Source organism: Lissotriton vulgaris, chromosome 5 (assembly GCF_964263255.1).
Source record: "Lissotriton vulgaris chromosome 5, aLisVul1.2, whole genome shotgun sequence".
Taxonomy (NCBI): Eukaryota; Metazoa; Chordata; class Amphibia; order Caudata; family Salamandridae; genus Lissotriton; species Lissotriton vulgaris.
In genome coordinates, this window is record NC_141693.1 from 1,757,293,764 (window position 1) to 1,757,365,852 (window position 72,089).

The 72,089-nt window shown below is 47.0% G+C and overlaps 1 protein-coding gene across 4 annotated transcripts; it reads right to left on the bottom strand.

Annotated features, from left to right (window-relative positions):
- Positions 1–26,983: 26,983 nt before the first annotated feature.
- Positions 26,984–57,475, bottom strand: LOC147717107 (uncharacterized). Of its 4 annotated transcripts, none has more exons than XM_086924015.1 (4): positions 57,393–57,463; positions 56,315–56,376; positions 53,217–53,335; positions 26,984–28,608 (listed from the first exon to the last, which is right to left on the bottom strand). In XM_086924015.1, exons 3-4 carry the CDS (start codon positions 53,315–53,317, stop codon positions 27,960–27,962), a joined length of 750 nt encoding a protein of 249 aa, XP_086780141.1. In that variant the 5' UTR covers positions 53,318–53,335; positions 56,315–56,376; positions 57,393–57,463; the 3' UTR covers positions 26,984–27,959. The 4 variants fall into 4 exon arrangements, with proteins under 4 accessions (XP_086780141.1, XP_086780142.1, XP_086780143.1 ...); XM_086924016.1 differs by having other exon boundaries at positions 53,217–53,332; positions 57,393–57,462; XM_086924017.1 differs by lacking the exon at positions 56,315–56,376 and having other exon boundaries at positions 57,393–57,475.
- Between the last annotated feature and the right edge of the window lie 14,614 nt (positions 57,476–72,089).

Consider the following 72,089-nt stretch of genomic DNA (forward strand, 5'->3'; position numbering starts at 1 on the left):
CTATTTGAGTGATTTTTTGTGCTAACCAGAAAGGAATTTGTTCCCGTTTTATGGGTGTTTTACCAAGACATGACTGTATGTTCTGTGGTGTAATTTTATTTTATTAGTGTTCTCCTGATGAGGGGTCAGCTGTGGTACATTAACAGCTGGTTGGACTGTTGCAGTCCGCATTACATATTGGACTAATTGCCTATGTATTTTAATTAATGTTTTTAGCTGTACTAACAGCTCTTCTCTAGACATTTTTGCAATGTCCGGATGTGGTGTGTAGCTGGCTAGAACCGGCCACGTTGCTCCTGGTCTACCTAGTGGACCGAGCCTGGTAATATGATCATTATGTTTTAGGGCGCCATTAAACCAGAGCAGGTGCTCTTGGAATTTTAGTGGGATTTCAGTCTCCTCGAAAGGAGCGTACTCTTCCGGTGGTTTCTCTATTTTGTAATAGTGAAACTCTTTTGTTTTAGCGTTTGCCGCTGGAAAGTTTATCCATGAATAGAATACCTCTGTCTGCCGATATTCGTGTGCCTCTATCACGAAGACGACTGTACCACCTTGTGGTGTCAGTCCGTTTTCTATAAGTTTTAAAGTTATAGATTTTCTTAAATGTGCCGGGATGATTATCGCACCCAGTTCAGTAGTCCCGTCGGGACCCTGCTGAGTCGCATCTGCTGCGGCCCCAGTGGTTCCGTTTTCTCCTGGCATTGTATAAATGCAAGATTTGCAGAGCAGGTCTCCAAGGAGACAAAGATTAGGTGCACAATATTTTGGAACACTGTATCCTTCAACGTTGAATAAACCAGAGCTTTACATAGGAATCTCTTCCTACTGAGTTCAGGCGGATTTTAACCTTTCACCCACTCCAGACGTCTATTGGAGTATTTACGGGAGAAAGGGGTCTGTGTGAAAAATGCACGACTGAGTTACTCTAACGTCTTGCGTTAGTTTATCGCCTTACCAAACGTTGGGCGCCATGTAGTGTAGTTCCTATTTTCCCAATAGGCCCTGCGCATTGGAATAACATAAACAGTAGTATCGACGTAGAAGTGCGGATCTTCCAGGCCTCCACTGACTATGCTAAACTTAATTGGGTTTGATACCAACTAGCTCAGAGGTCACTGGAAACTTTCTTCTCTGAATAGGAAGTGATCAGCTTCCCTGGTACAGACAAGAAGGGATTCAGTTTTCCAACAACCGTGCAACATGACAACTTTGCTCCTCAGATAAGAGTCAATCTCTAGGGTCGTGTGAAACAATAGACAGTTATTTTACTCAGTCAGTGGTTGTGCAGTTTACTTTCACAATATGTAGAGAATAGAGAGACGGGCGTTTTCAATAAAAGGTAACATTTATTGAACAGTCTTTCTTCTCGTACAAGAGAAATGAATTGCCACAATTGCAAGACTTGTTATTATAAAAAGTACGTACAGTAAGATGAGTATTGCGAAATAATACTGTAAAAGCATTGATATGGTTTCTTAGCCATACAATGGTTTAAAATGAATAAAACATATATACATTCATATATACATTCGGCTAAAATAATCAACTGGTGCTTCTAACTACGCCTACCCCAGTGCACCTGACCTAAGCCTAATACTTGGGAGGGGAGTAAGTAAGTAGCTTTAAGTTAAGTTGGTTTTGCCAAGGTTTGCTTCAAGAATTCTCTCTAAGGGTTTAGTCAACACCATACCTCTGGAATAGAATGATGGAGGTCTGGTATCTCCTTCAGGGGGTCGATATCCCAGTCACCCGCAAGGGTAGACTAGAAACGCCGGAGCTGGATTTCTCTGCAGGAGAAAAGACAGCGTCTCTCTCAGCGCGTCGAGGAGGAGGAGGGGCAGCGTCCGCGGGCAGCTTGCATCTGCTGGGCTCTTGCAGGGGACGGCTGTTCAGCTCCTAGGTTCACCACACCATCGTTCGCTAGTTAGCAGCGATAGCAGTAGCGATAGCAGCTCTGGTATCATCAGCATAACAGCAACTTCAGCAGCAGCGAGACAGCTTTTGCTTAAGGCAACGTTGGTAATATTTATACCTGAAAGGTGCCTTGTTTGACGTAAGTTTTTGGACATAAGACGTCAATAAAGATGTCACTAGGAAGTGATCGTCTATCAGTGCTCATTAGAGTTCTATTACTAATCAAAACATAGCAAGCGGGGATTTCCAGTTTGCTGAGTTTTTATCTTGTTGAAGAACTCGGAGTGTTAATCTAGGAATCTTAGATAGTAACTTCTGCTATGTCATTGCACTAATTGGTTGCAAAGGAAGTGGCAGAGAAAGCGATTCTGAAATGTGGCTCTGTTCGTGTGAGGCCAGAGACGAGTTTCTGAATATTGCACTTGAACGGTTATGCCAATATAGGGAATAAATGGATTTATAGCCGAATAGGGGCATAAGGTCACAGTATCGATCAGGGTCCTAGATTAGAACGCTACAGGTCGAGCTGTGGGGTCATGGACAGCGGAGTGAAAACAGGCACCTTGATTAGGCACATAGTCACATCATGGCAACAGGACCCCCCCCACCCCACAACATAAACATGCATCCTGCAAATAACACACTAGACACCAGTGTTAGATTGGGAAAACATTTCTGCAGGTTTATTACATACAACGGTATGTAATCATAGTGGGTTATCTTACGGGGCGATCCAAGGGCAGGCCGCATTCACGCCACCTGCCCGCCTGCTGAGCCAGGCAGCACCGTGGCGAACCACCTATGTGCTGCCCCTTATGGTAATGATTATACTCATGCCCCTTGCGGGGCGTAGCTAGGCAAACCCCCGGTTGCACAGGCCCACAACCGCCCCAAGGACTACTGGGGCGCCGACACGGATTCCCGGAACCTCCCCTGAGACCCCAGGTCTTAGGCTCTGGCACCCCTATGTGCCTGCTGAGGTACAGTGCTGCACCTCTCTGCTTCCGGGTCGCCCTATAACTCCACCACAGCCCGGCCGGCGGCCACCGTCGCCGCCCGGGCCCCCCACTACTTAGCTTCCTTCCTACCTGCAACCTCTTAGCTGGAGTGCTACCTGCCGGTCCAGGAGAAAAGGACCATCCCTACCGGTGAGAGGTGGACCCCGCCATCTCGTGGTAGCCCTAGATCTGTTCCTGAATCAACTCATGCCTGCGAGTCCCGGAGCCCTCCGCTCGGTGAACTTGTGAAAGGCACTGTCGTCTCGTCACCAAGACCACTCTGCTGCTTCAAATGATTAATCACACTGCCACCCTGCGTAGCACGATCTCCGGCCATCCTACCCTACATTGAAACAGAGCCCCTTACTTGCGCCCCAATTGCTGTACAACAGACAACGTTCCATACTGCACAAGGGCTGCAACAAATGCCTAGACACAACACTTGTGTAAAAGGAAAATCATTTCACTTTTGTCGCAGGGCATGCCTGCCTCGCATCCGGACTCCCACTGCTTACTGATAGAACAGACCAAATATTGCCCAGTACCAGCAAATTGCCCGGTACATCTGACGTTTAAAGTGAAACATACAAAATTGTACAGTGGTGACCTGCAAAGTTCAGATGCGCCAGAAGACATGAATGTGCAACTCCCTGTGGTATAGCCTGCGTGCCCCCCGAAGGTACCGACCTGACACCAGTGGAGGACCTGGGGGTCCCAGACCCTGCACACTGCCCCCAGCATGCTTACCTGTTGGTAGTAGGTAGACCACCAAAAGTAGGGTGGTTCTCCAGCACGGTTCATGCATCAGAGACATAGAACATCCATTAGAAGCCCTGCTCCCTTCCGTAATTAAAATGGATACTCTGCCGTGAGACAGGGCCAACAATGCCCCCCTGCTACGGAGGCCAAGCTTGCTAGTCGTTACGAGAACTAGTTTGTCTCAACACATTCTAATAGGAGATGGGTGTGGCACGTACTGCGTACCTCCAGCACCAATGTCGAAGAGTAGCGTCGTGAAACTAAGACAATGCTTCACAGCTAAGTCTGATGACGACCAAAGCACTTAGGAGTGTGTAATTAGAGTCACTTCTAACTCTTCCCATTCTACTTCTTCTTATAGGCACCTCCTCCTCCCGGGCCTTAAAACTGACCTCGACATTCGTCTCCTTCACGGACACCTCCCCATATCATACAAGCCCTCTTAACTTATAGAAGACCTAATGTGTAAAATTCAATTCTCCTTTACTATGAAAGTGTGCTCCCCGTGAGTACTAGTGGCAGAGAGTCTGCCCTGTCTGAAGTATACTCGTACTACCTGTGGTAGGAACTCTCTTGTAACATGCACACATCACTTATCTCTATGCACACCGATGCTTCCTTATAAACTGTGTATGGTTCCGGTACCTGCCAAGCGCCACCTTTCGCACACGTAACGTGGGTTCCTGTGTATTGAGTGTGCTCTTTTTATAGTGATGAGCACAATGGACTTCTCGTGTACACCTGGGAGGAGACTGCGTGGAGTACTAGGGGGTAGACACCGAGTCCGGGCACACAGATGGGAGTGCGTAACTCACCGGGTATAGGCATGGGTACCGCACCCGCTGGCATGGCTGACGGCAAACACCGGACTGCAGGGACTGCCGTCCAACCCTGTCCAGGGCTGCTGCCGACCCCCGAAGGTGTTAAAGATCCGGGTACCCCGCATGCATGCTGGTAGGCCAGGCAACTAACTCACAAGTCCCCCCCTTGCACCTCCCACAAGGATATTACAGGACCAGGCTGCTACTCTAGTATGCTCGAGGGCAAGGATGCCTCACACTCTGGTACTAATATGAGGCCGCCCGAGTCTGCATGTTTGGCCCCCAGACTGCCGCTACATACGGACAACACACCCAAATATTGCCCAGTAAAGCAACAAAAGCCCCGACTCATACAAGGTTCCAAAGAGCAAACATCTGATATAGTACAGGAGCTACCTGCTAAGCTCCGAAGCCCCAGATGACTACTACTGTAATACTTCCAAGGGATGTAACCTGATTACCCTACAACATGGCAGAATGACACCTGAGGGGGACCCGAGGGAGACCCAGCCCCTAGCAAACTGCCCACAATGAGCTAACCCTTATACCGGATGGTAGATCCGTTGGCCCCCCCCAAGGGTAGTGCAGCTCTCCAACTTTGTTCCTGTATAGGAGAGAAAACATCCATTAGAAGCCCTGCCCCCCCCCCCCACACATACTAATCTGTATCACAGCAAAGAGAAGGGGGCGAAGATGCCCCCACGCTACCCAGGCCAAGCCTGATTGTCAGTTACCAGTACTAGTATGTCCACCATGCCCTCCTGAAGGGAGATGAGTGGGCAAATGCTTGCGTGCCTCCAACGCCTGATGCATAAGTAAAGTTAAGGCGAGGACCTTCAAAGTGACCTAAAAAGATCTCCCCCTAAGGAGACACTTCCAATGGTACTACATGCCCTCTCCCATATCTGATGGCAGACATTACAATCTGGAAAATTCTACCTGCCTAGAGAGTGGAAGTGTCTCCCAGTGAGTTCTTGTTGCAAGGGAGTCTGTCAACTTGCAGAAATCATCTTCTACCAGTGTTAAGAACTCCTAGTAACATGAACTTACTACTATTCTCTTGTAACCGGTATGTGCTAACTATGCAAAGATAGGTTACCTGTAAAGCACCAGTGACACAAATGCCTGCGTAACCATTCGTTCCTGTGTAGGCCTGTCTACCAGCAGGGAGGGTTGGGACCACCAAGCGGCCCCCGAACCCCTCTGAGAAGTGGCCCGCCTACTGGCCAACAACACATAAAAAGCCCTCACTGGAGGTGAACGCCCGACGGCAGGCGCAGGTATTAATTGGCAGAGCAAATACAAACAATACAACGTATGACGTGTATTTCTTGGGAGTGCCAGCCCAGCTCTGTTTAGAACAGACCCATATATTTCGCCAAACGTAAAACGTGACTGAAATTAACACCTCTAGGCACACAGAATACACACTGTTGTCGCCTACATGAATTCTGTTCTGACAGTCGCAGCACCTTCTAGTTTGAGATAATGTTAGATAATGTCTAATAGTAACGCTCCAGATGGCCCTTCGAATGCGCACAAGCAGTAGTCCGAACACATACATGTACACGGTGCGCACATCGCTACGCGCCTCACCTGGCCCGAGCAGTCATTCACAAGTCTGCTGTGCACATCACAATGTCTGTTCCATGCAAATCCTCTGCATTGGCCACTCATATATATGCCCTCAGACCACGCATGCAGGGTTTGGTGAATCGCACATCGCCTACAAACATGCACTCAGTCACATGTAACCTCGGTCACGCAATGGACGGCTTGTCCTATTAACGTCCCTTAATGATGGGCACTCAGTCCCCTATGCAGATATCCACATCATCCAATGTTTGCACGCTGCTGACCTGAGGTGCTGCACATTTCCTGTACACCAGTCATCAGTTGCGTGTACATAATGCCACACCATGCAGTCAGCATTTGCTTGGCTGGTGTATCACACATGTCCCAGCAACGGGTGACCGGACACCTGTACCTACTGATCACCTCATGCGTTGTTGGCTTACTGATTGTCTGGAATAATACAAATCTCTTACTCATGGGCACTCAGATACACGTACACATCAGCCACATCATCCCGTTCCCGCTTGCTGCTTGCCTGATGTATCACACCTCATGCACAGGGGCACCCGGTCACATGTACACATTAGCGACATCATGCAGTGAACACTAGCTGATGGCCTGGTGTACCGAACCACAATCCACAATGGCAGAACATAGCTGTGTGAATTGAAACGCTTCCGCTCACTTCCTGTTCCTAAGCAACTGTAGTTGATTCTAACTAATATCCAAATATGTAGTCCAGAGTCAATGCAAAGCGACTGAAACTCTGTAATGCGCTCTGACACCTATGGGCAAAGTTCGCGCTAAATAACAGCACATTAAATAAACGTAGCTACAGCTCCTGCCCAGCAGCATGAGGGAAGCATTAAAAGTGATTTGTATTACTTAACAATTGGTTCTTCCATGCAGCGCTCCGACCCTAGGGTAATGTTCGCGCCAGAGCTTGGTACTCTTGTGTAACCTGCACACGCCACTCTTCTCTTGTAACACAGCTTTGCAATCAGTTCACATGTAATTTCTCCTTCCGAGTCAATACTGTTCCTATTGCAGCGCTCTGACGCCTTCAGGTAAGACAGTGCCGTGAGAAACTCAAACCTAAAATATATGGAAAGCGGCTGAACGGAGCTAGTAATGCCTACCGGAGGCAACACAAAGAGATACAAATGTCTGTACTTCCCGCCGTGGAAGTACCAAGCCGTAACGAATTCGCGATGAGCCAGATCGAAAACCCATGCAGCACAAATGGCCACCTTGCTCAGGGAGACCCTTCCTCCGCATCCACCCCCCGCTAGGCCACACTGCCCGGGCCGCCCAACGGCCCACGACACAGTGTACGGGCAGAAGGCGCACCGACGGGAAGCGCCTGGGACATCCGAGCTGCGCAGCATGGCTCCAGGAGACACCAACGCAGGCGAGATGCCACTCCCTCCGCACCACCTCCCCACCAACACGCCGCCAAACCAGTCCCAGCATGGGAGGTGCCAGGCACACGCAGCCTGCCACGGGACCTGGCCGAGAGGGGGGGAGGGAGGGAGAGTCTGCCCCGACCCGACGGAGCAGGCTGACCCTAGAACGGGTGGAGGGGGGCGGCGGGGGCACACAGGAAAAGGGACCCCTGCAACTGCCAGGTACGAGCGCCCCACAGACTTACTAAATAATGCGATGGCGTAGCTCTGCTTCTCGGCCTCTAAATGCCATAACCGCTGCCTCGAACACAGCCCGGGTCTAGGGTGGGCATTCTATAAACTCGGGCGACAACAAAATCTCTCTATGTCCCGGACCTTGCATAAACCGGTCCGCTTAACTAACGGGGTTAAACTCCGCTCATACTTTAAACCAGACATGACTGCTAGCTCCAATGTGAACTCAGGACGAGGCCCAACCACCACCAAAGCTCCTTCCCACGACGAATCAACAGGTAGCTAGGCAGAAACATTGAATGCTTTCTCCTCTGGAACAAACGGATACAAAAGGAATCATGCCAACCATGAAAACACAATTCCCCACTTCTGAAGGCACGACAATACTTATAGTGGTAGCATGGCACACCCATCAATGCCGCTGCATGGCGCATGCAGACCGACAGCACTATAGGACCTCGCAATACAACCCTGCAGAACCAAAAGGAGTAGCAAATACCGTACTGCTCAAGAGCGCTTCCAAGCTATACGGGGGGTCACACAGCCTATCCCATACTACACTATCGTGGAGAAAGCTGAAGACTCTAGCGCCTGCCGTGTCTCAACCGGAGAATAAACACTCCGCGGCGCCTCTAACCGGCCCCAACGCTGGCACAGGCACAGCCCCGGCCGGATGCAGGAGCAAGAAAGAATCGTGGAACCCCACAAGGAATCCCTTACGTAAATGTACAGAGGGTCTGGGGCATCCCTAACTGAGACCCGCGGGTGGGGAGAATGCGCCCGTATACTACTCAGGCTCCGTGGGCGGGACACAACGCGTCCCCACCTGCGGTCGACTTCTTACCCTCCCAGGGACGAACGGGTCCGTAGCAACAGTCAGCCCGTCGCAAGTCAATCTCACATTAATCATTTAGGCCGAGAGACGTGTGCGCTGCAGGCAGGCCCAATTCACTGGGCCCGCCAGGCACAGCAGACGCGCTGCCAACATGGTACCGCGCTGCAGCATGTACCCCCCTAAAAGTTCTGCCACAAGACACCGGAAGCACGTCACTCGCCTACCAAAATTCGGGCTCGCGTGGCATCCAGGGACACAGCCCAACGTGCTAATCCTCCACCTATGAGCACAAGGAGAGCCACGAGGGTGACAATGCCCGACACTTTGCTGACCAACCCTAAGGCAAATTCCATAACACCAAGGGATGCATATGTCCGCAATAATTTTTGGCGACAATACCTTGATTGAACCCCACTGCCGAAGGACAGAACAGCAGTCTATCAAAGCAGACCCGGGAACGATCCCTCCCCGAGCCATCTCACAAGTCGAAGCAAGTCCCAACCCTCGACGGTTTCACATGAGTGCCCACCCAACTCAAATCCATGTGGGCCACACAAGGGGCCCCCCATGCCCCGCACACAATCATGCCTAGCATCGGAGCACCCTCGAAGGGATGAGCAACAAGCTGCATAGCCCTCTCCAAGCCTCCCGGTGGGACCCGAACCAGCGCAAGAGGGGCTTGGGGGGGGCAGCCGACCCCTGGGAGTCCCCCCCACGGGCTGTTTGGGAGGAGTGGGTGGGTCCATTTAGAGCAGCCTGGCGATTTGGGCTGTTTTTGGGCTATTTTTGGTTGGCCTTGGAGCCCAACCTATAAGTGGGTTGGGCTCCTCCTCCCGGCCACCATTTTAGGCTTAGGTGACCTGGTGACCGGGAGGTATTTTCAGATAGCTTTTGTCAGGCAGTTTTTGTATTCCTTTTCGTGGTAGCATTCATTGTGGTTTGTTAGCGATTCGATATGGCCGAAGAAGATTATCGCGTTTTGGAAGCGATACGTCTTCTTAGTGAAGCGGGCCGATTGGATTTAGTCATAGGGGAGCGGGAGCAGGTCGGGCTTTCGCGTCCCCAACGTATGGCGTCGGCAGGAGTGTCGGCTGTTGTGGCGGCGTGTGTCTCCCCGAAGCGCCGTCGACAGGAGGCGGTAAGTGAGCGGGCCGCTCTCGAACTAGGAGAGCGGCCCCGGGTGTGAAGGCACAGCGGGGGAGTGGTTCGGGGCTCTCTGAGCCTGTTTGTACTCGGGCATTTGCTGCGGGTGGGCCGGCGGGTGTGGGGGAGATGCAGGCTGCGCCGGTTGAAGTACCGGTTGCAGCTTTACATGAGAGAGCCGCTTCGGCTCCATTACAACGAGGTCGTCGTGCCTCCAAGCAGCGTGGGGGAAAGCGGCGCTCAGCCTCGGCCTCCGTTGTGACGGTTAGTGACGTCACTGGCGGGGGAGGGGCGGAGGCCGTGTTGGAGCGTGAGGCATTGGTTTTCATGCCGGTGCAAGGCGGGCATGTTGAGCCTGGGCCTGAAGTGTTGGTTTCTCTTCAGGGCAATAATACACAGGCTGTTTTTCAAGGGCCTAGGGATGTAGGGGGAGAGTTGTTCTTTACTCCTTCTCGCTCCAATAGAGTTTCTTTTTCAGCATGTCAGGAGGATGCTTTTCAGGCCGGGGGGTTGTGGAAACTGGTTCAGCTGTGGTTCCTTTTAGCCCATTATTGTTTTCTCCTCCGGTATCTGTTAGGGGTGAGGTTGTTTCTGTGTGCAGTGGTTCTGTGGGGGAGGGTGAGTGGGCACAGATGGGGGGTCATGAGGGGTCTTCCATTTTACATTCAGGTCTAGGGGATGAGGCTTTGGATTTTTCTCAGGTTCCTTCTTTTTCTGTGGCAGTGGACAAGGGAGTGGAGGGGTCTTCTCCTCTGGTTGGGCATTTGAGTGGGTCTCACTCGGGGGTTAGGGTTCGGTCTTGGGGGGGTCTGGATATTTTTCCCTCTTGGGCGGAAGGGCTGAGTGACGCCAAAAAGTTTCAAAAAGGTGAGGGTCATGGGGATAAGGTTTCAATGTCTGGTGCGGTGAATTTTCCAGGTTTACAGGTTGGTGGGCGTAATAGGGTGTCAGGTGCTTTGGAAGTGGTGCATCAGGAGGGCGTGGGTCAGGGTTCTCAGGTACAGGGTCCAGCGTCTGCGATTGTTCAGGCAATTTTGGACTGGAGTAGTGATGAGGAGGTGTGTGGGCCTTCCCCCCCTCCCCCTCAGTTGAGTACCGTTTTTAAGGGGAAGGATCCTGTTTGTTCGGTTGATTTTCAGGAAGGTGTTCAGAGTGTTGGTAGGGCAACAGTAGAAGGGTTTTCAGGTTCTGGTTATGTATGTAGTAAGGGACCCGGCACATCAGTCCGGCCTTTTTCTTTTCAGGATAAGGAGCGGTCTGGAGCAGCGGACTTGGTAGGGCGGAATGCAGCCCATTTGCGCCAAGGTGAAGGGAGGGTGGAGCCTTGCGCGGCACGTCCCGTACCATCAAGGGATCCCATCGTGGCCAGCAAAAGCAGGTTCAGCGCGACCTCGGTGGCCCCAACGAGGGAACTCAACACAGTCAGTGTAAGTAGGTCAAGCGCGACCTCGCTGGCCCCATCGAGGGATTACAGCGCAGTTCTCAAGAGCAGGTCAGGCGCGACTTCTCTTGTTCCGCAGGCTCTTCAATTTCACCAAGTGGTTTTGCCAGTGGAGAAAGGTTTTGTGAGTGGTAAAAGTGGAGGTGTGTACCGGCGAGTTCAGTCGGCTTCCCCGCCACGCTCACAGTTAAGGGTTGGTAAGGCCCGTGATCGTTCGCATACCTTTGAAAAGGTCCAAAAGGATGTGCTGGTGCCTGCCCCTCCCCAGTTAAATGAGTCGTTAATTCTTGACTATGATGAGGATAGCCCAGAGGAGGGTGAAGTGCCTGACATGGTGTCTGGGGGCGGGCATTTTCATGTCTCTCATAGTTCTTTACAGGCACCGGTGGTGCACACTCGAGCGGCGTTGTCAAGACCACGAGAGCTCGGCCCCTCAGTGAGGGCTCCTCAGCGGGCAGATGACGTTTCACATGTGGCATGGAGAGCGGAGCCAAGTCAGCCTCCCTTGTTGCGTCCAGGTGAGAATGTTGATCCTCGGGCGAAGCCTAAAATGGTATCTGTTGGGATTGGGGAGGATTTAGTATCTGGGGGGACTGAGGGTAAGTTATACAAGGGTCGCTATGTGAAGGACCAGAGTGTAGGTACTAATGAGGATGATAAAGTTGTAGGTGCCAAGGTAGATAGTGGGACTTCTACCGTTGGGGTAGAAACGGCGAAGGATGCTTTACATAGTAAAGAGCTAAAAATTAAAAAGTTGCCCTATATGGGCATCACTAAGCCTTTGGGGGCTCATTTAATGTTGAGCACTAAGGAGCGGATATGTTGAGCTTTTAAAGTTATTACATAGGGAGGTCCGTGCTAAAGAAGGTTCCAAAGAAGAGGAATACGAACTAGCCAAGCGCCCCAGGGTCCCATTGACCATTGAAAATTGGACAGCAGCCTTTTTGATTTATGCCAGCGTTTATTGTGAGAAGTTCCCTGAGCGCTGCGTCTCATTGTTTAAGTACATGGATGTGATTAGAAAAGCGCAAATCACAAGGAATGACTTTGCATGGGCGCAATATGATGAAGAGTTTAGGGCGCGCATGGCTTGGGACCCTGAGGCAAAATGGGGGGAATTGGACACGGACCTAAGGCAACACACTATGGGTGCTTCAGCTAGTGGTAAAACAATCTTTACAGCTAGTGGTTTACCTTTAGTTTATCGCCCCTTTCAGGCGCGACCCACCCGGGGAGGAGTGGGGGCCATTCCATCAGCGCAGTCTTGTTTCGGGACCTGCTGGGATTTCAATAAAGGGGCATGCAATAGAGAGTTTTGTAAGTTCCGACATGAATGTGGGAAGAAAAATCACCCTTTGGCAAGATGCTGGGGGCCTAAGCCTACAGGTGGGCAACAGTGGTCACAGCAGGGTTCGGGACCTCACACCACACCACAGCCACCTCACGCTTCCAGGGGAGGGAAATCTTCGACAGGGGTTGGGCCCAAGGGCTCATACACCGGTTAATGTACTTCAATTGGCTGACGCTTTGCATGGTTATGGGTCTGCTGAGTTCCGAGAGTTTTTGTTGTCAGGTTTTCCAGAAGGTTTTCATCTAGGTTATGAAGGGCCTCGTTTGCGGCGTTGGGCTAAGAATCTCAAATCGGCAGGTGAGCATAAGGCTGTGGTCCAGGAGAAATTAAATAAAGAGGTGTGTGAGGGCAGAATGGCAGGTCCTTTTGATGATTGGCCTTTGGAGAATTTAATAATTTCACCCATTGGTGTGGTCCCCAAAAAAGAACCAGGGCAGTTCAGGCTCATACAACATCTGTCATGGCCAGAGGGTTTGGTCGGTAAATGATTTTATTGACGATGAAGCTGCTTCTGTTTCCTATTCCTCTGTTGATGTGGCCATGTCATTGGTAGTGGCAGCGGGCCCTTCTGCTTTAATGGCAAAATGCGATATCAAATCTGTATTTAGACTGCTTCCAGTCCATCCTGAAGATTGGAATCTTCTGGGCATCCATTTCCTTGGGAGGTGGTACGTGGACAAAGCATTGCCAATGGGCTGCTCCATGTCGTGTGCATTGTTTGAAACCTTCGGTACGTTTTTACAATGGTTTTTCAAACAAAAATCTGGACATACTTTGGTCACACACTATTTGGATGATTTCTTTTTTGTGGGTGCTGCACATTCTTCAGACTGCCAGAATGCTCTGGTTACGTTTCAAAAACTTATAGATCAGTTGGGTGTGCCATTGGCTCCTGAGAAGACCATGGGTCCTTGCGCGACCATGTCTTTTTTGGGAATAGAAATTGACTCACAGTCCATGCAGGCTCGTTTACCACTTAAAATGAAAATGTTAGAATTAGTGGAAATGATGTTACCTAAAGAAAAAGTCATGGTGCGGGAGGTTCAAGTTTTGCTGGGTCACCTTAATTTTGCATGTAGGGCGGTCAGGGCGGGCAGAACCTTCTGTAGACGATTGGGCAGGGCTCTGTCTGGTCATTACTTGCCACATCACCGGGTTCGATTGTCAGCGGAAGTCAAGGAGGATTTGCGTATGTGGGTCACCTTTTTGCATTCCTTCAATGGTGTTCCTTTATGCAGAGAGGTTGATTGGATGTGGGATGTTCAGATTTTTTCTGATGCGGCTGGCAGCGATGGTTTTGGTTTGTACTGGCAAGGAAAGTGGTGTGCGCAACAGTGGCCTGAGAGTTGGAAGAATGGAGGCAGGAGAATTGCCTTTTTGGAATTGTTTCCAGTTGTTGTGGCAGTTACTTTGTGGGGCCAGGATTTGGCTCACAAGAAGGTTCTTTTCAGGATTGATAATCTGGCTGTGGTGCAGGTAATCAATAGACAATCTGCTAGGGACGTGCAAGTCCTGAAATTGCTCAGGGTCTTTGTGTTGGGTTGCCTCAAGTTTGACATTTGCTTTAGGGCCCTGCACATTCCTGGCGTGGACAATGACATTGCGGATGCTTTATCTCGTTCACAGTGGGAGAGATTCCGTGGGCTAGCTTTGGAGGCAGACGAGACGCCGACTCCCATGCCAGAGCACCTGTGGACGGTAGGCAACACAGGGTCTTTCAGCTGGTGGTAGGTTCATGGGCTCCTTCTACTAGAACAGCTTATGAGTTAGCATGGAAAGAGTTTTTGTCTTCTGGAGCTAGTAAGAGAGAAATGCATTGGCAGAGGTCAGAGGATGTGGTTCAGTTTATTTTGTGTTTAATGGATATCTAGGGTTACTATTGCTGGGAAGTTAGCGGGCGTTTCATTTATGGGTAAGTTGTTCTGGGGTTACTCGCCGCCTGCTGGGGAGTTGGGTAGGAGAATGTTGGAAGGGTGGGCTCGGGAGCGGGGAGGTGTTCAGGCGGTGAGGTCTCCTTTGTCGTGGCAAAAGTTGGCAAGTATTGTGGCAGTTTTGCCGATGGTTTGCAAGGATAGGTCTGAAGCTTGTCTTTTTGCCACTTTGATGGTTTGGATGTTTTTTGGAGCTTTTAGGGTGTCAGAGTTGTTGGGCAACAAGTTTTCAAAAGGTGTTTTGTGGGGGGATGTTCATTTGTCAGTCAGAGGAGTACATATTTGGCTTTCTCATTCAAAGACAGATCAGAAGCGCAAAGGTATTTGGTTGGAAGCTGTTTCCCCCCTGGAGACTTGCCCTTTGAGTTGGGCGCGACTCTGGTGGGAGTTTTCGGGTGGGGTTTTGGAACATAATGTTTTTCGACACCTGGATGGTTCTGTGGTTACTAATTATCAATTGCGCATGGTGTTGCGGAAAGCGCTGCGTCAGCTTGGCCTTGATGAGTCACTATATGGCACGCATTCTTTTAGAATAGGAGCTGCAACAGAGGTTTTTAATAGGGGTTGGTCGAGGGAGGACATTACGCGTCTGGGGAGCTGGACTTCAAATTGCTTTCAGCGCTATGTCAGAAGGGAGGTTGGGGAAGCGCCTGTGTCTTCTTCTGTTTTGCCTATCTGATACTTCTTTTTCTTTCAGGTTCTGTGGCTGGTCCTCGTTCTGAATTCTTGACTATTTGGATTGTGGGGCACTCCTTCATTAAAAGAGCTCAACTTCAAGCTCGTTTGAGTTATTTTGGCGCAATGCTTGGTTTCAATGAACGTTTATTCAATGTTGTTTGGAAGGGTAGGGGGGGTATGTTATGGAAGGATCTAATTTCGGCTCTTGATTCTTGGTTAGTAGGGGGGGTTTGTCCAGATGTTCTAGTTATACATCTTGGGGAGAATGATTTGTGTGGGGTAAAAGGTGTTGTGCTTCTTAGAGCCATGAAGAAAGATCTTTCTCTGTTGCATCAGCAATGGGCTGGGTGTCACGTCCTTTGGACAGAACTGATTCCTAGGAGGCTTTGGAGGAATGCGGTTAAACCTAAGGCTATTGACAAGTCTCGCAGGAAGATTAATCTTGAGGTCTCTAGGTTCTGTAGAGATTTGGGTTTTGGTCGTGTTGTTCATAGTGATATCCGTTATGATGCTGTGGAATTTTTTAAGAGTGATGGGGTCCATCTTGTCACGAATGGGGATGGATTTATATCTTTTGGAGCTGCGGGAGGTGCTGTCACGCTGTTTGAAAGTTCAAAGTTTTATAGGTTAGTGTTTTTTTCTATTTTTTAGCCTTGGTTTCTGCTTTGACTGCAACCCCCCCCCCACTCCCCATTTTCTTTTTGGGGGGCAGAAAGATGGGGTCCTGTGTTCCTTCCCCCACTGCTTTCTGGGTGGCGGATTATTTTGGTTTGCCATTTTTTGGCATGATGGGAGTTGATAGTTTTGAATTGGGATTTTGTTGGTAGAAGTTGTGCAGGTTGAATTCTGGTTTGGAGGCATAGGCTGGGGGATCTGGACTGGCTTGGGCTGTAATTGGGGTTTTTGAAATATGGTTTTGGGGCCTGTTTAAGTTATAATGTTTTAATGGGGCTGTTGTATGGTTTTAATATGTGATGGGGTATGTACGGGTGGGGGCGGGTTTGATGAGGGGTGAGGGGCGGGGGCGGGTGTTTTGGAGGTTGAAAAACAATACAAACTTTTGGTAAAGGTTTAGATTGTTAGGCATTGGCCGAGGTTATCGTTGTGTAAATGTGCACCTGTTTCAATAAAGCGGCCTTTTTCACACTCTATCTGGTCTCTTGGTCGGCTCCCCCTCCCCCACCCCTCCCTCCTAAACGCTAACCACACGCGGGCCCATACACGCGGCCTGCAAGCCCCCGACGATACCAAGGCCCATCCACCCCGACTCACCGCCTGGAAAGCAAGCTCAGCAAACCGCCGCCCAACAGGGAACAAAGATGGGTCTCAACGGAGTGTCCCCCGCGAGGCAGCGGCCTGAGGGCACACGGACATCCCGGGCCCAACCCCTGCCCAGCACGACCAGTGCAACCAGACTCCACCCGGAGCCACCGCCGGAGGAGGAGAGAGACCCATGGCTGCAGTGCCCAGACACCCACTCACCGGACCAACCCGACGCCAGACCAGGAACGACGCGTCACAGGGACAAGCCAATGGCATCAGGGCAGCGAAGGACAACAAAAATGTGTGTCCCCGCTGGCGAGGTCACCACGACGCGTCCGGTGCGGCATGAAAAATGGCGATGGGGACTTAAGTACCCCTTGCCTTGCCTGCCACACCGGACGTGACCACATGCTCCTCCTACGCTCCCTTCAGGACTCCTCCTGCCCCGGGGAGGAGAGGGTGCTAGAAGGGGGCGGGGGAAGCCCATTGTGACTAGGAGGCCGCCCTCCTAATGGCCACTGCGTGGCCTCGGGCAGCCGCAAATCCAGAGACAGACAGAGAGGCACGGCTGCTCTATTTTGCCTGTTCAGAGAGCCACACTGAACGAAGTGGCTGCAGGCTCTCTTCAAGTTTGACGAGAGAGTTTGAAGGCAGGAGCTGTAAATTAGAAATGTTCTGTATTGTTTTATTCAATATACATGTGTCTGGGGATGCGTGTTATTTATTTTCCTGTGAGCTGTTAAACTGAGCTGTTGGCTCACAGAGCCCATTCCTGTCATGTGTCACATGAGTGAAAACAAGCGCCTAGATTAGGCAGAAGTCCGAAGACAGTGGCAGAGGCTCGGCTGATGCAACCTCTCTATCTTGCGGTTTATTGAAGAGAGCCACACCTGACAACTGGCTGCGGTTGGAACCGGCAGACCACGTCACGCAAGAGTCAAGCAGGAGAAGGTGGCGGAGCACAGCAAAGCAACTTCCTGGCAGCAGATGAAACAAGACCGAGCAAAACAAGCATTTGTGAGAAAAGACTTCAACAAGCCAAATCCCCTTTAAAAGAAAGCCCAAAACAAAAAAAAATAGCCTACCAAATAGACGCCCAACTGACGGTGGACATGAAAATTGCAAAAAAGGCTAATAAAATACATTCTACAGAGTGGGAGGCACGACGAGGGAGGCAGCACTAATAGAACTGTGGCATTAAGAGGAGGTGAGAGGGAGGAATGCTATATTTACATGTAAACAGTTATGCCTCTGAAGCTGAACACAGTCAAACAGTAACAGACCAGGAAACTAAGAAAATAAATAGCCCTCCAAAGAAAACAAAAAGAGCCATGGCTGAATGAGACAGTACTTAGTCCATGCTGCATGAGAGGAACAGAAGGGAAAAAGAAGCGACAAAGAGGCAGGGCTGACCACTAGCAAGCAAGAATTGTTAAAGGACCCTGAAACAAACAAACCAAAAGCAGGGTGATGGCTTTAAGTCCACAGGAGAAAATACAAGAGGTCTTGAAGGCTCGACCTAAAAATAGAGTGAGTTCTGTGTCGGGGAAAAAGAAGCAAAACCAGGTGTCAAGGAATGTTAGAAGATCGCGCCCCTCCATGCCCTTCGGGACGCCAACAATTCACATGTTACTTCTTTGAGAGCGTCCTTTGGCGTCTTCCGCTCAATCTCCTAGGAACTTCACCTGGGCCTCTAGGTCTGACAACGATCAGTGCACTTTGGTCATCTGGGGTTGGAGCATTGCCATCCCTTTCTCGCCCTCCACCACACATTCACATAGCATCCTTTGATCGTCTCGGAGGAATCCTAATTCTGTCATCAATATTCTCATCGTTGACTCCATGGACCTTGTTGAGTTTGTCATCTGTTGGCGACGGGTTGGTCTGTTTGACGTCTGGGTTGGGAGATTCTGGTTTGGTGATCTGTCGCTCTGGTGGCTGAGATGGAGGAGGGGTGGTGGTGTGGCCTTCTGTTAACCAATTGTTCACACCAGAATGGGAGGAGCCATCACCGGAGGGTGAGGAGTGGACCAACTAGGTGACGCCTAGACCTTGACGAATGTGTGACAATAGGACAAAGTCCCTCTCTCACCCCGAGTTAAGAGTGAAAAATATGAAACTCAGGAATTTCCTCAAGTGTTACGACAACTGGCAAGTATAGTAACTTAAAACCTCCACACACTAAATATTTTGGGAGGCGGGTGAAGGCATCTATATCCTGAGGAAGGCCATTGAACGCTAGTGAGCACACAGATTTGGCTGAAACATGACGATGAAAGCAGAGAAGGTGACAGGCATTTAACTTCCCTAAATACAACCCTAAGATTTTTTAATCCTGTCAGAAAGGGCTCAGGATTAAAATTGTGAGGGTACCATCCTAGAGTTTTAACCTACTATTTTTTCTGCAAAGTGGACCCAAAAAATGGTCTGCATCAGGGTGTGTCAGCAGCCCTATGATGAAGCAGTGAATATATGACGTTACAATGTAAACAATTGCAAAGCATGCTTTTACAACGTGGTTTTTACATCACAACTACCTTTACATTACATGATTTTACAACACATGCCATTACAACGCATTTTTTAAATCTACCATTACAACGCATTTCATTACAATTCATAATACTTTAAGGGGCACAGTCGGGTAAGTGTTGGATAGTGTAGGGGTAAAAATTGCTATTCCAACTCCAGTGGGTGCAACAGTAGGGTAAATGTTGGATAGTTTAGGGGTAAAAATTACTACTCCCACTCCAGTGAGTGCAACAGTAGGGAAAGTGTTGGATAGTGTAGGGGTAAAAATTACTATTCCTATCCACCCCACAACCCATACCACCCTAAAACTAAAAAATCTCCATTACTTACCTTATAAATTATAATGTGTTGTAATGGCATGCATTGTAATGGTATGCATTGTAGTGACATACATTGTAATGGCATGCATTGTAATGGCATGCGATTTAAAGGCAGTTGCGTTGTAAAAGCTGCATTGTAAAAGCAGTGCGATGTAACGACTGCGTTGTAATGGATGTTTCCCGAATCATGTCTCTATCTAGTGGGTGAGGGCAGTAATAAATACCCTTAGGGCATTCCCAGTCTGTGACTTCTACGGAAGCAATACAAGTGGTACAAATCACATACTCTCTTTGAGAGTATAAGGGAGAGGAGTGCAGACAGGGTGTTCTTGCCAGCCAAGAGCAAAGGCAGGGGACATAGAGGATAAACCGAAGTTCCAGGGCAATGGGCTCTTTGGGCACTAGGCTAGGCAGAGCCTGTGCTCCTAGGAGGGAATAAGGGATCACAATCTGGGAGGTGTGCTAATTTGGGTGGTGTGGTCAATCAGCGGGGGCCTGGGTTGACTCATGTGACAGCATCAGTGGATGGGACTGGTGATGCTTCGTCTCACAGTGTGGTGGGAGGCAGAGGTCGGGGATCCTGCCAGGGAGTGCCTAGGGAATGGGTAGAGATCTACCTTTACCCCGCTTTGACAGGGGGCCCTCACCTGGGTTGACTGCTGCTGTACTAAGAAATTCCAGAAAAAGGTGGAGAAGAGCCTTGGCAGGAAGCAAATAAGGGGGATGTTCTTTTTTTGCTTCTGCCCGCTGGTTGCTGGACGAAGTCGTGACATGTCACTTGCGCCTATGCCATCTGGAGTAGCTGAGTGGTGTGTGAGGGATGGTGGTTCGGTGCTGCAGTCCAGGGATTGGCAACATTGTAGGCAAAGGGGTCTACCAGGATGCCAGGTGGAGTGAAGGGGCTGTCAGGCTCAGATCCGTAGTGCCAGTGATGTAGGCCAGGGATCAGCTCCTTGAAACCTTGGAGTTGTAGAGCGCTCAGGTGGTTGATGCCCTCGAAGTTTTGAGAGTCCATTTGGAGGGGGAGGAGGAGGGGAATGATCACTGCAGCATCTTACCCTCTGTGAGTTACCAGCTGCATAGAATTGTTACCCAGTAGATTACCCCCTTGTTGGAGAGATGGGCCCCCCACCAGTCCTGCGAGGTTGGATGGAGAGGTTGTGGCAGAGTCCAGCAGGCCATAGCAAGGTGCCCTTGGTAAGGGGCGCAGTGCTCCCAGACGTATTTGTTATAGGAATTACAAAAGCCAGAGTCCAGTCTGTTTGCAGTGGAGGAGGAGAGGGCAGCAATGTCAAATTTGCAGTGCCAGAAGACGTGCGGCGTGGTGCAAAAGGTATACCCTATATGGCCTCTCTCCCTGGATTGGCATTGAGATGAGGGTTAGCTGGCCCTTTGGAGGGCCTCAAAAGTCAACATAACAGAGTGTGAGTACTTTCAAAGCCACAGACAGGTCACAAGTCTTGTAGAGTGGGAGGTGACTGCAGAGTTCAGGTAAGGGGGGAGAGACGACAGAACCTGTTATAGTGGCAGCTGGGTCCAATGTGAGGTCAATACTGAGGATGGCACCGGTTTCACCACACTACTACGGCCATGGAGTTCAAGGGTTCAGTGGAGGAATGGGGCCCCCCTGGTCAGGTCACCCAGAAAATCCAGCTTAAAACAGGCTGTAGTGACGGTATGCACGCCCTCCCCACGGGCCCAAGGTGTGCTGGCCAGGCATCGGCTACCAAGTTCTGGAGCCCCAACCCCTAGGGGTAGTGCAGGCTGTCACCAGTATCGGAGAGGTTGCAGCCTTCAGCTTGAGAGATAATAGCTTCAGATAGGGTGCGCCTTAAACATCATCAGGACCATGGGAACCCTGTGCCACGTGCTGATCGATCCAGTGTCAATCTCGCGCAGGGTCGGCCACCGTCTTCCGTGGCCGTCCAGCTAGCAGGTTTCTGACTCCTCCAATTAGGGTCCCCTGGCCAAGGTAGATGGGTCTGCTGGTGCGTTAGCTTGGCAGCTTTGGTGGTCAGTCATCTCTGAGGCAGTGTGCCGGGGCTAGTATGGCTGTAGCAGGCTACATCGCACAGCTTGAGGTGTTGGTGCCGGTGATCACTGTCCGAGCGGGTCCCGATCGGCTTCCTCACAGTGGTGCAAGGGTTTCGAGCCACAAGCTGGTGTAATTTGGTGGGCACTGGAGTAAGATTAAGCAGCATCAGGGTGGCTCAGATAATGGAGCTCTAGGCGAAAGCGTCTGCCATGATGGCCCAGTAAAGAGGACTTATCATTACCATTCCAAAGATATGAAACATGAAATAGCTACTCCTCTCTAATCAAGAATTACAGTTATTTATGGAAGTCTAAGGGGTTTGATAAGTGGGACCTTATAGGGATCACGCACATAGAAGGCGTATGGGGGGAAGGGAACAATACACACACCAATTGAACGACTGTGAGTACTTCTGTTGCCTCCAGGTCCGACATGCGCTGCTCAGTGCTCACATACATTCCCAGGGGCACGACTCTCCGGGACGCTTCTCCCCTTGAAGACAGAGTGTTGGATGGGCAACTTCCCGAGAAAACCATCTCTCTGATATATAAGAAACTCATGAGTAACATAGAGGATCCGTTAGTTATTATAAGACGACACTGGAATGAGGATGGTTTGGAGTTAGATGATGAGGACTGGCAGGAGGCGGTTTCTTCCCCATGGGTGGTGGCAATCCAGATGAGGCTGAGACTGGTGCAACTTAAGATACTACACAGGTCATATGTCACAGGCCCAGTCTGGTCCGTATGGGTTGCTAGGAGAGCGGAGAGTGCAAGAGGGGATGTGGGGAACTGGGGACGTTCATCCATATACTGTGGCACTGCCATGGTGTACAAGCGTATTGGGGAGAGTTTCACCGCACGCTGCGGGCGGTCCTGGGGCTAGAATTACAGACAGAGACCCACATATGTATCCTGAATGTTTGGGAACCCACAGACCTCAATACATACAAAATGCAATGGGCAACGTTGGCATTCATGATAGTGAAGCGTAATATCGCCCAACTGTGGAGAGCCAGCCAGCCTCCCCGGATTGAGAAATGGATGGAGGATTTAGACTGGTGTATGTTTAGGGAGCGGTCAGTCTATTCTGCCAGGGGATGCCCAGGGAAGTGGGGTATGGCCTGGGAGGCCTGGAATCACTACTGGGGCAATATTCGTGCCCCACCGGCCTGTCAGGAAGAAGCGGAAGCTTGATCCACCAACTGCTATAATTGTGTAATATTTTGAATGAATGGAATGCCATTGAGAAACATGGAAGATTTATGAGTATGTCACCTGAGGTGTTTTTTGACGATTTTCTTGTTTAATAAAAAGAAATTTAAAAAAAAAGAATTACAGGTATTTTAAGGAATTCCCAATGCTAGACTACGAGAGGAGTCAGCCTCACAGCAGTGAAAAACGTATTTGATTGTTTGTCACTACCAGGACACGTAAATCATACAAGTACATGTCCTAACTTTTACTTACATAGCACCATGTTCTCTGGGTTACCAAGGGTCTTCCTTAGGGGGGACATATGTAATAAAAGGACATTTTAAGGCTTGGCACGCAGTTGTAAATGGCAAGTCAATGGGACAGTATACTGCACACATTGGCCCTGCAGTGGCAGGCTTGAGGTATGCTTAGTTGGGTGGCACAAGCAGTGCTGCAGGCTCACTAGAAGCATTTAATTTACAGGCCCTAGGCATATGTAGAGCACTTTGTTAAGGGCTTATAAGTAAATTTAATATGCCAATTGTGTATGAGCCAAAGTTACCAAGCAGTCACTACCAAATATGACGTTATCACACATTAATTTACCACACACTTCGTTACAGCGACTTACTTTAGGAGGCGCTGGACTATGTGGAATTTGGAATAGTATAAATCACGAGTCCAACAACACGCCCCCTACAGCATGTCCTTGTAATGACCTGTGTGGTAAAGTAATAAACTGTAATGTTGCATTTGGGGTAGTGACTGAGTTGTAAAGGCTGGTCGTTGTTGTTGCGGGGTAAAGGATGTTTCCCATTTTCAAACAGTACAGCTTTGCAAAAGTGAGGGAGTGCGCTAAGTGAGCTCATCTCCCTCTGGTAAAATTTGGGGTAATGGGGTTTTCTCCTCCCAAGAATATATTTCAAAGTACGGAATACTAACTAATTTACAGCCTGCTTCATATCAGTAAGAAATCCCTGGGTTGCACAGCCAGTTCTGTCAATGAACTCATAAAATACTGCAGTACTTCAATGTCTGTTACAGTACTCAGAAGGATTATTTATCTAGAGTAGCAAATCATAGTGATACCTATCCAAATATTGGACACCACTCCTTCACTGTTGCCTTCAATATTGCGGAATAGTTTGCTGTGGAGTAGCATAGTTTGGAATGGGATTGATTGGAGTGGCGTAGAGTGTAGAGGCATGCAGTGGAGTCCCATACTGTGGAGTGGCATACAGTGGAGGTGGGTAGAGTGTAGTGGCATTGAGTCGAATAGTGTAGAGTTGAATGTCGTAGAGTGTAATTGCTTACAGTGTCATAGTGTATAGTGGAGTGGTGTAGAGTGGAGTGGAGTTCAAGGGCTTGGCCTAGAGTGTAGTGGCGTAGATTAGAATAGCGTACAGTGGGATTTTGTGGGGTATAGTGGTATACAATAGAATATTGTACAATGGAGTGGTGAAAAGTGGGGTGGCATGGAATGGAGTGAGGTAGGGTGGTATGCACGGTAGTGGCGTACACCGAAGTAACATAGATTGGATTAGCGAAGCGTGAAGTGGTCTACAGTGGAGTGGGACACAGTGGAGTACCATACAGTGGAGTGGCATACAGTGGAGGTCGGTCGAATAGGGTGACATTGAGTTGAATAGCGTAGAGTTGAGTGTCGTAGAGTGTAGTTGCTTACAGTGTCATAGTGTATAGTGGAGTGGAGTAGAGTGGAGTGGAGTACAATGGAGTGGCCTAGAGTGTATTGGCCTAGAGTGGAATAGTGTACAGTGGGATTTTGTATAGTATACTGGTATACAGTAGAATATTGTACAGTGGAGTGGTGAAAAGTGGGGTGGCATAGAATGAGGTAGGGTGGAATAGCATATAGTTGAGTATTATAGATAGTATTTGCATAGAGTGAGGCGGTGTACAGTGGAGTGAAATACATTATAGTGGCATACAAAAGAGTGTTGTAGAGTGGAATGGCGTAGATTGGCACACAGTGAGGTGAATAGTGTGGAGTACTGTACAGTGGCGAGATGGAGCTGTGCAGAGTGAAATAGCATAGAGTGGAGGAACGTACATTATAGTAGCTTACAGTGGAGTGGCATACAGTGGAATAGTGTAGAGTGTAGTGGCATAAAGAGGAGTGTCATAGAGTGCAGTGGCATAGAGTGGAGTAGCGTACAGTCGAGTGATATTACATTGAGTTTAATGGAGTGGTATTAAGTGTAATAGAATAGAGTGGCGTTGAGAGGAAAGTCGTACAGTGGAATAGTGTAAAGCCTAGTAGTGTAGATTGTAGTGACATGGAATGGAGTGGCCTAAATTGGAATGGCATGAATGAATGAACGAAAAACATTTCTAAACCGCATGGCTACCCAGTCGCATCCCAGCGCTGATATAGGCCGCTTCGAGTTCGAGAGAAGTTAAGGAAATAAAAGGTCTTTAGAAGTTTACGAAAAGTCAGGTAGTTCGTTTCAAGGCGAATCCAAAGGGTTAAACGGTTCACGCAGCTTTGCGGCGTTTGCTTCATGCTTTCCTTATTTTAGGGATTGCTGCCAACTGCATAGAGTGGAGTGGTGTACAGTGTAATAGTGTACAATGGATTGTCGTTGAATGTAGTGGTGTATAGTAGAGTGGCTTACAGTTGAGTGGCACAGAGTGAAGTGGCATGAAGTATAATAGTGCAGATTGCAGTGTCATAGAGTGGAGGGGTGTAGAGAGAAGTGGGGCGGAGGGAAGTGGCATACCGAGGAATAGTGTACAGTGGCATAGCATAGGGTATAATAACTTTGGGAGTACTGGCGTAATGTGTTCAGACGTAGAGTATAGTGGCATATAGTGGAGTACTGTAGAGTAGAGTGGCATTGAGTGAAGTGTTGCACAGTGGAATAACGGAGAGAGAAGTAGCATAAAGTGTAGTGATAATGAACAGAATGACTTAGAGCAGAGTGACATGGAATGAATGGTGTACAGATTAGAGAGTACTGTAAATTGTCATAGAGTGGTGTGACGTATAGTGGAGTGGCATCCAGTGGAGCAGCATAGAGTGTAGTAGTGTAAGCTGGATTAGATTGCGGTGCAATGGAGTGGCATAAAATAAAACAGCATAGATTGAAAAGCGACTAGTGGCAGTAACTTTATGCTCATAAATTCTGTTGTAGGATGCTCTAACCGCTCATTTGAGGAGTGGAGACCTGTAAGTCGACACCTAGTTGTAAATCTGCAATTGAAAATGGTGACTAGCAAAAAAGGGATAGTTAAATCTTGGTGCAAGAGTTAATATACACAAGTATATTAACCTCTGTAAATCAGGCAAAATTATTTACTTCTGCTTGTAATTTTACATCTGATTTGCTTTTTCTTTCCATCAGGTGTTCCATGCTGTTGCATGTTTTCCCCAATTATATATGGTTTACATCAATTACAGTTTCAAAATCCCTATTGTCATTCCATCATGTCCTATTAATTGTTTGGTTTTGAAGATGGCTTCTGCTAATTTGTCTGTAATGGTCTTTGATCAACTAAATGCTATAATTGGTGAATTGCCTATTTGTCTACCAATGTTCATGCAACTCTTGACGGCACCCCATGTTTTTGCATTACTATTTTTATTCGAGCGATTTCTTTGGAATATGGTATAATTATTCAGATATTTTGCTCGTCTTCTATTTTGATTTTTTTTCTGTCACTAGACGTTCCTCTCTATTTGTGCATTTTGCCTTTTTCAAGCCCCTGCTAATCTTTAAAAAATAACTTTTTCTTCTTCAAATTATGCCAGAGCTTCGTTGCTGTCTTTCTTAAATTCCTGTTGATCTGAGCAACTCTATATTGTTGGTAGGAATTCTCAATGAGTGATGATCCATTTTTGATTCTGTTGATGGAAGCTTTCTTTATGTAATATGCTATTTCTGGCAGTTGAACTTTTAAGTAGTGTCGCTTGTATCTGGTTGTCTATGATGTATATTTTTCTATCTAGGTAAGTCACCCTTGATTCTTTTGTTCTGCAAATGAATCTTAAATTAATCAATTGCCATTCAATCTAATAAACAGCTATTAAATTCATTCACTGGTCAGTCCTAGATTATGAGTAAATCATCTTAGAAAAAACAGTTACAGGATGTTTTTCTCTTTTTCATACTTGTTGGTTTCTCCCCAGGCTACTGCATTCTCTCACCAACCCATTGTTACATTCTCATACACTGGAGAGAAGACATTTCCCATTGATGTTCCCCTCTTCTGTTCCTCTATTGTCAGAGAATTGGTCCATTAATTAGAATAATGTTGCTTTGTAAACACATTTCCATATTTTCTTACACCATTTTGATATGTTCCCAATATTGTATTTTTATTAGTTGTAGGAAATATTGCATGCTCTAGTGTTTGTTCCTAACTATATATTTATACAAGACTGTATCCTTTGGGACTAATTTGTAGGAGGTATTCCGTTGTACGTTTGCTGTGTCCCTTTTGCTGGAGCTTAGATCCTATACCATTATTTGTGCATACCTTTACAGAAGTCAACATTCAATAAAATAGAATAGAGACTATGAAAACATGGCAAGAGAAATGGCTTTTATTTGATATAGTGGAAGAAAACAAAGCTTTGCAAGAGCTAAAAAAGATATAGTTTCGAGTAATTCAATCTAGGTAATAGGGTGGTTATATGCACACACACATATATATATATATATATATCACCATGTATAAGGCATTATTGATCAGCAGTGATGAATCTATTCATATTCAATCATCATTTGTTCATTTCATGAAAACTAGGACAAAACATTTCCAATCCTGGATTTTGCATTTAATAATCATTGATTTCGATTGTGCTAGTCCTATTGGTTTTAATGAACATAACCAAACCTACAATTCCTACTATTACTTGAGAACTTAAAAGAACAGGACTGGGAAGAAGTTGTCTGGGTCACCTGGAATCATCTATTAATGCCTATGAATATTATATATTTAAAATCTTAAGTTTTGTATTGACCGGCAAAGCAAGCACAGGCCTGATTATAAGCTAAAGGGGTAGATTTACAACTTCTGGCGCAACTCTGCAAATCAGCAGGGATGCGCCAGAACAGATGCGTCACACAATATCCCCATTGCGCCACCACAGATGTGTCGCATTTACAATGCAGTGCACCATGGAGGGGCAGATGCGTGACGCATCTTGTGGCGTAAGGGTTGCACATTGCTGGAGTTGCGTCGCAAGTGCGAGGCAACTCCTGCAATGCACAGGGGCCGCCCGTACTCAATGTGGTGCGCCACTCCTTACGCCTGCTTCAAGCAGGCATAAGGATTTAATGCAGCAGAATCTTAAAACTGACTCAGTGAAATGAGTCACGTTGTAAATAAGTCACAACGTGGCGCATGGTTTACGCCGCCACTGCGTCACTAAAGTGACGCAACGGCTATAAAAGTGATGCAAGGGGCCTGTAAATCTGCCCCATAGAATTTACCCATATCTGATGACCATATCCCCTTTTATTTGAGAAGTGGCTTGCATTAGGTCACTACTTTTTCCTTGTCACCCAGTTAGAGGCCAACTTTGCCATTGCAGACAGAATGCGTTGTTCTCTTCACAGACCCTACACTCGTTATTGTCACACCGATAAATCGAGTAGAAATTGCTCTTGGACAGCGCCTCAAAACCATCGTTTGTCGTTTTCTTGAACTGTTCATAATCAGCGGCAGTGCGTAGGACTTTCGTGGGCAAGTATTGTAGAGAATAAACAAAATACATATGGATGTTATTGTTACTTTTCCAAGTGCTGAAGGGGGCAGCAGTCAGTGGGGGAACAATATTATCATCTGTTGTGCTGAAACAATACCTACTGCAAGGCGTGTTTGTAGTGTAGAAAATAACACAACCACCAGCTTGGAGGGTATTTCTGACCGTCTGTAGGTCTGCAAATATTTGAGCTGCGGGTGGTACATTTCGTTCATAGGAAAACAATATGTTGGTTTCAGAACAGCAATTCTGTTTGCCTTTACTTGGCATTTTCTTAGGCTGAGTGGCTATATAATTGCGGTTTTCTTCTGGTTTTAGATTCTTCAATGAAGGGATAAAGTCTTTGATCCCATTAGTGCACTGTGCATTGTTGAGAACCATGAGGAAGGCAAACTGTTTGAGCGCTTTATCTGTAGAGGATGGTGCGCCAGCAGCATTATGAAACCTGAAGACACAGAAAAACACTATCATTAGCTTCAAAATATATAAATATATCTAAGTACTAAGGTCATGTGCTCTTAGACCCAACTTTATACAGCATTTTCTAAGTCACAAATACTCTGCTTCCTAGTTTGTAAACACAAACATGCTTTTCCTAATTTAACAATCCCAGTTCAGGAGTCAGTAAACATTTACGGACTTCTACAATGGGACTGCTACCCTATATTAATTCATGTTGTCGGTCTCCCTTCTAAATACCAAACGGATACGTGATATATCAAAGTTGTGTCACCACAGTCAGCCCACAAACCATTTAAAACTCCCTGATTCTCGAGTTTGTATGGTAACCTATTCGCAAAATGGAAGGGATCGCTTTGGAACCTTTCCCCTTCCCCATTGTGAAAGTAAAAAATGATGATGAAGTTTTGGATATTGGTTAATTTGTAAAGGAATAACTCTAGTAAGTCTTTAAAATATTTCAAATTGAAATATTATTAAATATGTCAACTGATGGCAATAACTGATACAAATGTGGATGATGGGTACTATACTTTACAATGTGGCACTATAAGTGTTTTAATAATGAAGACAATTAAACATTATACTTCTCACAATGTCACTCAACTTCAGGGATCATTATTTTCCAAAGACTTTGGGGTGATATTGCAGTGTTCGTGATGAGTTAGCAGTGCTAATTGTCAATGCATGAGGTGAAGTATTGACATTGTAATGAGCTATATATGCCTACTTCTTATGATAATTAATGATTCTTCAGAATAAATCAGAATACTGTGAACTTCTCAAATGAATATTTCCTGAATAACTTTTCCAAATTACATTATTTTGTATCTCCAGATCTTTTTTTGGGTACATTATGGCAATATCAGACATTAGCAGGAGACATGGGGAGGTGTGTTTGTTAGGTTAGGGGAGAGTGAGGAAATATGATATTGTGGGATGTAGCGTACGGTAATGTGTGCAGGAGTAGTAGATGTGCGTGTGAAAGAGCTTACAGGAGTAGTGACGGCTGAGAAAGGTTCGCATTAGTCATTGCCTATAATTGGGAATGGTGGGTATGTGTGTGCAGTCTACACACCATGTGCTAATTTACCCATGGGAAGATAGGAATGGGTTTGGGTAAATGCCAGCATTTGTAAAGCGCACAGCCACCTGCGGAGAGGTGTCCCGGCGGCCGGCTGGAAGATTAAGCAAGCTATTGCCCAGAGTCACATGGTGCTGGGCTAACCTGCTGCCAGTGATCGAACCATGAACCCTGCGGTCCGGAGTCAGGCACCCTGGCCGCTCCGCCACACCTCTTCTACACTGGGTGTTGCTTACAGAGCCAAAGAGGTTGTCCACAGAAATTCCCCCTTAAAGAGTGAACTCCGTGTTTGGGCCAGAGGCCAGCTGATACGCAAACCAACTCCTCCCTGAATCAGGCCCCTTGAGTAGACTCTGGATCCGACTTGAAAAAGCAGCCCAGAAGTAAGCTTTAAAGTCTGGGATTTTAAATCCACCTTGTTCGTATGTTAACTTAATATACCGAAGAGCTCTCCTTGCTCTCCAATAACCCCATATGAAACTGCCTACAGCACTCTCTAGCGCTTAAAGAAAGACAGGGGAACCCTCAGTAGAATAGTGCGAAACAGGTACAGGTACTTCGGAAGGATGTTAATTTTTACTGCATTACACCTCCCAATAATACTAAGTGGTAACTTATGCCAGCTACACATACTTGCAACAACCTTTATGAGCAGTGGCTCGTAATTTAGAGCAATAACATCATCAGTATGACAACTGAGGCAAACTCCAAAATATTTAGCGGTTCTAGTAATTCTTAAAGATAGTGGGGCTGATTCGAGTCGAAAATGTAAAATTGACTGCATCTTATTTAATTTTAATTTATAGCCAGAAAAAAACCCTCAGCACTGATCCTCTTGAGTTATCACGGCTATAGTTTCCACTGGTCTCGTAGTGTATATAGCAATATCGTCTGCGCACACAGTTACTTTTAAAACCATACCATTGAAGGACACTGGAGAGATGAGAACGTTATGGAGAAAATGCTTAATAAAAGGCTCAATGTAAAGAGCAAATAATATTGGGGATAGCGGGCATCCCTGCCATGTACCCCTCAGGATACTAAAAGAAGAAGAAAGACCATTAAGCCTGATAGCAGCAGTTGGTCTAGAATATTATTTCTGTACGTAGAGATAAACCTCTGACCGAGACCTAGAGATGAAATCGTGTACCATAAAGACCCCCAAGCCGTTTGGTCGAAGGCTTTCTCGGCGTCCAACATCAGCATCCTAATCTGTTGATTTAAGTGGCTAGAATCACCAAATACAATTACAGCTGTGTTTATCTGAGCAGCTGTGTCCCGACCCGGTACAAAGCTGTTGTTCAGATACCAAAAGATGGATCATAGGGGCTGGACGGGAGGCAGGAATTTTTAAAAAAATGTTTGCGTCCGCATTGATTAAATATATTAGTCGATATGAACTCCTATCCTCTACAGGTTTCCCCTTTTTAGGAAAAACAATAATGTTAGTTATATTCCAGGAGGAGGGTGCATCCCCACCTTGCAATATTTTATTAACCAGCTCATGCAGGACCGGGACCAATGTATCCTTAAAAGTTTTATAAAACTCAAGAGGAATGGTATCTTCGCCTACAGCTTTGCCTGAGGGTAGTGCACTGATTGCTGCATTTATTTCTATTAGATCAACATTTTAATCCAATTGGTTGGATTTAAGTGGATCCAAAATAGGCATTGCACTTTTTTGTATGTACTCCATAGCTATTTGCTGATTAAAACCGGTTGAGCCTTCATAAGCTCAGCATAAAATAACCTAAATTGTTCTATTATATCTTGGTATTTGGTATAAACTAATCCATCTGCTCCTTTAATTTGCTTAATATGTGAATTTGCCCTCTGATCGGCTAACTGATAGTCCAATACATGTCCAACCCTTTCTCTGTATTCGTAGTGTCTAGTTTTAAACTGATGAAAGCTGTTAGCTACTCTGTCCCTTAGTCTTCTCCGGAGCTTCGCCCTCAATTCGATAAACTGAAAATAAACCATTGCTACCCTGGTGTCCTTCAAGGCAATAGCTCCAGAATGTAACTGCTCTAATTCTTTATACTGCCTATGCTCATTTTCTACCAAGCTTACATTTAGCCGATTCTGTTTAATAATATATTGTAATGTTGCCCCTCTCATGTATGCCTTCAAACAGTCCCAAACTATTGCACAAGATGCAGTATATTGATTATTCTCTATGTATTCCCTCAGCGTTCCTTGCATGTAATTTACATAGTCAGGGTTACTGAGGAGGTGCCTGGGAAATGAAACTTCCTTTGTTGGCTCTTCCCCCTAAGCTGAAGTTGAACTGTCAGCATAATAGGGTTATGGACCGACGTGTCTTTCGGACAGACCTCCATGGAAGAGTTTTCTAACATGGCTTTGTTAGTAAAAATCATATTGATTCTAGAGTACTATTTATGTGGATTAGAAAAAAAAGGTATAGCCTGGTATTGTAGGAAAGAATTTTCACCAGACGCTCTCCAATTGATGTATATGAAGTAAGTCAAGTATAGCTGCCCTGGTCTGAGCCATTCGGACTCGTGCTACAGTAGTCGTGGTGTCAATTTTTTTATCTAAGGTACAATTAAAGTCTCCCATAACTATAGGTTCCCCATCCCATTCCTGCAATTCAGAACACAAAAAAGAAATGACCGCCGGGCAGTCAATATTAGAACCGTACACCATACACATCGTAACCTTACGCTGAAAGATCAGAAGTTGGGCAATTGCCTATCTTCCTTTAGAGTCATCCATAGTACGTAACACCAAGACTGTGCATTGTTTAGACTTCAATAAGGCCACCCCTCGAATAGACACTGTCTGTGAGATGCACACAAGTTAATCATAACCAAGTTGTTTAAAGAGGGTTCTATTCTTAAAGGCCAAGTGTGTTTCCGACTATGTGAGGTTTAAATATCTTAAGTTCTTCTGCTACCAATCGTCGTTTACTGGCCTGATTGAGCCCAGATACATTCCAACACATATATTTAACACACGGCATTGTGTGAAATTTGTGTAAAATTTGTAAGTTCAGACCGGTCTCCATCCCCCAAAATAAAAGTTCCTTACTCCTGTGCTCTATCAGTGCGTTTTGCTGTGCTTTGGCTTTTTGTCCCCCTCTCTCCCTGGCAACTCTTCCACCTACCAACCCAGAAAAATGACCATGATTGGCCGTGCAACAATTTCTACACATCCCTCACCCTTCTAACCCCCCACCCCGTATCTAAGAAAAGGAATCGCCCCCTTCCTTGCTGTCCATGAGTGACAGCATACAGATGACACCCTCATTACCCCCACCCCCAAGAACAGGGTTTTTACTCTACAAGATGGCGACCATAATTATTATAAGAGTGTTTGATTCAATGACATATTACTCGTATCTGGCAAGATAAATGTAAGGCCTGTGCACTACCTAAATTGCACGAATATACTACTCTTTGGGGAAATCCGAGATTGTCTGAAATATTTTTTGACTCTGTGGGGAGAGGGTGGCAACGCTGTGGCATAACACAGCTTGGGCAGCTGTAGGATGAGAAAGGTTTTAGATCATTTGCATCAATGAAAGAAGAATTTGGGGTTTCACATAATTTGTTTTTTAAGTACTTACAAGTCAGGGATTATTTTATTCAAAATGGGGAAATGCATGAATCATTGGCTGTAATAAATACTGCAGTTACCTCAGTTAACTTGAAGCTACAGCAACATCGGATTATGTTTATGTTGTACTTTAGTACCCCAGAGGTCATCTCAAAGTGGGCCACGACCCACGCTTCTCTAAAGTCACCCTGCCCGAAGTGTCATGAATACGCCGCTGATCTCCGACATATGTTTGTTACATGTTCAAAGCTAAATACGTTTTGGGTTGATGTAAGCAGCGAGCTGGTTAAACTATCAGGGTATGATATTCAACTAACTGAGAAAGAAATTGTATTGGGGGTAGTAGAAGATCCGGGTAATTTAAGGAAATCTCTAGTTTCGATTATTATATTTTTGCTCATTTATGCATTGCTTAGAGCATGGATTAGAACACTGAAGGGTGTTCAAGCCCAAGGGTCAAATTTGAAAACGGTGTGGCTGAGCCTTCAGTGGGACTAGAAGGTGCATTGTCTACGATATGTAATTCAATGTTATTGTCTTCAATCATTTGAACTTTTCTAATATTGTTAATGCATTTTTATTTCTCTCTGTGCTCTTTTGGGTTTTGAAGATGGATATTTAATAATAATAATAATAATAATATGAAATTTATAATGCGCTCAGCTTACCCAGGGGCGTCCCGGCGCAACAGACCAGAAGGGGAGACTCAGCTAATCACTACTGTGGAAACAAGTAGGTCTTAAGAAGTTTCCTAAATGGTAGGATCTTGGGCTCTGAGCGAATCCTGAGGGGCAGAGAGTTCCAAAGAGACGCCACCTGCACCGAGAAACGCCTACCCCCAGAACGAGCTTTTCTTACTCTGGCTGACTGCAGAAGGTGTTTTTGGTCCGAGCGCAGCAGACGTGGGGGTTTATAGGGACGGGCCATATTAGCAAGAATAGGAGGGCCTTTGCCATGTAGAATTTTATGCGCAGTACATAGCGCCTTAAATTTCACCCGCTCCTTCACGGGGAGCCAGTGAAGCGCTCTGAGGGCAGGAGCAGCAGACTGCCTTCTGGGAACATCCATAAGGATTCTCGCAGCTGCATTTTGCACCTGTTGGAGAGTTTTGAAGGTCGCTTCGGGGGCACCGAGAAACAGCGCATTCCCATAATCGAGCCTCGATAGAATGAGGCCACGTATCAACAGCTTCCTTGCTGGATCAGGAAGCAAAGGTAGCACCTTTCGGGCTGATTTCAGTAAGCCAAAGCAAACCCCTGCGGTCTTCCTGGCATGAGTCCTGAAGGACAGATCTTCTTCCAACCATACTCCCAAGGACTTGATCTCCTTCTTGGGGGATGGTGGGTCACCAAGAGACCGAGGCCAACAGGTCGCAATAATGGAGGGACTGGGATTGCCCAGGAGCATCAGCTCGGTTTTACCTCCATTAAGCTTTAGGGCGGAGATAGACATCCAACGATAAACATTGGCGAGGCAGTCATGTAAAACCTCAGGTTGTTCCGCCAGCTGAGTGAGGCCGACCACCAGCTGAGTATCATCAGCATAGCTGATGATCTTCACCCCCGAGGGGGCGACCACTCTTTCAAGTGGAGTCATATATATATTAAATAGAGTAGGGCTCAGCGATGAGCCCTGCGGGACTCCACCCGACTCCATATTTATCTTGTTATTCTGTGCTATTTATGTTTAAGGTATCCATCTGATGGCTAATAAAGAAAAAAGAATTTAAAACAGGAGTGAGCTCCACTGTATTGTGGCCAGGACTAAGGTCTTGAGAGTAGCAAAGAAGATGGTCACAAGGTTTCAGGGCGTTCACACTGAACAATCCCAAATGTTTTGGCATGGAAAGGGTGTGGAATGGAGGGCGTGGGGGGTCTGGGAATAAATAATAATTTTCACTCCCATTTCTGTGTGCTTCACTAAACTAGCATTGATAATGACTTTTTTGTCTTTTGTATGTTGACAAGATGTTTGTGATGTTGGGAACTGCACAGAAGACATTGCACATGGGTAGCAGTACCAGCTATTATTTACCACATATGTTTAAGTTGCACTGTTGCTGTCTATCCTGTATTCTGGGCCTGTGCTGTATGTTACTGAAGTTTGTTGAATACCTTATCACTTTACCCAAGGCAAAATGACTGTCACCAGTGGCGGCCGGCACAGGTAAATGTGGTGAGGTGGGGGCGGTAGCGGAGCGGAGTGGGGTGGGGTGGGAGAGGGAGAAAGTCGACAGACGATGAAGAGGTATAATTAACTGACCTATTCTGTCGTCTGTCGACTTCCCCCCTGCAGCGCCCTGCAACCACCTCACCACCACACCAAGATTACCTGTGCCAGCTGCCACTGATTGTTACTTTTGGGGCGTGAGATGGCGAGAGTATGAATAACAGCACCACCTCTCCCTTCACCTATACTTAAGCCACGGATTCCACATCTTTGGTGTCACTTACTACTCAATTGATGATCCTTGGCGCAATTGTTTCACAAAAATGGCCTAAATCGTCACCCAGAGATTTACACATACAGGTGGAGCACATTTTATGACTTTTAGAAATTCACACACGTTTCCAGGAGTGTCAACAGAAAGGTATATCAAGCTCAGGTTTCCATGCATACTACTGGGGATGTCCTGTAAATGGCTTAAAGTATGGTGGACTTTGAAACGGGTTCTAATCAGGTTCTATATTTGTGTCCTTCACTGTACAGACAAAAAACATGGATCGATTTCTCAACTATGACTGTAAAACCCCTTAAAGTAATCCATGTCAACGAAGGAGCCCATGTTTACATCGCATCAATTTAATTAATCTTACATTCCCTAAGAGTATTTGCTTTTTTCAGATGCTCTGTGTCTGTATTTTTTCATGCAACATCTGTCTGTGTTATAGCTCATACTATGAATGGAGTTGCTTGTGAATGCATGGGAATTACCCTGAATCAGTGAGGCTGTGCTTCAAGATGTGAGAATAACAATGAGTGAGACTGCATTCTATGAAGTGCAACTAACAGTGAATAAGACTGTGCTCCAAGGTGTGTAACGTATGTTCAGTTGGACAGTCTACAGCAAAGTTTGAGAATCACACCCATTGAGGGAGATCCAGGTACCAGACTCACACCAGATGAGTGAGGATGTGCTCCAAGAAATGGAATTTACAAACAATGAATAAGACCATGCTCTATTGAGTTAGACTTTGCTTCAAAACATGAAAGTTACAGGTGATTTGTGAAGCTATATTTTGTAACTCTCTGCTATCGCTCTGTTCCTTGTGCCTTGAAGACCCCTCCTTCCATCTCCAACATAATCAATTTGGGTGCTTGACACGTTAACCTTTGTGAACTTGTTGTCTCTTCCCCATGGTCTCCTATCTTAATTATACAGCATGTGCCTCAGGCAAGTGTCTGCTCCCAGATGCAGCACTTTGGAGCACTAGAAATGGCCAGTAACACTACATCCATAATATAATGGGGCTACAGGAAAAGCATGAATCTGCGGATGTGACTTTTCCTGCAGAAATGTGAAGTTCCCTTTGCCCTGCCTTGTGGGGGTTTTCAGCAGTTATCATAAAAACGGTTTTGACGAACAGAACCGAGGCACAGACACCATACCAGCCACCAGCAATGCCACCCCGCTGACCATCACCGCCTGGACCCCCGTCACCACAGAAGACACTGCAGACCATAAGGAGCATTCACTCAGGAGCCCCCACCAACCCCTGCCCGCCGCACATCCTCCACAGAGCCGCCTCAACCAGATCACCTGAACTATGATGTACAATTACCTGCTCCCTTGAAACAGGCACCTTCCCTGGCGACTGGAAATGCGCATAAGTAAAACTCCTCCTCAAGAAGCCCTCTGCAGACCCGACAGACCTCAGGAACTACAAACTTATCTCGCTCCTCCACTTCGCCACCAAAGTCACCAAGAAGATTGTCAACAACCAGCTCACGAACTTCATAGAAAACTCGATCCTCATCACTTGTCAATCTGGATTAAGCGCTGAGACCACCCTCCTAGCCTCCACGGATGATATATCCGCACTTTCCCCGACCAAGGCCACACAGCGGCACTCAACCTACAAGACCTCTCAGCAGCATTCAATACCGTCACCCACCAGAATCAAGCCACGGGACTCCACAACGCCGTCATACAGGGAAAATGCCCTAGACTGGACCCGCTCCTTCCTTGCCAACAGAACTCAAAGAATAAGACTCTCGCCCTTCCTCAGTGAACCCACAGCGATCAGATGCAGAGTACCCCAAGGCTCCTCACTCAGCCCCACGCTCTTCAACATCTATATGGCCCCTCTCACATCGTCAGGATATACGGACTCAGCATGGTATCCTATGCCGACGACACCCAGCTCATCGTCTCCCACACCAAGGAACCCAACATCAACTTCCAGGAAGGAATGAAGGACATCACATCCTGGATGAGCAGCAGCTGCCTGAAGCTCAACTCGGAGAAGACAGAAGTCCTCGCCCTAGGAACCACCCCCTCCGTGTGGGATGACACCTGGTGGCCACGTGCCCTCTGTAACTTCCCACACCCATGGACCACGCCCGCAACCTCAGCATCATACTCGACTCCTCCCTCACCTTGAACTGGCAGATCAACGCTGTATCTTCCATGTGCTTCAACACCCTTTGTATACCTTCAAGTGGATATCCCCCCAAAGCAAGGAAGACTGTCACCAGTGCACTCATAACAAACACACTGGACTATGGAAACACTATCTACGCCAGAATTAACAAATCTCTACTCCACAAACTCCAGACCGTCCAGAACCCTGCAGCCAGACTTGTCCTCTGCATCCCACGACAAGACCACATCACCCAGCACCTACAAGACCTCCAATGGCTCCACGTTAAAAAGAGAGTGGCCTTCAAGCTGCTTACTCATGCCTAAAAATCCCTCCACACCACCAGACCCCAATACCTCAGTGGAAGAATTTTCTTTCATGCACCCAAGAGAAACCTCCGCTCCGCCGACCTCGTCCTGGCTGAAATCCCTTGCATCCGGAGAGCTAGAATGGGAGGAAGAGCCTTCTCCTACATCTTGGCCAAAACTTGGAACGAACTACCACTCAGCATCAGATGAACCCCCATTCTGCAAGATTTCAGGAAGAGCCTCAAGACCTGGCTCTTCGAATGACTCAGAGCTGCCGATATTCCTCCCTACCCCCAGCGCCTTCAGACCCTCAAGGGTGAGTAGTGCGCTTCACAAATCCCTGATTGATTGATTGTATACAGAGAATGGGAATTAAGTTCGATTCTTTGAGCCAGCATAATCATCTTTTGTGCATTATATGCAGTTGTAATCGGATAGCACAGCCTTTTAAATATTTCATGACATGGCCTGTGTTGGACTTAGCCCTTTTTGCAGGGTCATGCAAGAACTTTTTGCCTTCCTCCTGTATATTTTCTGACCTGTTGTTGGTGCTTTTATGACTTTGGGCACTTTATCACTGCTGTTCAGTGCTCTCTATGGTAAACTTAGTAAGATTGGTCTACACCTTTTTGACATATTTAATGTACCTGTCAGTCTCTTGTACAGTGGTATTCCATATACCCAGGGCCACCCTCCAAAGTAGCCTTTCAAACCTGTCTCAGGCCTCTGCCACTGCAGGGCCCACGTGCGCAGTTTACTGCCACAGTGACGTGGCACATAAAGTAGTTACCACATCTGTGACTCCCCTTTTACTACATATCAGTCACACTAAGGGAGGCCCTAGCTAGCCCTATGGGCATGTTGTGGTGTGGGTAAAATGTAGGACATATGCCTTAACTGTGTGGCATGTCCTGGAAGTGACAAACAGCCTATTTTGCATTCTCACTGCTGTAAGACTGCCCTCTCATAGTAATACGTTGGGGATTCCCTGTTATGTGCTTCAGTGGTAATTTCTGATCTGAGAGGGGTAGAGTGATCAAGTTTGATATGTTTGGAATAGTAGTGATAAACCCTGCTTATTGGTTAAAGCAGATTTATTATTACTATTTTAGAAAGTTCACTTTTAGAAGTAGGCATTTCTGTGTGCTATGAGTTTTTATGCTCCACTAGGATGTGTATTAACTCCCTGGCTTTGGAGTGACAGGGGCTTGGGGTGTGCACTGGCTCCAGAGAGTCTGGATGAATCAGCGCTAGGCTGAAAAGGCCTGGTCTGCACTTGGAGTGGTAGGAGTAGTAGCACCTGCACCTGAATAGGGCTGTGCTGCCTTCCACTATGATGGCTTTACCACCTGTGGTGTGTCTAGGACCAGGGCTTACCCTTAAAATTGGGACTGTTGTGCAATGTAATGATATTTTTGAAGTACCCCCAGAACTGGTTTGGACTGAGTTCAAAGCCCTCTACCAGAAGAGAACAAAGACTATTAGTACTATAAATATTGGGGCTATGACCCCATGTTTGTTGAGCTTTTTGATCTTGTTGAACTGCTTCTGAAACAGGACGCAGGTGAGCACACTGGGTGGACTGCAGTATGCCAGAAGGAACTGCAGCTGGGGGCTGACCTGCTTCATGCTGGGCAGCTGATGGGACTGTTGCTCTGTTGAGGAGACCCAGTGCGCTGGCCTGCCTGAGCCCGGTCTCCAGAGATTTACCTGGGCAATGTGGCTGGCCTTGGAAGAAAGTGAGGCAGTGGTGACCGAGTGCTGTGCTCCCCCCATGTGAGGAAGTGTTCATTTGCCAAGTGCAGGGAGCGCTTCCCTTATGCGTGGGAAAGGTGTGGTGTCCGCACAACAGAAGCACATTGTGGGCGATTCACATTTTTTCTTCTGAGCCTGAGAAGTGGGCTCTTAATTCAAAAGTGGTGAAAGTAGCCCTGCCGCAAACCGGACAACAGATGGAGGACGTATGGTCATGGGCGGGGCTCCTGTGAGAAAGAGGAGAGCCAATAGCGCGCTGCCTGTGCCTGTTTGTGGGTGGGGGGTCGGTGGCGAGACCGGGTCGGAGCCTTGCAGACTCCGTGTGCTTCGGGAGATCAAGGATGGGACAATAGTTGACGGGCCGTTCCCACTATGAATTGGTGAGACTAAGGAGGGGTCCCAGTAGGGAGACCTAGGGGGGGGGGGGTCTTCCAGCCGACATAAGCAAAGCAGCAACCAACTAGGGCATAAAGCCCCAACGAAGGTGAGAGGGCTCCTGGCAGTAGTGGGAGGCCTGACAAGGTCACAGCACCAGGGAGGACCGAGCGAGGCCTCCCCACCAGCTTGGCAAATCTTTGTGGCGGGCAGCTGCTTTGAATCCTGGATTGCAGGGAAGACTGTTCTCACTACATTGGCCCACTATTTGATGTTCTCCCCTTCGACCTTGGGAAGAGCCTAGGGCGAGGCAAGCACCTAGGTGTCTTGAGGACACCAGACAAATGGTAATTAAGGGGCCTAAAGTATAGCGGGAATGCAGAGGCGCTGTGGCCTGCCTATGTTGCACTGTGGGTGATATATTTGCATAATGTTTAATGTCCTGTGTAATACTGCCAGTAGTTACTAATCAGCCTAATGCTTGATGCTCACATGTATGTGGGGTTGCATTACCCAGGAAGGCTCCCAGATGTGCAGTATTGGTTATCTGCATACGTCTAAGGTGGGCTTGAGGTGATCATGAAATGTATCTGGGGGAACTTATGTGCCTATGGCTTCATCTGATACAAATTGATTTGTGATACAAAGTGGTTTGAGATGTATATAATGTTTATGACCATTGTCCGATTAGTAAGGTGGTTTATATAATCCCTGTGAAATCGTTGTTAGTGCCAGTGGCACAGTGTAATATATGATTGCATTCTAATGTGTTTTTATGGATAATACAAAGGCCATTTTTTATATGACATTATGTGGGGTTTCTTTTGTGGTGTGCCTAGTGTGTCGCTGCTGTGTGAGTGTGTTGTGCAAACGCTTTGCACATTGTCTCTGCGATAAGCCTGACTGATCTGCCAAGCTATCAAGGGAGTGAATAGGGGTTACCTTTGGTGTGTAACTCTCTTGGCCTGACTGGTGGGTTCTGCCTGGCTTAGGTGCGTGCCCTAGCCAACCAGAAATCCCATTTGTAACATTGGTTGTCAGCGGTGAGGATAGGACTTGCTTTTGCGCAGTACCACAGTGATGCTTGGTTGCATTACAAACTCTGCATTTTAGACAATCATGTGTTTTGGGATTTCTCCTGATTTTATTGTTTCTCCTCAAATTGTCATTTTTAATTGTGTACTCCTGCTTCAGCTCTTATGCCTAGGTATCTTGTGTTGCACTGTTGGTTGTGTATCTCGCCAGAATGGGGTTAGTCCATAATGAGGATGACCTGTGGGAGTATACTGAGGAGGAGTTAAAACGTTTCTGCAGAGAAAGGGGATACCGATAAAAGGCAACTTCCACAGGAAACTATTGCTCTTTGAGGCATCCCCCAGGGGAGGAGTCCTAGAGATCATTGGGGACCCTGCTGATTTCCCCCCCGCATACCTAAGTGGTGGTTTTCAGGTAGATCCCTAAGAGTCTGAAGGGGAGGAAGGAAATAATACCTCTACCTCTCAGCCTCTATTTATTTACCTAGAGGACATTTTAGTTGTTGTTCTTTCCCCCTTTTCTCCCAGACCTTAAATCCTTTCTCTGAGTACCACTTTTTTCAAACAGGGGGGAAGGAAATGACAGGGCAGGGATGTCAGTTGGTAGTAAGGACCCCGTAGAGAGGGAGTTCCTTGCTTGGTCTAGTGCCGGGGATAGTGCCCAATCCCTTTTATTGGTTCTCAGAGGAGTTGGTGGACAGTCAGAAGGAAAGGGAGCACCAGCTGGAGTTAGATCAGCTAAAATTGGAGCATGCCAAGCTGGGTGCAGAGCTAGCGCAGCTAGCGGTGGAGGAGAAAAAGCTAGAGACTAAAAGGGTCCTAGTGCAGGAGAGGATGGCGGAGGCAGAGAGGGCTTTCGCCAGAGAGAAGTTAGCTCTGGAGGGTAGGTTATCCCCTGAGAGTAGTTCTAGTGTTCTGGATTCACCACTAAGGGTGGAGTCCAATGGTGACAGCAATGTAGTCCATTGTTGAAGTTTCCACTCCCAGATCCCAGAGTATGGTACCTAGTTCCCAGGAAGAGGGTGTCACACCTGAAGGGTATAGGTTGAGGTTCAAGGGCAGTAGGAAATTGTCTTACCAGTCTTGGGGGAAGGTTTTGGATAAATGTTGCAATGAACTGGAAGGTTGGGTGATAGGCAGCACAGCAAACAATTTTGAAGGGTTGTTCAATATGATTGTCAGAGAGCACACGTTCCGTTGTTGTTTTCCAGGACTATGTCAGAACCTGTTGGAGTGTGAGTTCTTTAATCCCAGTGAAATTGCACGGGAGGCAGACCTCTGGGTGAGTGCCAGAGGGTCTGGAAAAGCATTTGGGAGGGACCCTAAAGGGAGTGGCTCAGGTATTTCCCAACCGAGGGTGGTGGGAAAGGTTCTTGGGAGCCCAGCTAGGACCTGGTGTAGTGGGAGGGGTGGAGGCACTCAAGTCTTGTCTCAGCGAAGAAGGAGTGTGAATGGGATGCATCTCAAGGTGCCCGAAACCCAGTCCCAGGGCCTTGGGTTCCCTATGGGAACACCAATTGGGGAGCCTAGCCTGCACTGGAAGGCCATTCATTGATGGAGATTTTCTAGTGTCAGGAGAACTTGGAGGGGTGTCTGTATGCAGCGTTCCACCAGTTCTGGTGTCTGGTGGTGCCACTCCTAAGTGGAGGGTGCAGAAGCCCATATGGAGGGGTAAGAGGGGGATGCAGTCCGCAGTAGGAGAACCTGTGTGTCAGGGGCCACCTCTGAGAGCAGAGCTCCCCAGGAATGACCATGGAGACACTGCTTCTGGTTTGGGGGTGTCTTCGTGCTTTGTCAGTTGGGCAGGGGTGAGGGGATCAGTGCCAGGCAGACTGTCACATGACACATGAGGTATGTGTTACCCTTGGGAGGGGCATGCGTGCTCCCCAGAAAGCCCTGGTTTGCCGGGCAAACAAATACTCAGCCACAGGGTGTAGTCCCTGGGTTGGGAGGCCAGGTTCAGGAGGTAATGCCTGACCTGGAGGGAAGGACATCTGCTAGCAGTGTCCCTACCATTTTGTGTTGTGGGGGTACGACTCCAGGTATGAGGGTGCAGGACTCTGGAACGAGGTGCAAGGGGGGAATACTCACCTCTGGCCCTGTTTCAACCTGAGGGTTTGGTCCCTGGGTTGGGAGACCAGTTGCAGGGTAGAGGTGAAGTAGTGTGGCTCACTGGTTAGAGGCAGCAGACCCGAGAGCAGAGGAGGGCCCGGGACCAGGGTTCGATTCCCGGCGCGGCAGGTTTCTGGACCAGGGTCAGCGGATTCGATAATTCTCTCGCCTCAGTGCCCACTCTGATCAGCGTTCACACTCGGTAACTCTGGGCATTAGCTTGCCTCATCTTCACTAACGGCCCCACCAGACCGCCGGGGATGCCTGGTCTCACCCTGGAGATACCCACTAAGGGACCATCTCTCAGGGAAGCCAGGAAGGGTTTCGCAGCGGTCGAAGCGCCTTGGGACCCTCCGGGTAAGTAGTGCGCTATATAAATGCCTATACATACATACATACATACATACATACATATCCTGAACTCGTGGGAGAATTGTGTGGGAGGACTGATTCCAGGGCCCTGTCAGTTTTAGGTTCTGAGGGTGTCTCTCCTAAGAGGAGAGTGCGGAACCCCAGAAGGAGGGGAAGGTTGAGGAGAGCCCCACCTGTGACCCCTGATCAGCATGAGGGTACAGTCCCTTGGTTGAGGGAACAGTGGTAGTGTAGAACTGCACTGAGGAGAGGTAGAGTAGAGCATGTATACAATGTACCTGGGGGTACTGCCCCCCACTCTTTGAGATGGCAAGGACCAGAGACATCTAGATGGCCAAGAGCCTGGTCCTGGCAGCAGAAAGCTAAGGAGTCCCAGTGGGGTAGTTGAGTTGTTCCAGAGACCTTAGACAGAGGTATCTACATGGGTTCAGATTGGCGTAGAACTGGAGGGTGCCCCTGTAGTTGTGGGCTTGCGTCCATGTTCAATTGCCTCAAGCAGGGAAGCCCAGAAAGGTATTGATTGGTCTATCCTGGCTTTACGCTGGAAGGGGGTTGTGTTGAACTTGGCCCTTTTTGCAGGGTCATTCCAGAACTTTTGGCCTTTCTCCTGTATTTTGTCTGACCTGTTGTTGGTGGTTTTATGACTGTGGGCACTTGTCATGGCTCCACTTAATGCTCACAATCTTTCTGGGCACTCACAGGAACAGAATTCTGAATTTTCCCAGATCCTCCAACAGACACCACCAGAGCCCTCTAGAAACAAGGGGCCATATTATCAAGAAAGGGCAGTACATTATCGCCGCTTTTATCGGCAGGAAACTGCTGCTAAAGCGGCAATAATGGGCTTGATAATATGCCCTTGTGAATTCCCATAGTAGCCGGGTTAACAGCAGAACCTGGGCTTCTATGGGAATTCGCAAGGGTATATTATCAAGCCCATTATCGCTGCTCTAACGGCAGTTTCCTGCTGATAAAAACGGCAATAATGTACCGCCCTTCCTTATAATATGGCCCCTTGTTTCTAGAGGGCTCTTGCTCACCATACCACCCCAGTTTAGAGCTGACCAAATGCAAATCAGTTCCCTCATGGGAACAGTCCACCCCGAACTGCCAAGCCAGGTCCTCCCTGGACCGGAAACAAGCATCCTAGGACCGGTTTCGGGGTTTCACCCCTCATCAGCGAGGATAACCTGATTCCAGTGGCACAGTGAGCCTGGGACCCATGTCTGGGCATACCCTGTGCACTTAGGGCGTAAAAGCAAAAGATACACAATTGATGGCGGAATGCCGAACAAATGACAACTTCACCCCAGCCAAGAGATGAATGAATGAATGAATGAATGAATGAATACCCTCTTGTATAGCGCATGGGTACTCTCGAGCATCCCAGCGCTGTAAGACCAGAGGACATAGATAGACACTATTGGAACAGGAATGTCTTTAGTCGCTTCCTGAAAGCTAGATGGTTGGACTCATGCCTGATGTTGTCTGGGAGTTTGTTCCATTCTTTGGCTGCTTGAACAGAAAGCCGGCGGCCACCCATCCGAACCAGCTTCACCCTGGGTACTACCAGCAAATTACGCTGGTTAGATCTTAAAGATCTCACTGATTGATGACGACGAAACAGGGGATCAAGAATGGACGGGCCAGCATTAAGGATGACTTATGCGCCAAGCACAAGGTTTTAAATATAATCCTTTCCTGGATGGGTAGCCAATGGAGCGATTGAAGTGAGGCCTTAGCCGAACATCGTTTGGGGACTTTCATGAGCAGCCGAGCTGCACAATTCTGCACGGATTGCAGAATTTTTATGGTACCGACTGGGGCTCCCATGTAGACGGCATTCGCATAGTCCAGCCGCGACAAGATCAGCGACTGGACCAGCATTCGTCTAGCTTCAAATGGAAGGAGATCTAGAACTTTTTTTAAGACTCTCAGCAATCCATAACAGGTCGCGGCCACCTTCTTAGCCTGGTATTGAAATCCTAGCGAGGAGTCTAACCAGATCCCCAGGCTTTTTATTTGGGTCTTAGGTACCGGAGGGGGTCCCTGACAATACGGCCACCAGGGGTCCAAGTTAATTGGGGCTTTATAGCCCAGAAACATAATGTTCGTTTTGGCCCCATTTAACTTTAAAAAAGAAGAGGTCATCCATTCCAAGACTTTGGTGAGACACGGGGTCAAATTATTGATCCCCTGATCTAAAGCATCGTCCCTCACCAAAGAAACAACCAGCTGTGTGTCATCGGCGTAAGTAACAAGTTGGATTCCCCAGGGAAGTACCACCTCAGCCAAAGGTCTCATGTAAATATTAAACAGCGTGGGGCTGAGGGATGATCCCTGGGGAACGCCGTGATTCAGTTGCAGCTGGCTGGATGACACCTCTCCCTCAAAGACGGAGAAGCATCTGTCCGATAGGAGGGAGTGGAGCCATTTGAAGGCCAATCCGGAGACCCCTGTAAGATGCAGCCGGTGCAGCAAGAGAGAGTGGTTCACAGTATCGAAGGCTGCGCTGAGGTCCAACAGGACCACCGCAGCACAGCCTCCTGCATCCACAATACCTCTAACTGCCTCCACTACCGCCACCAGAGCTGTCTCTGTTCCTTGCTTTGCTCTAAACCCTGTCTGGGTGGAATGTAGTGCATCAGTGGATTCAATAAAAGAAGAAAGAACCTGGTTCACATGTTTTTCAGCTATTTTGCTGATGCCTAGGACCGGTTTCGGGGTTTCACCCCTCATCAGCGAGGATAACCTGATTCCAGTGGCACAGTGAGCCTGGGACCCATGTCTGGGCATACCCTGTGCACTTAGGGCGTAAAAGCAAAAGATACACAATTGATGGACGGAATGCCGAACAAATGACAACTTCACCCCAGCCAAGAGATGAATGAATGAATGAATGAATGAATACCCTCTTGTATAGCGCATGGGTACTCTCGAGCATCCCAGCGCAGTAAGACCAGAGGACATAGATAGACACTATTGGAACAGGAATGTCTTTAGTCGCTTCCTGAAAGCTAGATGGTTGGACTCATGCCTGATGTTGTCTGGGAGTTTGTTCCATTCTTTGGCTGCTTGAACAGAAAGCCGGCGGCCACCCATCCGAACCAGCTTCACCCTGGGTACTACCAGCAAATTACGCTGGTTAGATCTTAAAGATCTCACTGATTGATGACGACGAAACAGGGGATCAAGAATGGACGGGCCAGCATTATGGATGACTTATGCGCCAAGCACAAGGTTTTAAATATAATCCTTTCCTGGATGGGTAGCCAATGGAGCGATTGAAGTGAGGCCTTAGCCGAACATCGTTTGGGGACTTTCATGAGCAGCCGAGCTGCACAATTCTGCACGGATTGCAGAATTTTTATGGTACCGACTGGGGCTCCCATGTAGACGGCATTCGCATAGTCCAGCCGCGACAAGATCAGCGACTGGACCAGCATTCGTCTAGCTTCAAATGGAAGGAGATCTAGAACTTTTTTTAAGACTCTCAGCAATCCATAACAGGTCGCGGCCACCTTCTTAGCCTGGTATTGAAATCCTAGCGAGGAGTCTAACCAGATCCCCAGGCTTTTTATTTGGGTCTTAGGTACCGGAGGGGGTCCCTGACAATACGGCCACCAGGGGTCCAAGTTAATTGGGGCTTTATAGCCCAGAAACATAATGTTCGTTTTGGCCCCATTTAACTTTAAAAAAGAAGAGGTCATCCATTCCAAGACTTTGGTGAGACACAGGGTCAAATTATTGATCCCCTGATCTAAAGCATCGTCCCTCACCAAAGAAACAACCAGCTGCGTGTCATCGGCGTAAGTAACAAGTTGGATTCCCCAGGGAAGTACCACCTCAGCCAAAGGTCTCATGTAAATATTAAACAGCGTGGGGCTGAGGGATGATCCCTGGGGAACGCCGTGATTCAGTTGCAGCTGGCTGGATGACACCTCTCCCTCAAAGACGGAGAAGCATCTGTCCGATAGGAGGGAGTGGAGCCATTTGAAGGCCAATCCGGAGACCCCTGTAAGATGCAGCCGGTGCAGCAAGAGAGAGTGGTTCACAGTATCGAAGGCTGCGCTGAGGTCCAACAGGACCACCGCAGCACAGCCTCCTGCATCCACAATACCTCTAACTGCCTCCACTACCGCCACCAGAGCTGTCTCTGTTCCTTGCTTTGCTCTAAACCCTGTCTGGGTGGAATGTAGTGCATCAGTGGATTCAATAAAAGAAGAAAGAACCTGGTTCACATGTTTTTCAGCTATTTTGCTGATGCCTAGGACCGGTTTCGGGGTTTCACCCCTCATCAGCGAGGATAACCTGATTCCAGTGGCACAGTGAGCCTGGGACCCATGTCTGGGCATACCCTGTGCACTTAGGGCGTAAAAGCAAAAGATACACAATTGATGGACGGAATGCCGAACAAATGACAACTTCACCCCAGCCAAGAGATGAATGAATGAATGAATGAATGAATACCCTCTTGTATAGCGCATGGGTACTCTCGAGCATCCCAGCGCAGTAAGACCAGAGGACATAGATAGACACTATTGGAACAGGAATGTCTTTAGTCGCTTCCTGAAAGCTAGATGGTTGGACTCATGCCTGATGTTGTCTGGGAGTTTGTTCCATTCTTTGGCTGCTTGAACAGAAAGCCGGCGGCCACCCATCCGAACCAGCTTCACCCTGGGTACTACCAGCAAATTACGCTGGTTAGATCTTAAAGATCTCACTGATTGATGACGACGAAACAGGGGATCAAGAATGGACGGGCCAGCATTATGGATGACTTATGCGCCAGGCACAAGGTTTTAAATATAATCCTTTCCTGGATGGGTAGCCAATGGAGCGATTGAAGTGAGGCCTTAGCCGAACATCGTTTGGGGACTTTCATGAGCAGCCGAGCTGCACAATTCTGCACGGATTGCAGAATTTTTATGGTACCGACTGGGGCTCCCATGTAGATGGCATTTGCATAGTCCAGCCGCGACAAGATCAGCAACTGGACCAGCATTCGTCTAGCTTCAAATGGAAGGAGATCTAGAACTTTTTTTAAGACTCTCAGCAATCCATAACAGGTCGCGGCCACCTTCTTAGCCTGGTATTGAAATCCTAGCGAGGAGTCTAACCAGATCCCCAGGCTTTTTATTTGGGTCTTAGGTACCGGAGGGGGTCCCTGACAATACGGCCACCAGGGGTCCAAGTTAATTGGGGCTTTATAGCCCAGAAGCATAATGTCCGTTTTGGCCCCATTTAACTTTAAAAAAGAAGAGGTCATCCATTCCAAGACTTTGGTGAGACACGGGGTCAAATTATTGATCCCCTGATCTAAAGCATCGTCCCTCACCAAAGAAACAACCAGCTGCGTGTCATCGGCGTAAGTAACAAGTTGGATTCCCCAGGGAAGTACCACCTCAGCCAAAGGTCTCATGTAAATATTAAACAGCGTGGGGCTGAGGGATGATCCCTGGGGAACGCCGTGATTCAGTTGCAGCTGGCTGGATGACACCTCTCCCTCAAAGACGGAGAAGCATCTGTCCGATAGGAGGGAGTGGAGCCATTTGAAGGCCAATCCGGAGACCCCTGTAAGATGCAGCCGGTGCAGCAAGAGAGAGTGGTTCACAGTATCGAAGGCTGCGCTGAGGTCCAACAGGACCACCGCAGCACAACCTCCTGCATCCACAATACCTCTAACTGCCTCCACTACCGCCACCAGAGCTGTCTCTGTTCCTTGCTTTGCTTTAAACCCTGTCTGGGTGGAATGTAGTGCATCAGTGGATTCAATAAAAGAAGAAAGAACCTGGTTCACATGTTTTTCAGCTATTTTGCTGATGCCTGGTAGTAGTGAAATAGGCCAATAATTGGCCAAGTCTTCAGGGCCCAGACTGGGTTTTTTTAGCAGGGCTCTGACCTTAGCCTTCTTCCAGTTGAGGGGCACTACACCAGAGGCCAGAGACGCATTAATGACCTGCATTATCACTGGGCATACTGTCCCTGATACCTGTTTAAGGACTGCCGGAGGTGCAGCATCCAGCGGAGAGCCCGATTTAAGGTTACCAAGGAGACTATCCACTCCAGCCAGATCCAATGGCGGGAAGGCTTTGAGACCTCCAGATAGATTTAGGTCTGCTTCCTTAGCCCCCTCTTTTTCACGCTCCATATTGTCTGGATTATATGCCATTGGCGCAAAGCTGGAGTAGATGTTGGACACCTTGGACGCAAAAAAGGCAGCTAAGTCCTCACAGTGTTTCTGTGGGTTCAGAGCGGGAGTGATAGTCCTGGGGGTAGTAACCAGAGATTGAAAGATTTAAAAAATTTCTCTGGGGGCATTAACAGCTTCCGCAATTTTACTCTGATAGTATGCGGCTTGTGAAGTTTTGAATAATTTTTTGTACGATCTCAGGGATGACCTATATTCATTTTTCGCAGCGGGGGCATAGTCCTTTCTCCACTTCCTTTCCGCACGTTTACACAGTTGTTTATGCTCCTTAAGTTCCCCAGCGTACCATGGTTGTTTATTGGGACCCTCTCAATGCCGTACCTCTTTTTTTGGAAGGATGGTGTCTAGGGTGGAGTTAATCCACTGGTCAAAGGCTTCATTGGCTACCACCCGGTCCTCGCGGGGAGCAGGCGAGCAGCTCTTCAGGGCTGGGTTGAATCCATCATTCTTTTCCTCACCCTGCCACCCCGGTTTAGACCTGGTCATATGCAAATCTGTCTTGTCCCTGTGCCTCATGGGAACAGTCCAGCCCGAACTGCCTAGCCAGGTTCTCCCTAAACCGGAAACAAGCCTCCTAGGACTGGTTTCGAGGTTTCATCCCTCCCCAGCCAAGATAGCCTGATTCCAGTGGCACACTGAGACCGGGACCCACGTCTGGGCATTCCCAGCGCACATAGAGTGAGTAAGCAAAAGACACATTTGATGAACAGAATGCAGAACAAATCAAACCATCACCCCCCAGTCAAGAGATCTGGGTTAAATCCATCACTTTTGCTCACCATGAGACCTCAGTTTAGACCTGGCCATATGCAAATCAGTCTTGATCCTGTGCATCATGGGAACAGTTTGGCCCGAACTGCCAAGCCAGGTCCTACCTGGATGGGAAACAAGCATCCTAGTACCAGTTTCGGGGTTTCACCCCTCATCAGCCAGGATAGCCTGATTCCAGTGGCACAGTGAGCCTGGGACCCATGTCTGGGCATACTCGGCGCACCTAGTGTGAGAAAGCAAAAGGCACACAATTGATGGACGGAATGCAGAACAGATCAAAACATTCACCCGCAATCAAGAGATCTGGGTTAAATCCATCATTCTTTTGCTCATCATGCCCCCCCAGTTTAGATCTGCCATATGCAAATCAGTCTTGACCCTGTGCCTCATGGGAACAGTCCAGCTTGAACTGCAATATTTAACCAAGGAGTTGAGTTCCTTTGTCTGCCGACGCGTTTCGAGTGCCATTGGTTAGCAACAATGGAGGCAGATCCCCACTTGAAACCTTGAGCCTGAAGCTTTATTAGCCACGCATTATTTTTAAAGAGAGTGAAGGATTGTCAATTGTTACAACACTTCCTCTGCGGGGCCACGCCTTTGGGCCCCCCTCCCCGAAAGTAAAGACCTGCAATTGCTGTCTATTGTTTACAAATCGTCTTGGCCACACAATATTGAAAACCAGATTGGCAACCACTGTTTGTTACACATTGCTGATGGTCACATCTAACTGGCATAATGCAGTCTGTTCGTGAGAAAGACTAATCCAGCCCTGATGAGAGTGCGGCAATTGATTTAACCGGCACTCGAAACTCGTCGGCAGACAAAGGAACTCAACTCCTTGGTTAAATATTGCAAATACACCCCCTTGTGTCCCTGATATTACAGAGGATTTGATTTATCCCAGATATAAGGGTGCTAGTTGTCTAATTTATCATTTTGTATGACAACTTTGTATTTCGTATTGTGTATATGTTGATTGTTGTTTGTGACATTTCATTCGTTTGTATTGATGTTTGACTATTATGAGTTTATTTGTAATTGTATGTCAAAACACATTTTCACGTTGTTCATTTTCACTGTGTAAGTACTAATGTGGTATTTCGTTTAGTTGACTATGTGTTCTTTTTGTGATCAAAGATATTAATAAAAAAAATAATGAAATAAAAGGCAGAAATTACTGCTAAGGTAAACGTATTAGTTTTCGTTCATCTTACTTCATATGAATAAGTGTTGTGAAGTCACTAGAGGCATAGGTAATTTTTTTCTTATGTAGTATAACTGGCCCTACCTACCCTCTAATCCTTTGGTCCAAATCCCTCCTTTTTTGACAACTGTTAGAAGTAGGCATTTATGTGTGCTATGTGTCTTTGGTCCTCTGCTAGGATGTGTATTGACTGTCTGGCTTTGGAGTGACAGGGGCTGGGTATGTGCAGTGGCTTCAGAGAGTTTGGATGAGTCAGCGCTAGGCTGAATAGGCCTGGTCTGCATTTGGAGTGGTGGGAGGAGTAGCACCTGTACCTGATTAGGGCGGTGCCTGCCTTCCACAATGATGGATCTGCCCCCCTGTGGTCTATCTGTGGCCAGGGCGTACACTTACAATGGGCAGTGTTGTGCACCGAATGATATTGTTAAAGTGTTCCTAGAACTGGTTTGGACTGGGCTCAGAGCCCTCTACCAGAAGAGAACAAAGACTGTTAGTATTATAAATATTGGGGCTGTGACCCCATGTCTGTTGAGCTTTTTGAACTTGTTGAACTGCTTTTGGAATTGGACGGAGGTGAGCACACTGAGTGGACTGCAGTGTGCCAGGAGGAACTGCCGTTGGAGGCTGACCTGCAAGGCAGCTACAGGGACTGTTGCTCTGTGATGTATATGATAAATGTTTATGACCATTGCCCGATTGGCCATGTGGTTTATATAATCCCTCCGAAGTCTTGGCTAGTGCCAGTGGCACTATGTATTATATGTGATTGCGTTCTAAAGTGTTTTTATGGACAATACAAAGAATATTTTTACATAACCTTGTGAGGAGTGCCTAGTGTGTCGCTGCTGTGTGAGTGTGTTGCGCAAACGCTTTACAAATTGCCTCTGAGATAAGCCTGACTGCTCTGCCAAGCTACCAAGGGGGTGAGCACGGGTTATCTTCAGTGTGTAACTCCCTTGCCCTGACTAGAGTGGTGGGTTCTGCCTGGCCTAGGTACATACCCTAGCCAACCAGAAACCCCATTTCTAACACCCTGGTTATTAAAAGCTGCAAGTGACCAAGTTACCTTATGCATTGCCCCTTAAACGTTTGCCCCCATTGACTCACACATATCATTGCTGCTCTGATCACATAAACGACGAGCACATCAGCTGTAATTTCGTCAAGCCATGCCAGTTTCTGAGCACGAATGGTGGTACTTACTGATTTACAATGTAGTTCAGATTGGCTGGAGAAATCTGTGTGGCTTGACTCAAATTCACCGAAAGCAGTGCCAGTAGGCAGATGCCTGGAAGGATGCCCATGTCTCACCAGAAATACTGCTAATAAAAAAATGCAATGATTGTTTTAGTAAAGCACACATTTTACACATTTAACAGGTTTTTTTTATAATGCAAAAAATAATGAAAACAAGTAGCTTTAGACAGTTGGGATTGAGATATATAAAACAGGGGAAACGGAGCAAACATAGCTGAAAAATCTGAATATTGATGTTCTCTTATAAAACTTCTTAGGAAACTACACGAAAGAAAACAGGAGGAGCGCAGTGTGACTGATCCCCAAACGTGGCAGCTCAAAAGCACATTTGTCCATCATCTTCTTTGATGAACTGATGAACTGGACCTGGCCAACCTTGTTTGCTGCTCATGGCCAAGTATGAGCCATCAGGCCTCCCCTTTCTTTGTACACGGTGACACCCCATGCACGCATGCATATCAGCAAGTGATGTAACGTACACATTGCACCCATAGAACCATTTGCAATGTTACATTTTACTAGGCACATGCAGCCTCCATAGCTCTCTACAAGGAGGCATCTCTGCAGCCACCATTTTGACTGTGTGAATACCTGTCCGGTGATGATGAAACGCAAAACTGATTAAGAAAGCGATTGTATCAAAAACTAGGCAATCAGATTATGTTTTTAATCCCATTCTGGGGTTTGAGAACGTTATGAAATCAGCAAATGTGAATAGTGTCACAACTCTGTATAAGTAAAGAATATTTCGATGTCGTTTTCATCCATTGCAAGTTACTTGTATGTTGTGTACCTGAGTCTTTCTTGTGAGCGAAATATCTTTAGTGTCTCTTGGTGCCTTACCAGTAAAAAAACAGGCTAGAAAAGATCTTAATCTCAGGCAAAATATTTGAGTGTCATATTTTGCAATGTAGTCCTGCGACGAGTGTAAATGGCAGAGAGTTCAGCATGTAGGGGCACGGCAGAAAAGGCTAGACCTCCCTCACGAAATGTAAGAAATTTAGGAACGGAAAAGAGGATTTGATTGGACTAGTGGAGAGCTCTAGGGGGAGCATACACCTTCAAACAAAGACGGATTTAGGTGGGTAATCTGGTATATCATGAAAGATAGACAATAGAGAGCGCCTTAAAGGATATGCACGTTTGTAGAGACAGCCAATGGAAGGGTTTCAAACTGGGAGGGATCCAGCAGATGGAAGCGCCAGGGACACAACTCGATTTTGGATTGGCTAAAGCCTGCGGTTCAGAGAAAACAAGACCTAAGTACCACTGCTGCAGTCAAGTATAGTCAAAATGACACAACAACCATCCTCCAACAGAATCAAAAGGATAAGTTAAATTTTCCTTACAAAGGAAGGAACTAACAGACACAACTTGTATTTCCAATCATAATGCCAGATGCATTTTAATTAATTTCTAAACATTTCACAGAATCGTTTGAGACAGATTCCAAAATCAGAAAGCCATGGAAAACAGTGGCAGAGGGTGGGAACGCTGATGGGAATCTCTGCTTTGTTTGGGTTAAACCCCAGCCCATGTTGCCCCATCCATTCTCTAATTTTGGGAAGACAGCGCGGAAGAGATAAGCCATCACCGGGACGTCCACTCAATGGGAACAATATGTGAGTGTTTTCTTCATAGATGTGCAGTTGAAATATATGTGTTTGGCTAAGACCATAAAGAAGCCAGACCGACAGAATACACAGATCAAGAGAGAGGGCTGTGCCCTGGGGGACGCCGCAAGTGACCGCGCTGGTTGAGGGGAGAGAGGTCTGAACATGAACACGACTCTATCACACATAAAGGCATTGTAGACGAAGGTCCACCCAACCTTGCCTTCTGTGCGGAAGTTGAAGACCCCTCGCTTCAAGCAGCACCTCATCTTTGTGCACCCCTCCTCCACCACCCAATGGGAGGTCCTGTCTGAGGGACCCCTCTACTCTCCAGCTGCCTTCCTCTTGTTCCACTGACCTCACTTGTTCCCTCACGCCAGGCAGTAAACTCTTGTCTGTTTACTTCTTTGTGGAGCAGTAGGTGCAATTATAAATCCCCTTACATACATTCCATACATGTATACACCATAGTTTACTGGAGGTTTTTCTGCATCTGAGACCAAATGAAATATTTTAGCTCTTTCCTATGGAAATTCCATCACAGAGTCTGACATGGTTACTCGGAACTATCAATAACACAGGGAATCAAAGCGCCCGATTCACAAAGGTAAAGTTAGAGGAAAGTCTAATTTTACGACTTTCGGTACTCACAAAGGGCATTTACTAGTAGCAAATGCACTTTGTGAATACTGAATGTCGCAAAGTTGGACTTTCGTCTAACTTTACCTTTGTGAATCGTGCCCAAAGCGTTTAATATTTTCAATTATTTTCTCTTAGCAGCTCAAGGGTAGATCTTCTAGAGCATTAATTACATTTAATGATTGTTTTTTGTTAAAATGTATATGCTTCTTACGAACCATTAAACTCTAGCCTGTGCATATTAAAGTGTTTTCTTATCTGTGAAAAAAGGATAGGTTAATCAATGTAAGTGCTAAAAAATATATATACGATTAAAATACAGTACATAACAGACTGACCTGTATGGAAGCTGAAGCCTAGTATTTGGTGGCGATTTATTTATTTTTTGCGATGTTTTATTTTTAATTTACGTATTATGTACCCATGCCTCTTTTGGTGGTATGAGATATTACACTAGATCAGTGCTTCGGAAGCTTTTTAGAAACACAACCCAACTTTTAGGATGACAAGCTTTTGTAACCCACTTAGCTGCATATTTTCCATTGAAAGGTCCACTAAATGTGCACAGACACGCAGTTTTATTGATAAAACTATATTGCACACAAAGGATGATGTGTGGAAATCGGGACTCAGTAAACATTTATCATTTGTGAATCAGCAAGTAAAGTATCTTGATTTTGCTTGATCTTATAATACTCTGTTTCCATTACACTTCAGAATTACGAAATAATGTGCTTCATTTTGCTATCATAACTGCTAAATGTCTCATTTTATCCACATTTTCAGCTTTACCTTTCAGTCGTCCTGTCCCCAGCAAGATTGTCACGTGATTCACTTGACTTTTCTTTCTCTGACTGCAAAGTGAGAGGAGTTCGTAAGCACCAATCCCCATGTTAAGAAAATGAATATGCAAAGGCGACCTAGCCTGACATTTCACCACTGTCTTTGAAGCACATAACATGTGACAAGATGAACACAACATTTAAATGCTTCTTTATTTATTGCTTGGACTTCTACGAATCGTCTGGCGACCACCAGTAGGTCGCGACCCACAGTTTGGAAAACATTGCACTAGATATTAATAGAAACTATACAAGGGTGTCCAGTATAAAAGACAAAATAACATTTTCCCTCTGCAGCACTCTCCCTCGCCTACAAAAAAAGGATTACGGGGCAGTCATGATTGGCCCAGAGTTGGCCTAGGAACTATTATCAGCCCTGGAATGTTTTCACCCAGTGTATTGCACCAAGGGAGGGGTGCACCAAGTGCGCTCATGCCATACAATAAAGTTAGGTAGAAGTGATTTCTCGTACCTATATTGCACTTTAAGGTATAAGATGGTAATGTACAGCACGCTTCATACCGACAAGAAAACCTTGGGCTGCACAGACAGTTTTGTCAATGAACTCATGGAATACTGCAATACTTCAATGTCTGCTACAGTACTCAGGAGCATTATTTATCCACAGCAGCACATCGTGGATATACCTGTAACAATATTGTACACCACACCCTCGGTGCTGCGTACGAAATTAAATAGGCTGAAAATCAAATGTACTGGGGACCAGTGCAATACATTTCTGCTAAGGTCACCCGACGACTACAGGTCACCGGACACTTCTTGTCCAGTTCTGGACTTTCCATCGTTTTCATCTTTAACTGATGTAAGAGTTGTGCGTTAACCCTATGCATGGCCAATTGGTCTTTAAAACAGCTCTTCTATGCCCTGTAAAAGAACATGCAATACACACACATCTCTTACCTGGCTTTCAGCACTGCCTGCTATTACTAATACACACATTGACATATGAGAATAAACTTCTTACAGACGATTTCTATTTCTAGAGAAAAATAAATTTCATACTGTACCTCCTAAAAAACTGTTCCTCTGAATACTATTTCCGGGTCGCAGGACCACCAGTGACCGAGGAAGGACTGTGATTAAAGCTCAGAGGTGCAGCTTATATATACAGTAACAAGAGGGAGGAGACTCGTGTTAGGAAACAAAGCATACCTTTTGTTGGCTGGACATATCTGAACTCTGGTGCTTTAATGACATAGTGAGTAATGTAAACATGTAATGAATTCTCAAGAATTATAGCAGGTGCTGCTTCCTGATTCCAGAGCATTATTGATACACACATATTCAACTATTAACCTTGTACGTGCCCACTACATTTAGGACGCAAAGGAGAAATGAAGATAAGCCCATAATTCCAGGACTTTGTGAGTACCTCATATTTTGTTGAGGTCAGGGTGAGGGTATGAACACCAGCTAGGTGATAATAGAAAATCTTTTCTTTGTAGTACATTTTATTTTTATACGCGAAAATGCTCTTTAACATTGCAATGTTCTTTACCAAGGCTAAATAGAAATTCCGAATTGTGCTAACAAACCCTAAACTCCACGAGTTTCACTAGTTTTAATTTGGCAGTGAAAACCGGGCAGATTTTATCCAGAGAAAGTGTCTTGGAATGAGGGGAACCCTGCAGAAGTAAATGTGAAAATACTAAGGGGCATATTATCAAGAACGGCAATAAACGATTGACGCTTTAGCGGCAGGAAAGTGCCAATAAAGAGGCGATAATGGGCTTGATAATATGCCCTGGAGAATTCCAATAGAAGCCTATGTTCACACCAGAACATGGGCTTCTATGGGAATTCACAAGGGCATATTATCAAGCCCATCATCGCCCCTTTAGCAGCAGTTTCCTGCCTCTACAGCGTTGATAACTTTAACGCTGTTTCTTGATAATATGCCCCCGATTTCTTCAGGTTCTTCCTATTCCTTACAGTCACAATTGGTAATGGCTCGGTAACTGGATAAAACAACTAGCCACCTTTTTTGTCAGTAAAATTACAACTATTCAAGCCTCTCTTTCTTACTCCTGCCCACAGCTGGATCTGAGTCCTCTATCCTCGTCATCCTTTTCGGAGGGTCAGGGCCCTTTTCTTTTTGAATTCCCCCCTATGTGCCTTAACACATCTTTGGATCTTCTGTCAGGTTTGAAATCTGGCTCACCACTTGACCTGTGCCCGGCTAAATATCTGGGAAAAGTGGCACCTGCCTTAAATGCTTTGCTGAACCCTCTTCTGAACTCCTCCCTGTCTACAGGTGTGGTTCCGCAGGCATGGAAGCGCGCCATGATCCTACCACTGCTCAAGAAACCTACCTTAGACCCCCTCATTCATGCCAACTACAGGCCAATCTCCCTCCTCCCTGCATTGGCGAAAGTGACCGAGAGATACGTGCATAGGACGATTTCCAGTTTCATCGAAGGAAACTACCTTTTGCACGCATCGCAATCTGGTTTCCGTGCAAACTTTAGCACGGAGACGGCCTTACTCGAGGTCACTGATGCCGTCAGGGAGGTGCTCGACTCTGGGGGAAAGGCCATGGTAGTTATGCTTGATTTGTCGGCGGCTTTCGACACCGTTTCTCTCGATGGCCTCCTTTTAAGACTCTGGGAATGTGGCCTTCGCGGAACGGTGTGGAACTGGTTCAAATCCTTCCTGGCCGGCCGCCGGCAAACGATCTGGGCGCCCCCTTTCTCCGCTGATATGACTCCGCTAGAGGTTGGGGTCCCACAGGGTTCCATTCTCAGCCCCATGCTTTTTAACATCTTTATGGCCCCTCTGGCGGTGGTGGCGGAGTCCTTTGGCGCCCAGATCATATCCTACGCCGATGACACCCAGCTCCTATTCACATGTGACAGGGGCGGGTCGTTTGATGGCATACAGATTAGGGACTGTCTTGGTGCGGTTTTTGAGTGGTTTAGGTGTCATGGCCTAAAGTGCAACTCCGACAAGTCGGAACTGCTCTTCTTTGGATGCGCTCTCGAGCCAAATTGGAAATCTTGGTGGCCACAATATATGTTTCCTCCTGACAGTGTGTCTTTCAAGGCCAAGAACCTTGGAGTGATAGTGGACAGTGAACTGTCCTTTGGGCCACATATTTCGTGCCTTTCAGGGAAGTGTTTCGGCATTCTGCGGATGCTGAGAAAATTTCTTCCTTTAGTGTCACTTCATCATAGGAAAATAATTGTTCAGGCCTTGATTGGATCACGATTAGACTACGCAAACGCTCTTTTTTTGGGTCTACCGAAGTACCTTTCGACCCGTTTGCAAGTAGTACAGAACTCGGCAACCCGAGCCATCTATGGACTCCCGAGAAGAGCAGGTGCCACTGTATTACTGAATACCTTACATTGGTTACCTACCTCAAAGAGGATCCTCTTCAAAAGCCTGACACTGGCTTTCACAGCTCTACATGGCATAGGCCCCAAGTATATTGGGAAACGCCTTTCCTTGTATCAACCCAGCAGGACCCTGAGGTCATCCTGCTTGTCCAAGATGACAGTTCCTGCCATTAGGCGCGTAAGAATGGGAGGTCGGTCGTTTCGTTACCTAGCCCCGAAGGCTTGGAACGAACTACCACTGTCCCTGAGACAGGCTACCAGCCTTCTTGTTTTTAGGAAGGGCCTAAAAACGTGGCTTTTTACTAAATAGTTTTTTTCTTCCTTTGTCTGCGTTTTAGCTGTTATGTTGTTTTTCTACCTGCTGATATTCTTCGCCAAAGCGCCGGGATGCTCCTTGGAGTAGCCGAGCGATATAGAAGAAAACAAAAATTAACATCACATAACAATTGTGCAACCTGTGTTTATGATACCCTTTGGTATGAGTAATTACGGGTGCAGTATGCCGGCATCAGATTTTACGCTCGACTTGTAAAGAGGGGCCTAGTGTGAGCACCATATGTGAATCGCGGCTCTTCACTGCTCTAACGTCAGAGGAGGGAAAAACATAGCTTGTTTTCCAAGGGTCTGATACCCAGTGCAGCAAGCATTCACTTTTCGGTTGTTTCTCCACCTTCCCATGGTCTTCAGAGAAGAGAAACAGACAACGAAATGGCAAATAATATATCCATAGGCCTCTCAACTTCTCTTGCCACCTATAGGTCTTCACAGGGCGGTGATACGGAGGGTGTTACTTATGATGCTTGCCATGTCCCCTGCCAGCCACAGTCAGTGCAGACCAGTGCTTAATTTGTGCCAGTGCTTTCCGGTGCTAAGCACCGCATTTATTTACCAAGGCCGGGTCTACACGCGTCTGCACGAGTGTTACGGCTGTCAGAGCCAACATTCGTATGATATGAATAATAATTTATTACTGGTCCAACTATAATTATTTACTTCAAATATCCACATCGCATGCCGCATGCGTATTGCATATTTGCATTAGGCGCCGCCGCCAGCTCTAACTTCAGTGTTGCCGGTGGGAGGATGGTACACGGCTAGATTTGGTTTGCCAGGGGTAGAGGCATCAGGCAGCATGCGCAGATATTTTTTAGAATGCCACGCCCAGGCACAGGAGTCATCAGTGAACAACATTGAAGGCAGGCAGCAGCACCTTCAGACCAGGCTTATCAGTTAATATAGGCAGTGCCCTGGCCGCCCACCACCTGTAACCATAAGTACTAAGTAGCCATGCCATGCCCAATTTCTTCTTAAGGTTGGTTGTGTGACGGTCACCGTGGTAGCTCCACAATCTGAAAATAGGATGATGCCCAGGGCCCTGGCCTAGCCGTACACATAATGTCCTCCATTCATTTAATTCAAACCAATGTATACAGCCTGGCACAGGACGTGAGTGAGGAGGCGGGGTCTTCTTAAGCGCTTAGAAACATATGTGACAAATATTCCCCAAAGTGTGCTTTGTTATGGCTTCGAGAATGCACGTGCGCGGACACACTGCAGACCCGAATCAGACAGCAGAGTTCCCTCAAGCCTAGCAGTGGCTGTAACAGCGGTGAGATCACAAGAGTTTATGGGTTAGTAATCCCTTTATTTTCTATCGGATTGAGGGCCTTATTTACTATATTTTGACACATGGTAGCAGCACCCAAGAGGTTGCCCTGGTTGCATGACAGGAAGAGAGCAGAAGAGCGCCATGTTTACAGAGATATTGTACTCCCCTCCACTCTCTCTGGTGCCAGCGCTGTTTTTTGAACTGTGCGCCAGGCACACACCTTAGCGTCATAGTGCTAGGGTGTGTGCTTGCGTCTACAATATGTTCTGTACTGGAAGGATATCCTTCCTGTACAAAATACTATGGATAGACAAGTTTAAAACCTTTTCCTTTGCATGGGTGCTGTACAGTGCACCACACATGCAAAGTACAGTGCAGCAAGGGAAACATCCTGAACGACAACTCCGGAACAACGAGTTCCAGAGTCACGCAAGCCAAACAAGACTTGCCCGAACAACAACATAGCCTTAACTATGCATGTGTGTGGTTAAGGCTAAGCCATGGTAGAGAGGTTGTATGGTTGTATAGCGTGAGGTCTACTGCTGCTGAGGCAGACAGTGGGTCTGGTCACTGGTGTATGTACATAAGATATGATTTTGTACCTGCAGAGGTGGGTGTGTGTGGATCGGGTGTTGTGATGTACAGGAGAGCAGAAGGAGGGAGTGCAGGTGATGCCACATCTCAGACTGGCGGAACAAAAACACCCCCTACTGGCCCCCTGCCCTGCCAGAGACTGCACCATAGGCCAGCAGGCCGAAGGCGTGTCAGCAAGAGGAGAACGAGACAGCCCCGGGAGAGCGAGCGTCCCCCATGCAAGAGACAGCATGAGAGGTCAGAGTAAAGAAGTGTCAGTAAGGAGCAGTCGCGGCTGGTGACATTTGAAAGTGGCGGGGCGTAAAAGTTGTGGACGGCGCACTGTGGTGAGCAAGCGCAGCCAGCAAGCATGAACGCATCAAGGGTGCACCTTGCATTTCTTCACATGACCCTTCAATATTCATTAAACTGTATCTGTCACGGCCTGATAAAACACATTCTGTTAAAACAACTACCAAAATTCCATTGTCGGCTCTCTGTTCCCAGTGCACAAGGCGATGCTTCACAATGAAAACATTAAACAACCATTAGGCATCCCATTTCCAAGAATGTTAACTTAGGGCGCAAAAGGACGTGACAGAAATCCAGATGTGAAGGCAAGTCACGAAAAGGAATTTTGTTTCTTTTTGTGACCCGAAAATGTAAAGAATGCAAAACACAATCTGTATTACGGTAGAGGTTGGATTACACAATTAGACTATATCAGGGCTTAAAGTATGTAGCAGATTTTTAGCAAAGGGAGATAAAACCGAAGATAAAAGAAGTGAAACACGTAGAGTGCCATTTCACGCAGGAATACACAAACTGATAGAAACTGCACAGAGCACATTCAACTGCCCTCTTACCAGTTTTGCAAAAATCAAGCCAGTGCGAAAAGATTGTTTGGGTATTGAAAATAATAAAACAAAGTCAATAAACTTAACTTACCTTCTGCTTCCTGCCTTCAAGTTAGCTCCGACTCCAGACGTCCTGTTGTTGAATTCGTCATCATGCAGGAAGCCAGGCTGCCTCCCTGCCCCAACACCACGTCATTTCTCTGTATGCTGCAGCATTCAGAGAACAGGGAGAGTGGGAGGGGTTACTTGAGGGCAGGGGGAGCGGCTTGCCCGCTGTTATCAATACAGTTAATACTGTCTGTTTGGACAGCCTCTCAGGCTGCCCAAACAGACAATATTAACAACAGTGGGGAAAGCCACTCCCCCTGCCCTCGAGTAACCCATCCCACTCTCTCAAGCAGGAATTTCTGCTTTCTCGCCGTGCGAGAAGGCAGAAACAAATGGTAGTTCTCTACTATTTGTTTCTGCCTTCTCGCACGGCGAGAAAGCAGTGGGGCGGCGCCCAAACACCCCCATGGAGGATCTGCCACTGGTAAGGAGACAGCCCCAGGAGAGTGCCCCGCCTGTAAGAAGTAATACGAAACGTCAGCAGTAAAAAGGGTGTCTGGGAGAATATTTAGAGATAGCATGGAAAGAGGGCTCTCTGCAAGAGAAAGCATGCAGACTAGGAGAAAAAAGTCCAGAAAGGCAGGGGCTACAGCGAGGGGAGAGGGAAAGACGTGATAAGTGCCTCTGCAAGAGAGAACCCGACAAACTAGAAGGACAGAGTATCAGTGAGGCTGTGGGGGACTCACCATGGTAAGAGAGTGTCAGCATGGGGGGGCGGTGGGGGGTTTGGACGGTGTGGGGCTTCAGGCATGTGGTGAGTTAGCTATGTGTGGAGCCTTGTGTGGGGCAGGTGTCTAGAGGGTGACCTTCCACTTCCTTGTTTGGAAATGCTGGTCCAACTTGAAGTTTGCATGAGAGTGCACTGTCAGCGGGGCTCTAATATGTTTCATAGTCGTAACGGGAAAGCTTTTTAATTTACTGAAAGCGGGGTTTGGACCCACCAAGCGACTACCATCTGTTTGTGGGTGCAATTAGGGCTGCTGCCACTCCCACATCCCAAACATGGCACGGAGACGAGACAGCCATGTGAAGCAGGGGGTAGACTTCAAGGAAAGAGGCATAGTCTTATGAGAGGGCGCGACCTTTGGAGGAGGAGGAGGGAGGGGTTTGGGTTAGAAGGCCGTTTACGATGCATTCCTTTACCACGAAAATTCATGGTAAAGGAATAAGTGGTAAAAAAAAATAATGGTTGAGACGTGGTCGTACTAGAGACCACGTTGTTTAGGTAGTCGCTGTTGTAGTCGTTTGTTGAGGAACTCGCTGCTCCAACATACAACCGTGCAGCACACAGTCAAAGTCAGAAAAGGAAGAAGAAGTGAAAACATTTCTCCTTTTAATGCATGCTTTTACACAGTGTTAATTTTTGGCGCAACACTCAGCACTAAACTACCCCTCAGTAGATAGGGTTTTGCATCAAAAAGCAATGGTGGTTGCATGGGAACACCCAAGTGCCACCCATGTAACACCCCCATGATGCAAAGTAAGGCAAAGCAGTGTTTTACGCTGCTTTGCATTACTTTTCCATACAAACCAACACAAACATCAATTTGCGTTGGTTTGTTAACCCCCAAACAGGTTTCTTTTTTCTTTTTTTAAATATCTTTATTCAAGTATTTTTCCCTTTTTTTGTACAGGGCACAGTGAAACATGAAGAAAAATGAAAAATCAGTATTTATACAAAAATTCATACACATATACATAAGCATACATAAGCTGAAGCACCCAGAGGGGTTTAAATGTTTACTACTCATATATACTCAAAATTGATATCAAATGATAAGTAATTGAACTAAGGCTTTTTTTCCTTCCATTTGTTTATGGGTTCCCATATTTGTAACCCTAATTTCCTTTCCTTTTGACCCCTTCTTGCATAAATCGCCTTCTCTAAATTATAAGCAGACAAAAGTTTGGCCAGCCATTGATGAAAAGTAGGTGGAAGTCGATCAAGCCATGCCGAGGCAATGCACATGCGCAAAACTGCCATAGCTACAAATATAAATTGGCCAAATTGAGCCTGCCTGGCATCATCGTTTACCCCAAGAAAGATTATTGATGGCGTTAAGGTAGTTTCTATTCCCAGTGACCTTTTTAGAAATATTTCTATTGCACCCTGGATTGGTTGCACATGTGGGCGTGTGGCGAAAATATGCGCTATGTCAGCCTCTACGCTGTCACAGCGAGGACAGTTGACTCCATCTGTTCCTCCCCATTGTGCAATCCTTGCAGGTGTTTAATACAATGAGTAGAGTGTTTTTTAATGCTGAGCCTGAAGGGGTGCTGAGCATAGAATTTTCTGACCCAGCTCTAATGACGAGCAAAAATACTCCTGCCCTATCCCTAGCTTGTCTACCCATTTGGCTTCATATTTCTCGAGGTCATCTTGCTTACATTCAATCAGCTCGGCATAGAATCTTTTTATCGTACAATCGCCCCCACCGTGAATTACTTCCAGAATTGAATTCTTCTCAAAGCCAGCCGGTCCACCTTTTTTAGCCACTAAAACACTTCTAACCTGCAAGTATTTAAAACAACTCCTTGAGTCAAGGCCATATGATTTCCGTATATCAGAGAATTGCTTCATTCCCTCGACCCCCATAATATCTCCCAGTTTGATTAGCCCCCGCCTCCCCCATTCTGCAAAAACAACATCTGAAAACATTTCCCGAGGTAATGTGGAGTTACCAATCAGTCTAGTATACACATTAAACCTCCCCAACCCAAATTCTTTCATAAACGCCATCCATATGCTGTGTGCTGCAATCACAGTTTTGAATGTAGTTCTTTTGAAGTAGCTAGGGTCAGTATACTTCAAAAAGACATTCTCTGCCAAAGCACCCAACACCAATGCATATATATAGCTACAGTTCCTAGCACATCCTCCACCTCCGTTTCTGCTCCCCTAACAACCCTGTCATATATTGTACGGCTGTTGCCCAATAGTACAGCTTCAAGTCGGGTAAGGCCCACCCTCCTCTCTCCATAGGAAGCTACATGTACCTCAAAGCTCTTCTAGTCTTGCCATGCACCCAAACAAACCTGTTTATCATCTGCTCTATGAAAGTAAACCACTTTGTCTCAAATATATGTGAGATTGCCCTACATAGATAGAGAAACTTTGGGAGAAGCATCATCTTGACAATGTTGGTGCGCCCTACTATTGGCAAATGAAGGTTGTTTAACCTATCAAGATCCTTCTTGGCTTTATTAATTATTGGCCGTATGTTTGTCTCCACTACGCTACCCAAATCAGCGGTAATGCTTACCGGTAAATAAACTCCAAACTGCACCACGTGAAAATCCGAGCACTCTACGTTCCCATTCTTAATAATTTGTATCTTAGAGCTGTTCAGGGCATATCGTGCAACCTGACCAAAGCGCACAGCTTCCACCTCAACCTGTCTTATAGCCTCCGTGGGTGCTGGGGTAATAACAGCCACGTTGTCCGCATATACCAGGAGCTTACAATGGCCTCTATGGGTCTCTAATGGGGAAATCCCATCATTCACCTCCATTTTACGAATTAGAGGATCCATATACATGGCAAAAAGAAGTGGAAAGCACGGACAACCCTGTCTCGTACCTCGTCTAATCTGTAAAGGCAGTGTATATCCTGCATTCACTCGAATTCGAGCTGTATGAGCTTTATATAGTACTTGTACTGCTTTAATAAAACCCTCCCCGAAGCAGGCTCGCCCTTGAGTTAACCATAGAAAAACCCAGGAGACCCGATCGAATGCTTTCTCGGCATCTAGTAGCATAACTGCCATCGGGTCTCCCTAAACTTCTATGGCGTCAAATAAGGTAATCACCTTTCGTATGTGATGCATCATACCTCTTCCGGGGATGAAACCATGTTGATTAACGCTCACCAATGTGCCTATTACCCTTGCAAATCCAACTGTCAATGCTTTAGAAAAGTTCTTTGCATCTGAATTCATAAAAGTGAGAGGCCTATATGATCCTAGTTCTGCGGGCGGCTTCCCTTTCTTCAAAATAATCACTATATCAGCTCCTGCCCAGGTATCTGGTACAGATGCCCCTAATTGTGCCTGCTGTATTGTAGTGACCAGATCCATACTAATTACATCCCAGAAGGTTTTAAAAAATTAAATTGGGATCTGATCTGGCCCTGCTGCTTTACCAGAAGGAAGGGTTAACAGGGCGCCCATAATCTCTTCTGCCTCCAAAGGTGGATCTAAACTTTTCTGATCCTCATCAAAAAGGGTGGAGACTGGTATATCCTGCAGGTATGCCTGTATTTCAGAGGGGTGTTTTGATTGCGCCTCGTCGTATAGTGTAAGGTAGAACTGTCTAAAGACTTCACGGATCCCTTCAGGGTCTGTAAGGATTTGCCCAGCAGTGTCCGTGATTTCCTTCACTTCCCCTATAGCTACTTTCTGCCTAGCTCGAACCGCTAGTGTACGGCCTACGGATTCACTAAGTTCGTAGCACTGCTCCCTTTTTGCTAGAAAGATATTAGCAGCCTTGGTAGCTATACTCTCTTCAGCCTCCGCTTTTGCCCTGGCTATTTTAATGAGTACCTGCTCTAGCGTTGTACCTGACATCAAACAATAAGCCAAATCTTGTTCTGCATTTAGTAGCACCCTAGTTAATTCTGCCATCCTCAACCGCTCCTGCTTCTGTCTAAAAGTGCTAAAACTTAGTGTCTCCCCCCCGAACACCTGCTTAAAGGCATCCCAAGCAATTCCTGGTGCAGTGCTACCCCTATTAATCTCCCAGAAGCTTTTAATCCACTCTGTCATATGCCAGATATAGTTATCGTCTTTCAATAGCCCCCTCTCGAAAGTCCACACCCGTTCCTGCCTGCATCTTATTGATACATCTAAGGATAAAATCACAGAGTTGTGATCAGAAATGATCCGGGGGAGTCTTTTGATTTGCGATTTTGATAAAAGTGAGTTTGATACGAGAAAATAATCCAACCTGACACACATCTTAAGGGAAGCCGAATAGTAAGTGAACCTGTAGTCATTAGGTTTTAGTGTTCCCCAGACATCCACCAATGCATTATTACTTGAGAGGCTGAGGATTGCCTGACAAACTCTCTTTTTCCGGTTCTGGTATCTCCCATTGGAATCTAAGCCCCCCCCCCCCCCCATTGATATTAAAATCCCCAGCAAGAACAACACATGGGGCCCACGTAGCCAATTCTAAATCTAGAAAATTACAAATCTCAGGATCATCTTCCGTTGAGCCATAAATTGACCTTAGAGTGATCCAGTCACCGTCAATTAGACATTCCATCAACACCCATCTACCCCACTGGTCTTCAAGCTTCTTCATTGTTACAACATCTTTACGTTTGGATAATATAGCCACTCCTCTAGTCCTAGACCCTTGCTTCGAGTGCACAAGTAAATTAAATCCTAACTGTTCTAGTAAAAACCTCTTCGTTCCTTCGATGTGCGTTTCCTGCAGACACACAAAGTCACAAAGTCTGCCCGCATAGTTTTCAATAGAGTAGCTACTTGTTGTCTCTTGAGGCGATCATTCAAGCCACACACGTTCAATGTAACTATTCGAATATCCATTAAAAAACATCTGGCGATTGCCCTAGCCAGTTAACTGACCAACATATATTCAGGTTTCCTTCAACGTTTAGTGCTTCAGCTAATACTAATTCTGCATTAAATTTGTTCTGTATACTCCAAGTTGTACCTAATCCGTACGCAGTGTAGTGCCAATATGCATCATGCCCATGCAAGGTGCTCTATCTAATAAACATAATATCATGATAACTCAAAACACATCTTAACTCATTGCTAAAACTAGTGACCTTTTTGTAATGGATATCTCAAAGCGACAGCAATGCCACTTTGCTCCCTTTTCTCCTTTAGCTCTGCTAGATATGCTTGGGCCTTTATTTCTGAAAAAACATCCTAGTTTGGCCATTCACTAACACCTTAAGACAAGATGGATAAAACAAAAAGACCTCACACCCCAGTTTTTGAAAGGGAGATATCAGTTGTCTCATTCGCCACCTTCTCTCAACTGTGTCGTGGCAGAAATCTGGGCGGGCAAAAAATGTTGTGCCATTGTAAGATCGTCTGGCCTCAGGTATGACTTTGTCCATGACCTCTTGTCTAAGTAGATAATTTCCCACATAGACCAATATAGCCCTGGGCTTATCAGACTGAGATGCTGCATATTCTTTCTTCTGGACAAGAGGGAACCGGTGGGCTCGTTGTATTTCATTCTCCCAGTTCCATGCTGTTATGTCGGGAAAGGCCCCCCTGAGCAAAGCAATGACATATGCCCGTACGTCCTGCCCTTCCTTCCCTTCTGCGACACCAAGCAGTCTAATGTTATTCCGTCTCTGGCGGTTCTCAAAATCCACGAGTTTCCACTGGATATCCGACGTGATTTTCTCCTGATCCTCCTTAAATTCCTGCCACTTCGAAACTTCGTCCTCCAATTTCCCGGTTCTCTCCTCCAATTCAGTAACTCTACTTGCCATATCTGCATAGAGTTTATTCATTTTCCGTAATGACCCCTGTATTTATTTGTTTGCTTGCTTGGCCCTTCGACTTTCTGATCTAGCTTCCCCTTGCATTTGTTTCAAGGTGGTAATCCATAGTGGTAGTCTGTGGTAGAGTGGTGGACTGCGGGTGATGTATATTGCTTCCTCCGCCCTCCTGATATAGCTGGGAGGTAGCGGAGTAATCCCAATCCAACTTCTTAACCACCTCCAACTGTGACAGGCTCCCTGCCACCTTTGACTTGGAGCGAGATCTGTTCTTTGGTGAACAGAGGCCTGCTGAACTGAAGTACTTTCAACCGCCGACGAGTCAGAGTCCGAGTCTCCTGTGCAGCTCTCTCAAGTTAATGGTGATGAAGGTGAGTCATCATCATTGACGGTGAAAAAACAGTCATCACTGGGTGAACCCGGTATTGAGCTGGCAGGGGCCATTCTCTGTGGGGGGGCCGTCTGCTTAATGGAGGCATTCGTATTTCTAGGTGCAGCAGAGATTTTCTTTGAACGAACCGGTTGTTGCTCTCCTCGGAGGGTTCCTCCGCTATATAACCCGCTTTATCACCTGCCAGCTTGACGGCACTGTTAATGTCATTTTCATTTTCATTAGTGACCTTGTTAATCTGTCCGCCTGCCCCCATATCAGCAATGCTAGTCAGAACAGAGCTAAACACAGACGTGTGTAAATCCCGGGCTGCATCCCCCCCACCACTTGTGTCAAAATGTGCATCACCCACCCGCATTAGCTCCTGGAGGCCTACGCGGTTGCCGGTCTGGCCCTGCCTTACCATCACCATCACCCGATACCTGTTGCGCATGTGTCGGCTGGTGTTCTCCCTCTGCCACTGGATCGGTCTGCACTGGAAGCTGCTCTGCGGGGTGAATCACCAGCCGCAAAGGTTCCTCGGATTCAGTCATCCAATTCTCGGCATCCGTGCTGCTCCCTGGCTCATCTTCGACCATCTGTGTGGGCAGGCCTATTCTCCGGTCATCCGCACTGTCATCGCTCGGCTCCCCTTGCCTTCCAGCCATCCTGCGTGCTGAGGAAGCGTTCTCGGCCAGAGGTGCCTCTGGGTTTGGTGATGCCGTTACAGGGAAGGATTCGTAGAGGGTACGTTGCCGCAAACTGTTTTCCTTTACTGCGGCCCCTTTATTCTGGCGTGTTTTAGTCCCTTTTTTCACGGTGGCCCCTTTCTCCTTTTCCTTTTCCTCCTTTGTTCTATCACTGCTGAGCCCTTCTCTTGTCTCATCAGGGTTTTTGGCAGCCTGCCTCTGTGCTTGTGCTGCTGCTCTGAGATTGGGAGCAGACATCGGGGCTGGCGCTCCAGGATCACTGAGGACCGCTGGGTCTTTCTGCTCTCTCTGCTCTTTCTGCGCCTTTGATCCTCTCTGCGCCATAGTTGTCATCAGGCTGCTGAGTCTTAGAGGAGAGTGGGCTTTTCGTATTCCAATTAATAAAGAGATAAGTCGCTGGTATGGCAGGGTAACTTAGCTCCTAGATAGCCAGTTCAAGAAGCACCGAACCAGATTAGTTAGGTGCAGCATACTCCAGCATAGAGCAACATTTCACAGCAACTCTTGAAACTCCTGGGGAGAGGGAGAGGATACAACTGCTCCCTACGGCCGGTCAGCGCCATCTTGCCCCCGCTAAATTTCTCAAACAGGTTTCAGTGCGAATTAAAAAGGAAATGCTAACCCAACGCTGAGCCTTTGTGAATCTTGGCCTGAGTATACCAAAATACACATGTTAGCATGATGAGTGACTGAGGGGCTTATTTACAAAAGGCCTGTTCTGCCAGAGTGTCATATTTTTGATGCTCTAGTGGCACAGACCTCTCAATCCTATCGATGAGGCAACGCAAAACCACTTGCATGCATGGCCTCAAAGATATGGAGTAAGGCAAGGCAGCGCAAAGTACTGCGTTGGCTTACTCTGCGTCAAGGAGGTGTTCCACAGGTATTGCAGTGGATGTTACCATACAACACCAATGGATTTTGACGCTGCCCCAGATTTCCTAACTTACGTAAACCTGGGGCAGCGCCAAAACCTTACATCTCCCAAGAGCACGGGTAACAAGGAGAAATTTTTAATTTGTCCTAGTTTTTCCTCTTTCCAAACGAGGAAAACGCCTCCATGTATTGTTTTTGTGCAGGAAGGTGTAAATGTAAATGTAAATGTATTGGCATTTATATAGCGCACTACTTACCCGTAGGGTCCCAAGGCGCTTCGACCGCTGCGAAACCCTTCCTGGCTTCCCTGAGAGATGGTCCCTTAATGGGTATCTCCAGGGTGAGTCCAGGCATCCCCGGCGGTCTGGTGGGGCCGTTAGTGAAGATGAGGCAAGCTAATGCCCAGAGTTGCCGAGTGTGATCGCTGATCAGAGTGGGCACCGAGGCGAGAGAATTATCGAGTCCGCTGACCCTGGTCCAGAAACCTGCCGCGCCGGGAATCGAACCCTGGTCCCGGGCCGTCCTCTGCTCTCGGGTCTGCCGCCTCTAACCAGTGAGCCACACTACTTCACAAGGTGCTCCTTTCTGCGCAAAAACAATACTGCCAACAAAGTAGACACCCATGTGGTGCCTACGTTGGTATTATGCACCAAATTGTGTGCCGGGACAGGCAGAAAGGACGTAAATACGCTGCATTCCTGCCCTTATAAATTTGCATTGGGCAGTGCAGCAAAAAGACTTGTGAGGCTGCCCTACGCCAATGTTTTGTAAATCAG

Coding starts and splice junctions, on each gene's coding strand:
- LOC147717107 (XM_086924017.1), bottom strand. CDS start 53,317: ATGGGCATCCTTCCAGGCATCTGCCTACTGGCACTGCTTTCGGTGAAT. Junction 28,609..53,216: donor CTGAACTACATTGTAAATCA/GTAAGTACCACC, acceptor CTGTGTCTTCAG/GTTTCATAATGCTGCTGGCG.